This window comes from Aulostomus chinensis, chromosome 18 (genome assembly GCF_037954235.1).
Source record: "Aulostomus chinensis isolate RoL2024-O1b breed Wild chromosome 18, RoL_Achi_v1.0, whole genome shotgun sequence".
Lineage (NCBI taxonomy): Eukaryota > Metazoa > Chordata > Actinopteri > Syngnathiformes > Aulostomidae > Aulostomus > Aulostomus chinensis.
Window position 1 is genome coordinate 19903860 of NC_141337.1, and position 70921 is coordinate 19974780.

The window sequence follows — 70921 nt, forward strand, 5'->3', positions numbered from 1 at the left end:
TGAAGTCTACAACACACCTACTGGACAGGACTAGAATGAGGTCTACAACACACACCTACTGGACAGGACTAGAATGAGGTCTACAAAATACACACCTACTAGACAGGACTAGAATGAGGTCTACAACACACACCTACTAGACAGGACTAGAATGAGGTCTACAACACACACCCACTAGACAGGACTAGAATGAGGTCTACAACACACACCTACTAGACAGGACTAGAATGAGGTCTATAACACACACCTACTGGACAGGACTAGAATGAGGTCTACAACACACACCTACTAGACAGGACTAGAATGAGGTCTACAACACACACCTGCTAGACAGGAGTAGAATGAGGTCTACAACACACACCTGCTAGACAGGAGTAGAATGAGGTCTACGACACACACCTGCTAGACAGGACTAGAATGAGGTCTACAACACACACCCACTGGACAGGACTAGAATGAGGTCTACAACACACCTACTGGACAGGACTAGAATGAGATCTACAACACACCTACTGGACAGGACTAGAATGAGGTCTACAACACACACCCACTGGACAGGAGTAGAATGAGGTCTACAACACACACCTACTAGACAGGACTAGAATGAGGTCTACAACACACCTACTAGACAGGAGTAGAATGAGGTCTACAACACACACCTGCTCGACAGGACTAGTGTGAAGTCTACAACACACCTACTGGACAGGAATAGAATGAGGTCTACAACACACACCTACTGGACAGGACTAGAATGAGGTCTACAAAATACACACCTACTAGACAGGACTAGAATGAGGTCTACAACACACACCTACTAGACAGGACTAGAATGAGGTCTACAACACACACCCACTAGACAGGACTAGAATGAGGTCTACAACACACACCTACTAGACAGGACTAGAATGAGGTCTATAACACACACCTACTAGACAGGAGTAGAATGAGGTCTACAACACACACCTACTAGACAGGACTAGAATGAGGTCTACAACACACACCTGCTAGACAGGAGTAGAATGAGGTCTACAACACACACCTGCTAGACAGGAGTAGAATGAGGTCTACGACACACACCTGCTAGACAGGACTAGAATGAGGTCTACAACACACACCCACTGGACAGGACTAGAATGAGGTCTACAACACACCTACTGGACAGGACTAGAATGAGATCTACAACACACCTACTGGACAGGACTAGAATGAGGTCTACAACACACACCCACTGGACAGGAGTAGAATGAGGTCTACAACACACACCTACTAGACAGGACTAGAATGAGGTCTACAACACACCTACTAGACAGGAGTAGAATGAGGTCTACAACACACACCTGCTCGACAGGACTAGTGTGAAGTCTACAACACACCTACTGGACAGGACTAGAATGAGGTCTACAACACACACCTACTAGACAGGACTAGAATGAGGTCTACGACACACCTACTAGACAGGACTAGAATGAGGTCTACAACACACACCTACTGGACAGGACTAGAATGAGGTCTACAAAATACACACCTACTAGACAGGACTAGAATGAGGTCTACAACACACACCTACTAGACAGGACTAGAATGAGGTCTACAACACACACCCACTAGACAGGACTAGAATGAGGTCTACAACACACACCTACTAGACAGGACTAGAATGAGGTGTACAACACACCTACTAGACAGGACTAGAATGAGGTCTACAACACACCTACTAGACAGGACTAGAATGAGGTCTACAACACACACCTGCTCGACAGGACTAGAATGAGGTCTACAACACACACCCACTAGACAGGACTAGAATGAGGTCTACAACACACACCTACTAGACAGGACTAGAATGAGGTGTACAACACACCTACTAGACAGGACTAGAATGAGGTCTACAACACACCTACTAGACAGGACTAGAATGAGGTCTCCGACACACCTACTAGACAGGACTAGAATGAGGTCTACAACACACACCCACTAGACAGGACTAGAATGAGGTCTACAACACACACCTACTAGACAGGACTAGAATGAGGTCTATAACACACACCTACTAGACAGGAGTAGAATGAGGTCTACAACACACACCTACTAGACAGGACTAGAATGAGGTCTACAACACACACCTGCTAGACAGGAGTAGAATGAGGTCTACAACACACACCTGCTAGACAGGAGTAGAATGAGGTCTACGACACACACCTGCTAGACAGGACTAGAATGAGGTCTACAACACACACCCACTGGACAGGACTAGAATGAGGTCTACAACACACCTACTGGACAGGACTAGAATGAGATCTACAACACACCTACTGGACAGGACTAGAATGAGGTCTACAACACACACCCACTGGACAGGAGTAGAATGAGGTCTACAACACACACCTACTAGACAGGACTAGAATGAGGTCTACAACACACCTACTAGACAGGAGTAGAATGAGGTCTACAACACACACCTGCTCGACAGGACTAGTGTGAAGTCTACAACACACCTACTGGACAGGACTAGAATGAGGTCTACAACACACACCTACTAGACAGGACTAGAATGAGGTCTACGACACACCTACTAGACAGGACTAGAATGAGGTCTACAACACACACCTACTGGACAGGACTAGAATGAGGTCTACAAAATACACACCTACTAGACAGGACTAGAATGAGGTCTACAACACACACCTACTAGACAGGACTAGAATGAGGTCTACAACACACACCCACTAGACAGGACTAGAATGAGGTCTACAACACACACCTACTAGACAGGACTAGAATGAGGTGTACAACACACCTACTAGACAGGACTAGAATGAGGTCTACAACACACCTACTAGACAGGACTAGAATGAGGTCTCCGACACACCTACTAGACAGGACTAGAATGAGGTCTACAACACACACCCACTAGACAGGACTAGAATGAGGTCTACAACACACACCTACTAGACAGGACTAGAATGAGGTCTACAACACCATCAAATGCTCTCATGGCATGGAAGAAAAAAATCATGAATCAAAGATGAAGATGAAACTCTCGACATCCACCTCTTCATAGCTGCCAGCGCCTGCAGGCCTTGCGGTTCCAGGGTTCAGCTCCTACAGCAGGGAAGTCCAACAACTGGGACTGACAGCTGCTGTCGTCAGCCACGTGAGTGAAGCTGGCACCCCACCCCACAGCAAATTTCGGGAAAATAGTCTGCTTCGTTTGTGCTTCTCTGGTTTTTCAGTTGTTCGTGCCTGAGGTCAGAGGTCCTCCGGAGCGAAGACCCTATTATGTTTGCTCAACACACTCGCCACTTCAAAAGTTAATTTGACCCTCTAAACATGCTCGAAAACTCACCAAATTTGGTACACACATCGATTGTTGCGAAAAATTTGATAATTAAAAAAAATCAGCGCACTAGATACACAAAAAAACCATGCCACAGCCTGTAGGAATGTCCTACAGATATGGGACCAACACCGTTTTATTCGTCTCATCAAGACGGACTAATCATACACAGACACCCCTGACCTAACTCTTACAGGACGTCCACAATTTGGACACCAATGTCCAATTTTGGACAATTTTGCGCCCCAAACAAACGCTATCTCCTCCTAGGGTGTTCATGGTATCGCTTCCAAAACTTCAGACCTGACTCTCCAAACTCTGCTGATCAAAACTTATTTATGCATTTTCGATTGTTTTTCCCATAATTTGTGATGACGTGTTTTGGCTCGCGGAAGCGCCGGTGAGCAGTAGCTGAGCCATAGCGTTGGTCTATTTTAGAGAAGTTCAAGCCAGTCACTTCAGCGGTTGTCATTAATACAACCATGAATGTGAAGTTGATGACAGCATGAAGAAGAAACTCAGGCTTGTAACAATGACACAACACATGACTTTATGGGCAAAATGAAACATGGAATGTGGAAAAAGCAGAACCTTGCACCAATCATGCAACCACTGCTTTGTGTGGAACCCAGCATGCGGGCGGATCATTGTGTTCTCTGATGCTGCTTTCACTTGACTTCCCAGGTCATCGTTCATCTCCCAGACACATGGAGCCCTCCTGCAGTCTGCTACATGATGTCCAAGAGCGTCCAGGGTCAAGCCCCTTTGAAATGCGATGACTGCCTACATGCGTCTAATGTGAACACATTAGCTAGCTGGCTAGCAGAGATAAGGATTTTCAGTCATTGTGCACTGTAGATGTGGCTCACCAACTATTTATGTTGCAGAAGGCAATGTTTTTCATTCCATAGGGAAGGTCTATTAAGGGTTAACTCAGTTTTTCCATATTTTACTTGGCCAGAAGTTTGAATTTGCTGAGGGAGATGAAACCTGTGCTCCCCGTGTGCATGTGGAGGTTGTTTTTAATTCCCCATGATTCAGTCAGCATGAGTTGACCTGGCAGGTGCATGGCATGATCAGTCTTTCAAATGAAGAACGAACACTGGCTCTGTAATGTAGTCTCTCTTTAGTGGTACTCAAGCCATGCTTGTGGCTGACAGGACTGTTGGAGCAGGTAATCAAGGCATCTGTATTTGATGATGAGCAAGCCATTACGACGTGTGATCGTTGGAATAATGCTGCGTTCAGATCAGTGCGTTTCATTACTTATGCTCGGTAAAACATGGCTGAACACAATTAAGTTGTGCTTGTGTTGCTTTTCGAGCTTAAAAACAGTCCTGCTGAGGGAAAATATCACATATTTGAGGGCGAGAGAGAAAGAACGCCACGACCTGAACGAGTAGGTCACCCCTCACCCCTTCCTTTGCAGACCCCAGTGTATAAACCACTTTTTGTAGGAAAATGAGGGTTTTTTTTCACCTCTTTGCACAACATTCCAAAGTAGAGAGATGTGACATGATTACAGGCAGCAAATTCAATGTCTCCCCAAAGTGCTGAAGTGGATATTTCATGTTGATATGGCAGCATCAGCCCTCCAACATCATGTTTGGACTGGACAGACGGGTGACGATCATGAACTTGGGACTGGTGGCTGTTGTCCTCGATGCCGCTGAGGAGAACCAGCCGGAGAGAACCGAAGTCACGGGTTCCCCACGCCTTAGGAACAAGTGAGATCATCTCTAGTTTGTGTGGCCCTCAGGAGCTTCCATCACGCTGATGGCGTGTTGGTCTCCCTGGCCGTTTGCGGGCAGGATTGTGCAAAAGTAGCAGGAGATTAACAACAGTTTAAAAATTCATTTTTATACGTGTAAAACCTCGTTCCTGTGTGTCCATGTCGGGGACGGCAGTTCTCCCATGATACTGCTGTCGTGAAGGGTGCACTAGAACACCCACATCCTTGTGAACACGACTGCTGATGTTGTTGTTGTTGTGTGACAAAGGACCAAAGATACGACCACCAAGTCAACGTCTTTCCTTTGGGTTGATCTACTTACAACTCCGGTGGAACATCCCAACTGATCATGAGAAAGTTGAGGTCAGTTTTCTACTGACAGTTGCAACAGAACATCATAACATTCTTTTCAATATCATGTTGTTTCATCTCCTCATTCATGGTATATGTTCCAGACCAGGGCCAGACAGCGTTCCTGCTGGAGGTTCCATCAAGAGGCACTGGCTCATTCCTCTGCTACTCAGAGCAGCAGCTCTTACTCGCAGTCTATGGAATGTCAGGTAGCCTGTAAACATGTTTGAAAAGCATGATGATTGGAAAAGATGTTCATGTCTGGTCTTTCTGAAATGTGTTAGTTTTTTGCAGGGTCAAATAATCATGCCGACGCTGTGCAAGAGGCCAAGCACCTACCTGGAGCAGCAGCAGTGAGGCTGGCCAGGGAACACATGCCCTCCAGAGGCAGGAGGGGAACTGTGGTCCCTGACCAGTCACAAGGGAAAGACCACTGAGACGGACGATATGCTGTCTCCAGAGCCGAGGAAATCTCAGGAAGTGAACTGGCTTAGAGAGCAGATCTCCTATGACCAGTGACTGTAGAACCGTTTGACTGGGGCAACGTGGTGTTATAGCCAGCGCTGTGTGCCACCAAAGACAATGAGATTGCCAGAGGGTGGAGGAGACCTGCAGGAGGACCTGATGGAGTCTTGTTTGGGCGCACAGTGCAAGCTGCAGCCCAAGGTGAGGGAGATGATTGCGACAGCCCAAAGGATTAGCAGCTGCTGCTGACGAGCATAGCTGCAGGTCAGAGACAGGTGTGTTTGTAGTCCTCACCCTGAACAGGTGATGAGGATGTACCTTCATGTGCTAAGTTCTGATGGATGTACTGACCAATATTCTTAACTCAAACTGAGAGCAGTCACTGTCCAAGCTCAGCGTGGTTCACATCCATGTCAAGTCGAGCATCTCCATGGGAACAAGCCAATGGTGACTCTCAGTTGTTCCCAACCTCCATCAAGTATTTGTAGACTTTTCCTGCTTCTGTCAATGATAAGTAACTTCTTTTTTAATGAGCACACACTTTGGGGGTTCCGTGATCTTCTGGTGTTGCGGGGGGGGGGGGGTGTAAACCAACACCCCTCATGTCTCAAACTCCCTTGGCAAAGGTTGGGTGTCTACCAATGTACAGGCCAGCAAACAAGCATCCAGCCAGTCTCGGCCAGCAGGTGAACACTGCACAGGTGTGCGTGCTCCTGATCCCTGCACTGACATGCAAAACAGGAGCGAGTCCATGTTTGGGGAGGTGTTTTATTTTAAAAACTTGCCTTCAAGTGCATCTCCAACCAGTAACTGACAGTTTCAGTAACTGAGTTTTCAAACTAACTTTGTTGTCATGCCCACATCAGATGAGCAGACAACAGAGATCATTCAAGTCTATACGGGGGGGGGGGGGGGGGGGGGGTTCCGTCGGCGGGATGACGAGGTTGGGGGTTGGTGTGGACCAGCAGTCTGAAGGGGCCACATCAGACTCACATGTTGGTGCTCATCCTGGTCTGGCTGTTGGCTGGGGTCAGTTCACCCTGGCTGCCTTCTCTGGGTGGAGACTGAGGAGGGGAGACAACATGAGCAAGACACAGTCATGAGTCCTAATCCCAACAGTCCTGCCCCCAAGGCCCCTGACCGAAGTGGCTCTTAGTACATCAGACAAGACTTGGTGTCACTCTGGAACCAAGTTTCATGGCCAGGAACCAGTTCTAAGGTTGAGAACCCTGACGTTTACCTTGACGTGGATCTGGTTGCGCAGCACAGCAGCTCTGAGGATCATGGCTTTGGCTCTTCTCTGGAACTCTTTGCCCATGTGTAGCGACTTCTCAAAGGTGGTGCTTCTCTGGTCCACATCCCTCGCATAGAGAATCTGTCATGCATGGGTCAGAGCAGCAGTTGGTGAATGAAAACGACTCCTTCAAACATGTCTCAGGTGTGTGCCTCACCTTGCTGTGGGAGTCGATGCGCGCATTGATGAGCCCCTCCAAGATGAGCTGGGTGAGCTCGTCCTCCAAAGCTGCCACCGTCGTGTTGAAGGCCTGAGCCATCTTCGTCATGTCCGCTGACACATAGGGGCTGAAATACTGAGCACACGTCAGACTACAGATCAACATTTGGGATTCATCCATCAGAATGAGATTAAAAGGTTACGCCACCACTTCACTGTGGATGTGACAAACAGGTCTTCCTGTTATGACTGAGAATCACGCCGTCAGTGCCAGCGCACTCCAGCTTTCTGTTCAAATCAACAGCACAAACATAAAAACTGCTCCAGTGTGTTGACTGATGGTTCATATCAACCCACTGAACCAGCACGACAGGAGGAAAAGGTTCCTCCATATTTTACTCTCAGGTGTGTTTGACCGGGATGTACAAAAATAGACCAACATGAGATTCCAAAGAAATGAAGCAGACGGATCTCCCTGCACCTCCCACAGGTGCAGGACGAGGCAACACTGTGTGTGTGTGTGTGTGTGTGTGCGTGTTACCTGGATGAGGGCTCGGTTGCGGATCTGGCTGTAGAGGGTCTTGACATGCGGAGCAAGGTACATGTCCAGCAGGAGGTTGTCCTAGAGCGACACAGTAAAGGGGATCACATGAAGCTCTTCTGAGTCATTATGGCTGCAGTCTACTGCGGCTGACAGCAAGTTCATTACCTTCATTTCATCCAGCAGCTTCAGACAAGACGCGTACTTGGATTCATAGAACTTGAAGATGATGTCACGGATCTGAGGTTCTAACTCTAAAAATAACTTAAAAGAGCTGCAAACAGAAAAGGAGTCTTACAAATGTGTTCCTTAAAAAGAGGAAGATCCGTCTCCATAGCCCAGCTCATCTCCTACCTGCTGGAGATGACGTTGCGTTGGAGCTCCTGCCTGTCAAACGTGGCCAAAGCACACAAGCCTCCGTACACTGCTACGTTACTGGGTGACAGGAGCTGAGTGAGAAAGCACACACACACGAAGAGTTGTGTCACATCCTGCTGTCATGGCTGAGGCTCATCATCCAGATATAGTTGCTGCTGGTTCAGATTTCAGGGTGTCTGGTTGAGGGAAGTAGGCGCAAGGCGTTGTGGGATCATAATCAAACAAGCGGCTCACTCAAACTTGAGTCCATTAACTGGATGATATTTGTTGTCAAATCAGGTTGTCATTAAAGATGGAGGTTCATCCCCTAACAGGTTAGGGAGAGGACGCCTGCAGCATCTCCAAGGGCGTGAGCAAATGTTCTGTGGGCCGAGGAGGAACTTCCTGGTACTCTCACCCCATTATTCCAGATTACTGTGAAATTATCACCACAGACGTAACTGCCATGTCATCAAGCGGAGCATAGAGGCAAGTGTGCCCACCCCTCGGCCCTCCCGCTAAATGATAGTGTTGTTAGGATGGCGGTGGATCTGTTCTCACCTCTGGACAGTCACAGTGGTCAAAGGAAGCCTGCAGGAAGCACTTCGCAGCTGGTTTGTACTTGCGAGAGGCCAACTCTGCCAGGCCTGAGGCAGGAACACACATGATCAGTTACAACCACTCCACCTTCCAAAAAGGGTTCAGAATATCTTGTTTCATGATCTGCTGCTCTGACAGGAGCAGAGATCAGTCCAGAAACATCAAGATGTGATGTCCTCTTACCTGCAGCGCACTTTAATTTGGTGAGGACTGCTTGATTTTGACTGTCTCGCTCTCCTCTTTGCTGCAAGGTTCAGAAACAGCATCAGTCCAGGAGCAAGTACAACAACATTACGCCATATTCAGACCCGGTTTTTAAATCAGTCCTAAGCGATCCAATCGCAGGTGGTCAGCTCCCCCTACAGGTGTGAACGCACTCAAAGCATCCTGAGATCCAATGACTGAAAGCACACCCAGAAGCGGTCACGTCCTCTCAGTATTGTGATCCGACATGTCCTGCATCTGCACCCTTGATATCAAAACCGTTAGTGGCAAACTGAGTGGAGCAGCACCAAGTACTCCTTTCATCTCTGAATGACTGCAGCTGCTCACATGTTCCAAATAAATACAAACTCTCGCAGGTACATGTGGTGGAGGTGCTGATGGCCTGCAGCAGCAGTGGAGAAGTGAGATCTGACACGGGACACATTTCGAACTGAAAACACTCGAACAAGCAGGACGGAGCTGAGTACCAGCGGGGACCCGGGCCTACGAGGACACGCATGCACCTTCACACTGTGCAGTCCTGCTGCAGCTTCTGCAGCATTTTCCAGCACTACAGCAGCTTCAGCCAGTGTGCTCAGCTGCTGATGCAGTTTACAGAAGAGCTGAAGGACTGTTAAACATCACAGCACCAACGGGATGCAGGCGTCTCTGTCACTAGCTCAGCAGTCAGATCATTGCACTCTGTAGACGTGGTCATGGACTCAGCTGAGACCAGAAGCCAGGGGACTAAAAAGCCCGGCACCAGTCGCTGGCTGAGACTGCTTCACTTGGTGAGGTCATAAACAAGTATTCTACAATACTCTTAACTCCTGAAGGACTTCATATTGGCAGCGGGGAAATTTGGTAAAGATGGCAGGAGCAAAAGAAAACAAGCATTTCACATGATCAAGATGCAGAGCTGCGCTGCAGAACCATCTGTGGTCTTTTTGTTGACTGAAGTGAATTTCAAGCCAAAGGTGCAGAGAACAGCAGCAGGTGAAGCATGAGACAACGATGGTGGGTTGGGGGCTCACCTCCGCTATCTCAGGTGTGGATTCTGCTTTGTTGACGTAGCTCAGCACATGGGACCAGTTCTGAAGGTAAACGCTAACCTGCGGGACACACAGGACCATTCATTCCAACCCTTGAGGTGGCTGCTCAGCTCAAAACCCACAGTGTGAAGATGAGCAGGCGGACTCATGCTGATAGATCAGCTGAGCCGCGGAGCAAAAGCTGTTGTTAGAGGGCCACTGCCAGACAGGATGTTGTGGGTCATCGTGCTCTACCTTGATGACGTTCAGACACATGTTGATGACGTGTTTGGCACTGGTGCAGTAGTCCCTGGCTCTGGAGTAGCACTTAAGGGCATTACTGAGGTCACCACAGTCCAGGTAATGGTCCCCCAGGTCATCGTGGCCTCTCCTGCATACAGAGCACAGAGGAAAACCACAGAAGGACTAGTGATCCACCAGCTCCATGCAACTGCAACCAACCCAGGGGCTTGTCCTAGGAAGCAAGTTAGGGGCTAGTAGGTCACTTCAGGGTCAACCCACAAGGTGAATGACTATGTCCCCAACATCAGAACATGTCCAAGCTGTGGTATTTCCAGACCAGCACCTCTATGGACCGAAGCGGTGATTTTTATTTGCAAGCTAGCAGAACGTAGCTATGTGGCTAGAGAAAGTCACGCTCTGACCGACTGTCTGTCTGCGCCGCAGCTGAAGGAGTCCATCATTAAGGCCAGCAGTCACAGGAGCTCTGGATCATGAATCGACATTCCTCACAATTGTAAGGGGATACAGTTTCTTCCTCTTGGCTGAACGCGCTTTCACACTGACCACAAGCCGCTAATTTGCCTGTCTTTTTTGCGGCTCGGTTCCAGGTTTCAGACAGAGTGCGGCAAATTGGGGGTCCATTGTGGCCCGGCAATATTTCTCCTCGGACGGTTCTCTTATTGCTGCTTCCACTGCTATGAGAATCCAAGCCATCAATCTGCCGGCTCAGTGTGAGGTGGGGGAGGTGTCGATGATGACAGAAACTAGTTAACGTAACGCTCGCCAGTTCTCCCGCATCACACACCTCAGAAAATGTCAACATGCTGCTGGCAGCCGGAGCGGCAAACAGCTGTTTTGTACGTCGCGCTGCACGTCACGTCACGTTTACGCCCACACAAGCGGCTGCTTTTTTGGGAAGAGGAATATTACGCCTCTCTGCCGTCTAAAAAGGGCTTAAAACATGTAGCTCTCTTCCTCTCCATGTAGGGGATTGGTCACTCGTGCTGGCTCCGCCCCTCTCACGTGAACACACACACATACAGGTGGTAAATGTTAGCTTGAGTCAGAGAGATGATAACACAGTGGTATTGACACTGATCTCTCACTGTGAGTTTCCCAGCTTTGCTAAAACATACAGACTGAATTAAGGCCTGATGCTCTGATCCTGCTTGGTGGTACAGGTCCCTGGTGATGTAGCCGCAGCTCCACCAGCTCTGTGCCAAACCACAGAGAGCTAATGACCAGCAACCACCTGTTCCACATCCAATACTGTTTTACATGTGAAATATTCATCACCATGACACAACCACTCAGAGATGCTCTGCAGTCAAACCTGATGCTCTCTTTGATGGAGTTGCCCTTGTAGTTCTTCAGGTCTGTGTCCAGTTTCTCCAGTTTGAGCAGAGCCTTCTTCCTGGTGGACTCGGCCCAGGCTGAGTCAAGAGGTGGAGGGGCCACCCCGCCTTCGGGTACCGTGTCTGGCACACCCTGCACTTCCCTGCGCACAATGTTCAGTCAATGGTGACATGCAAGTCGTGTTTTACTCCAGCAGCTCAGATGCTGGGTGTCATGACACTTAGTCTTGGTTTGGGTGAAGAACCCCCCCCCCCAAAAGACACAAAGCATTAATGATTTTCTCGTCTAATTAAGATCATTTAAGATGGCTGCACTTGTGTACCGCGTGGCCTCTGTGAGTTTGCGGTGGATCTCCTCGTAAGTGTCGACGTTGAAGGTTCTCTGGACGAAGGTGAGGGCCATCTTCAAGGCTTCGACCCTCAGCTGGGGACAGTGCTCAGCGATGAACTGAAGCCTCTCGATGCGCATCAGTCCACTGTAGCTGGTTGCGTACTGCTCCAAGTCCTCCATATAAGGAAGGAGAGGGAACCAATTAGAAAAATGCTCCTTCAAAATGACTGAAGCACAGACAGCCCAACACTTCACGACGGTCTGTGCGATTTGAACTCTGCTTGCTTTTATTTACTGTGCTGATATTCAGCATCATCCATCCGTCCATCCATTTTCTATACCACCTATCTGTTAAGGGTTGGGGGGTGGAGCCTATCACAGCTGACACTGGGCGAGAGGCGGGGTTCACCCCGGATGGGTGGTATTCAGATTTATTGTTGAACTGTTCAAAGTTTGCCAGAATTACGGTGACTGCAGCTCTAGGATGGATCACATATAGGTTCTGTCCTGTTCACAGTACGAGAGAGTTCTGTACAGAGTAGAACCCAGACAGCACTGCAGTACTTAATATGTTCCGTTTTCCTCATTCGAGTCAATCATGCTAAACCGTGATCTCTACCATGTCAAAACGACGTGAAAAAGCAACTGTGGCTCCCTGAGCTCGACAGACAGTCGAAGCCCAGAGGCCTTCCACTGACTGACGGAACCGTTCTGCGGTGCGCAGAGCCAGCAGAAGGTGCAAAGGTGTGTTTGAAGCCTGATCAGCTCAGTACCAGTGTTGGGTTCTCCACTATGTAGTTGGTGTCTGGGGCGTTCTGCTGGTCCTCCTGGGGGTCTGCGTCAATCTGCATGGGCTCCACGGACCCCTGGGGGGAAATTCACCACATACATGGATCAACTACTATCACAGCCATTACAACCACAACGTGACCTTGAAAACCTGAGCCCGAGCTCGCCCAGGGTCCCCCCCCCCCCCCAACAGCAGACGTCCCCGAGAACATTGTGGAACCGTGTTTTCAGTTCCAGGTTCGGTTGCTGTGAGGTGGCCTAAGCTACTAGATGAAGGACGTGATGCTCCGGGACGCGCTGGACGTTCCTGGCGCTGACAGGACGCCAACTCCGGTAAGTGTGAGATGAGATCCGACACCACACATCAACACTCCGCGCTGCCTGCGGCGGCGCTGACGCGAACGCTCGCTGCGTAGCTAACTGACAACAACAGGAAGTTAGCTTGCTGCTAATTGGCGTTAGCTCCAGGCTACAAACACGAACGTTGTTCCTCTATGAATGTTCGTGTGAGGCTGTTTGTAAAGACTCGTTACATTTCAGCTTCCTTCTTCAACTGTTAACATTTCCATGTTTCCCACATTTTGTATTGTAAACTGTTTTCTTGTCTGTAACAACATCTACTGCCCGTCTGTCCGTCCTGGGTGAGGGATCCCTCCTCTGTTGCTCACCCTGAGGTTTCTCAGATTTTTCCCTGTTAAAAGGGTTTTCTATGGAGTTTTTCCTCAGTCGATGTGAGGGTCTAAGGGCAGAGGATGTTGTTATGATGAAACGGGCTCTACAAATAAAATTGCCTTGCCATTTGAAACGCCAGCATAAGAACCGGAGCGCGCAACTCGCGCCGCTGTAGCTTAGCCAGGCTAACGCCATCATTGAGGACTGTCGGCTAACGCTGCTAGCCCAAGGAGGCCATCACTCAGCTCGCGAGCCTTCTGCTTCAGCCCAGGTGTGGAGAGTCGCACCTGCGCCGTGTCAGACCAGCGTAACGTCCTCCCGATCCGTCTGAAGAGACCCTTGTGCTCGACACGATCCACCGCAACGGGAGCTCCAGCGCGGAGGCTCGCCTCCTGTTAGCAAACCTCCTTCTCCTCCTCGCACGCTCGAGCCTTCCTCGAAATTAGTGCGAAACACCGAATGAGCTGTTGGAGCGATTATACACAGCGGCGGAGACTCACCTGGAAGTTGAAGACTTGCACGGGTAAAGGCATCCTGGTCGCTCCGAGAGCAGCTGGGTCGCGGTAGGAAGCTCCGACACCGGCTGGTGCAGTGCGGTCCCTCATCAACCGAGTCACCGCAGCGGTAATCCCGCTAAACCTCGCGAGACGACGCACGGCTTCTTCTTCTTATTCTTCTTCTTCTTTTCTGGGATTGACCTCCAGTTTATTGGCGCATACCGCCATCGTCCCCCGGGCTCAGACCCGGACCTGAGCTTCTACTCCTCATCGATGAGACAGACAGCCAGGAATCAGAGGGATTAACTCTCATCGGACCGGCCTGGCCACAAACTTCCTCCCTGCTGACAGAGGTGCTGGAGGAGATGCGGGGGTGAAGGAACCAGAGGTGCCACTAGGGGCTGTGACCTTGTAACTGAGAGAGGTTCCAGGTGCTACACCTGGAACCTCAGTCCAGAACCAGTTGAGATAGGAGGAACTCTGAGAACAGAGCTGAGGACGACAAGGACTCACAAACCAGACCCAGTCCGTGACACGTTCAACAGCTTCTTCATTGAAGCTTTTATTTATTTATCTTGTTTTGCAATAAATCAGCTCTTTTTTCATGAGTCAAATCTCTGATAATGGTTGCGTCTGGACTGCCAAGTAGCAACCTACGTCCTCCTGCCTCAACCTAAACACAGCAGTACCATTCAGACACCCTAGAAGATTGGTGGTGAAGCACGACCTCTGCTGGCAGAGCACAGATACCGCAATTAGGTAGACAGCACCAACGAAAGCCCCACCTGCTGGCCTGACTGTCGTACTGCACTCCACTCTGAACGCAGCTTTCACTCATTCTCTATTATTAAGCACATTAACGCACCTTTAGTCATCAACAATGACTATAAATGTTGGTGCTGCATAAGAATGGGAGACTGTTGGTGGCACAAACTTGGCTTGCGCGTCCACAAGTTTTTAGGGGACGAAGAAGAAGTCAGCGGTGCATTGTGGGCCATAGGTTGCTGCATAGGATGCACCTGAACCGACCAACAATGTGGGCGTGTTTAGGCTGGAATTTAGGTTGAGAAGTAGGTTGCTACTCGCGCCAGTTGTGGTTTGGGACAGCCTACGACCTGCTCTGAGACCTAAGATCAGACCTGCTTGGCTATTTGGACGCAGCCAATGTCCTGAATCAGTCACATGACTTGAATGATGCTGATGGACCCTCCTCTATTTCTCCTTCCTCTTCCTGCTTCCTCTTCCTCCAGGTGGCATCTGACTCAGCGCCACAGCGGCTTCAGTACGCTACAACCATTTCAGACATTGTGCCTGCAGGCTTGCTCGCTTCCGTCTGGTGGAAACAGACATTAGTTTGGTCATGTGATCTTTGAGGGGACTAGGGAGTAAGCTGTACTACCAAAGTCTTTGAGAATAATTAAAATGGAATAAAAGATAAACATGGAACTCAGCCGAAGGTGGGGTGGGGTTGTGGGCGGGTAGTGTAACCATAGCAACAGAGCTAAGAAAGTTGGTTCTTTAGGCTAAGAGATAAAGTGCTCCTTGGAGGAAACAAACGGCTGAGTGAAGCTCTCGGTCAAAGGAGGGCTGGAACACGAGGGGTTAAAGCCGTCCCTGTGCTCTATCCGCTGGGTGCTGACCAGGCGTTCCGCTGACCCGGAAAACTGCACGTCACAGCACGCAAGCCTCATGATCACAGCTATAAATAGCAAAGACGCTGTCGCTGCTACTTCGCCGCACTCATCCAGCGCCGCGCCGCCAGAGCTCCTCACGCCGGCGCCGCCAGGCCCTACACTGATTAACCATTGATTACACTGGTCAACACCAAATTTATTGGTGAGGTTCTTTTTAGCAGATTCAGGATCATTCTGAGGTGCTGAATCCAAAAATCACGTTGGTTTTGCTCAATCAGGTCGGCTTTCTGAACCAAGCTACATATTTGTTTTTGGACGTTTTTGTTTACATGTACGGGTATTTTCACATCATATGATGCAAAATTCTTTTATATTTCTTGCAATAAACAAATTCTAAGGATTTTGCATGTGCCAACTTATGACTTTTTGACATCACAAGTGAATGAAATGGCTTCGACTAGACCATCTTGCAAAAATAAGCCTGACGTGTTCTGGTCCACGTGCAGGGAACACAGCATTGTTCTAACAGGAACCTCGTCACCAGTTCCTTAAAGCGTGCTGACCATGCTTACCTTGGTACTACACTCGCTGACCAGGATAAAGCTTGGGCGCCACACATGGGATGCATGTCATGCACCGAGTACCTGCATCAGTGGACCAAAGGCAAGACGAGTTGTCTGGAGTTTGGAATTCCCTGCTACACAACAGCAGCCCCTTGCTCACGCGACGACACTGAAGGACACGTATGAAGCGGTCACGTATGTGATGGAGAAGATTTGTTATGACCTGCATGAGTGGCTCATTTGTGGTGACCTGAAGAAGGTGAATTCACCAAGTACTCAGGCTTTGTGTGCATGTGGGACAGCAGGACTCTGCTCATCGTTACACAAAGAAGGACCGGCCTGTGCAGGAGGAGCTGGAGAACAGGGAACGTCATCAGCAGTCCTGTGGTACACAGAGATGAGATACACATCAAGCTGAGCTGACCAAGGCTCCAGACGAGGACGCAGGCCGCTTCACTTACTTGTGCTATCATCCATCCATCATCATCCACCCATCCATCCATCATCATCCACCCATCCATCCATCATCATCCACCCATCCATCATCATCCATCCATCAATCATCCATCCATCCATCATCATCCATCCATCAATCATCATCCATCCATCAATCATCCATCATCATCCATCCATCAATCATCCATCATCATCCATCCATCAATCATCCATCATCATCCACCCATTCATCCATCATCCATCCATCATCATCCATCATCTATCCATCATCATCCATCCATCATCATCCATCCATCAATCATCATCCATCCATCAATCATCATCCATCCATCAATCATCCATCATCATCCATCCATCAATCATCCATCATCATCCACCCATTCATCCATCCATCCATCATCATCCATCCATCATCCATCCATCATCATCCATCCATCATCATCCATCCATCATCATCCATCCATCAATCATCATCCATCCATCAATCATCCATCATCATCCATCCATCAATCATCCATCATCATCCACCCATTCATCCATCATCCATCCATCAATCATCCATCATCATCCATCCATCCATCATCATCCATCCATCAATCATCCATCATCATCCACCCATTCATCCATCCATCAATCATCCATCATCATCATCCATCCATCAATCATCCATCATCATCCACCCATTCATCCATCATCATCCATCCATCATCATCCATTCATCCATCATCCATCCATCATCATCCATCCATCAATCATCCATCATCATCCTTCCATCAATCATCCTTCCATCCATCATCCATCCATCCATCCATCTATCATCTATCCATCATCATCCATCCATCCATCATCATCCACCCATCCATCATCATCATCCATCCATCAATCATCCATCATCATCCTTCCATCCATCATCCATCCATCAATCATCCATCCATCCATCCATCCATCATCCATCCATCCATCCATCATCTATCCATCATCATCCATCCATCCATCTATCCATCATCATCCATCCATCATCATCCATCCATCAATCATCCATCCATCCATCCATCATCTATCCATCATCATCCATCCATCAATCATCCATCATCATCCTTCCATCCATCATCCATCCATCCATCAATCATCCATCCATCCATCCATCATCCATCCATCTATCCATCTATCATCTATCCATCATCATCCATCCATCCACCCATCTATCCACCATCATCCATCCATCCATCATCATCCATCCATCAATCATCATCCATCCATCAATCATCCATCATCATCCATCCATCAATCATCCATCATCATCCATCATCATCCACCCATTCATCCATCATCATCCATCAATCATCATCCATCCATCATCATCCATCCATCAATCATCATCCATCCATCAATCATCATCCATCCATCAATCATCCATCATCATCCATCCATCAATCATCCATCATCATCCACCCATTCATCCATCCATCCATCATCATCCATCCATCATCCATCCATCATCATCCATCCATCATCATCCATCCATCAATCATCATCATCCATCCATCAATCATCCATCATCATCCACCCATTCATCCATCATCCATCCATCAATCATCCATCATCATCCATCCATCCATCATCATCCATCCATCAATCATCCATCATCATCCACCCATTCATCCATCATCCATCCATCAATCATCCATCATCATCATCCATCCATCAATCATCCATCATCATCCACCCATTCATCCATCATCCATCATCATCCATCCATCAATCATCCATCATCATCCATCCATCATCATCCTTCCATCAATCATCCATCCATCCATCATCCATCCATCCATCCATCTATCATCTATCCATCATCATCCATCCATCCATCATCATCCATCCATCAATCATCCATCATCATCCTTCCATCCATCATCCATCCATCAATCATCCATCCATCCATCCATCATCCATCCATCCATCCATCATCTATCCATCATCATCCATCCATCCATCTATCCATCATCATCCATCCATCATCATCCATCCATCAATCATCCATCATCATCCTTCCATCCATCATCATCCATCCATCAATCATCCATCATCATCCTTCCATCCATCATCCATCCATCCATCCATCATCTATCCATCATCATCCATCCATCAATCATCCATCATCATCCTTCCATCCATCATCCATCCATCCATCAATCATCCATCCATCATCCATCCATCCATCCATCTATCCATCTATCATCTATCCATCATCATCCATCATCCATCCATCCATCCCTCCATCCATCCATCCCTCCATCTATCCATCATCATCCATGGGGGGTGTTTTTGTGCGTGTGTGTGTGTGTGTGTGTGTGGGGGGGGGGGTTGAGATTCCTCATCCGTAGTAGCCCCTCCTCTTTCTGGCGGCTGAAGACCGGAAGCCCTCAGGAGGACATTCCAGGCTCAAACGTGACAACCGGAAGTTGTAAATGATCCAACAGGAACATGAACCCTCCTGGGTCCCTGTGCAGTCTGGGGTCTGCTCAGTCACGACTCTGGTGTAAGCGCGGGGTGATGACGTCTTCACGTTGTTGACATTATTTGATGATGATTGATATGATTTATTAATCCATAATAAACATCAGTTTTAACTCCAAAAATGGCAAGTTTTACGAGTTGTCGGTGTACAAGTACACAGTTCTGTACTGTACAGTACTACCTGAGTGAATACACCAATCGATCGCAGACGCCTCGTGCGTCTCTTCAGTGTCTGATGTCGCTTCATCAACACGAAGCTTCAGGACCAGACGCAGGAGCGATGACGTCATTGGTTGTTGGCTGGTTGATTGTCACTTATCGATAATGCTGTCGTGATTAATGTTGCGGTGATTGACGTGTATCCATTCGTCTGTCGGAGCTCGTGCACCTGTGGGACTTCTGCTGCTGGCGGCGCGCGCCCTCAACATGAAGTATGTCATCTCGCTGTACCGCGGAGCCTTCACGTGCGGAGGACGTGTACGCCCCCAGTCTCCGGTGCCGGTCCAGGACCAGGAGAACTTCTGGTGACATTCCCGGAATGTCACCAGACAGCTCGCGCAGGTGATTGCGCACCGCCGCCGCGGCACATCCTCGTGTGACAGAAACTTTGATTCACGTGACTGAGTTCCCGGATTTGCGGTGAGCGTGAATGAGCCGGTGATTCACCCGCGCGTGCGTCCAGGAGCGACGTTCCGCGGCTACGCGCCTGCAGCTCTGCGCCAGCGACCGAGCAGCAGCGAACGCCGGTGCGGGTCCCTCACGCATATGGGCCAGGACGAGAAGCGCGACCGGAGCCGCGGAGGAGGAGGGGGCAAGGAGCCGCAGCGACTCCGGGAGAAGAGACACGCAGAACTGTTCGAGCAGCTGGACCTGAACCAGGACGGCAGGGTCGACATCAGCGAGCTGCGGACCGGACTGGCAGCTCGCGGTCTGCACGGAGGAGAGGCGGAGGAGGTGAGGGGGGGGGGGGTGTCTGTTGGGCTCCTACCTGGTTCAGGTGTCGGGTCGGAAGATGATTGACTCTAGAAATGATCACGTGACAGGCAAGGAGCGTCATACCGTTGTTGTTCAGGTTGGTCGTGTATCTTCAGTCTCATCATCTTTAAGCAGGAAGAAGGAGTTCCAGCTCGGGTGTCCCGACTCCTGAATCCTCAGATGTGGAAACCCTCTAAAGACTTGCCAACTGTCACATGCACAGATGATCAGGAGGCACTAAGGTCCTCGCAAGTTCATAAAAACATCCAACAGATTTCAGCAGAAACGCTTACTTTAACAATGGTGGTTCATCACCAGAACTCCCTCGCTCCCTGGATGTTGCCATGGAAACGCCAAATCACTACGAGTGATGGTATCAGACTCAATGAACTGGAAACAGAAGATGTACAGAACTAAGATGAGAATATTGATGTGCCACAACACAGTCGGGATGTTTTTTCCAAGGGGGAACAATGTTTCGTACTTCCACCTGTTCAGGTAACAAAGCCCACGAGTCAGCATACTCAGGAGTCCAATGATCCACCACCCACGTATCTGACGATGTTTATGTTTGGGAAGTGTCAGCAAAATATCCTAAGAAGTACTGACGAGTTCGGAGGTAAATGTGGAAGTACCCAGGTTAGTGTAGTGAGGGTGGAGGTACTTGTACCTCGACTTGATCTAGGAGAGTGTTTTTAAACAGGTGAACTCAAAGGTTTGACAGGGCAGAGTCAGTCTGACCCTCCTCTGCTGGTGTTGGGTTCATGGCCCCTCTCTGACCCCTGACCCCAGTCACAGCACTGACTTGGTATTGTCATGCCATGCACACCTCCACCTGCACTATGTGCACCTGAGTGATGTCATCGTCTGCTCCCACAGATCGTCCTGGAGAGTGACATCAACCAGGATGGCCTGTTGGATTTCCAGGAGTTCTCCCAGTACCTGCAGGCTCATGAAAGGAGGCTGTGGCAAATGTTTAACAACCTGGACCGCAACAAAGATGGTGGGCATACACTACACACTGGACTACACACTGGACTACACACTGGTGGGCAACACACTGGGATACACACTGGACTACACACTGGACTACACACTGGACTACACACTGGTGGGCAACACACTGGGATACACACTGGACTACACACTGGGCTACACACTGGACTACACACTGGGCTACACACTGGACTACACACTGGGCTACACACTGGGATACACACTGGACTACACACTGGGCTACACACTGGACTACACACTGGGCTACACACTGGAATACACACTGGACTACACACTGGGCTACACACTGGACTACACACTGGGCTACACACTGGGATACACACTGGACTACACACTGGGCTACACACTGGACTACACACTGGGCTACACACTGGAATACACACTGGACTACACACTGGTGGGCAACACACTTGGCTACACACTGGTGGGCAACACACTGGACTACACACTGGACTACACACTGGGCTACACACTGGACTACACACTGGAATACACACTGGACTACACACTGGTGGGCAACACACTTGGCTACACACTGGTGGGCAACACACTGGACTACACACTGGGCTACACACTGGACTACACACTGGTGGGCAACACACTGGACTACACACTGGGCTACACACTGGACTACACACTGTTGGGCAACACACTGGGCTACACACTGGGCTACACACTGGACTACACACTGGGCTACACACTGGACTACACACTGGGCTTCACACTGGACTACACACTGGTGGGCAACACACTGGGATACACACTGGACTACACACTGGACTACACACTGGGCTACACACTGGACTACACACTGGTGGGCAACACACTGGGATACACACTGGACTACACACTGGACTACACACTGGACTACACACTGGTGGGCAACACACTGGGCTACACACTGGACTACACACTGGGCTACACACTGGACTACACACTGGACTACACACTGGTGGGCAACACACTGGGATACACACTGGACTACACACTGGACTACACACTGGACTACACACTGGTGGGCAACACACTGGGATACACACTGGACTACACACTGGGCTACACACTGGACTACACACTGGACTACACACTGGTGGGCAACACACTGGGATACACACTGGACTACACACTGGGCTACACACTGGACTACACACTGGACTATACACTGGACTACACACTGGACTACACACTGGGCTACACACTGGACTACACACTGGACTACACACTGGACTACACACTGGACTATACACTGGTGGGCAACACACTGGGATACACACTGGACTACACACTGGGCTACACACTGGACTACACACTGGACTATACACTGGACTACACACTGGACTACACACTGGGCTACACACTGGACTACACACTGGACTATACACTGGACTACACACTGGACTACACACTGGACTACACACTGGACTATACACTGGTGGGCAACACACTGGGATACACACTGGACTACACACTGGGCTACACACTGGACTACACACTGGACTATACACTGGACTACACACTGGACTACACACTGGGCTACACACTGGACTACACACTGGACTACAGCCACAATGGGTGTCACCAGAGTCGTGGTGGCCTTTTTTAATTGAAAGTGAATGAAGCCCTCCAGCCTCCCTCCAACTGAGGGACACTGAATGATTAGAAACAGCAATTTCATATTTTCATGATGACACCAGTACTTTTTGTTGTACTTCAATGATACTGATACCACTCAGTTTGGTATATTTTTTTGTTTGTTGGCCCTGCCATGGACTGGTGTCCCGTCCGGGGGGATAGGCTCCACCCCCCACCACCCTTAACAGGATAAGAGGGAGAAAAGGGATGGATGGATGGATGATTAATAATCCATCCATCCATCGTCATCTTCTGCTTATTCCTACACATTAAGGGTCATGGGGGGTGGAGCCTATCCCAGCATCTAGGGGCGAGAGGCAGGGTTCACCCTGGACAGGTCACCAGTCCACCACAGGGCCAACATAGAGACAGACAACCATTGGCTCTCACAGTCACACCTACAGTCAATTTAGAGAATCAATCAGCCTCGTCCTCTCTTGATGTCTTTGGACTGTGGGAGGAAGCTGGAGTACCAGAGAGAACCCTCACAGGTACAGGGAGAACATGGAGACTCCACACAGAAAGCAGGGACTCGAACCCGGAAACTTCTTGCTGTGAGGCCACAGTGCTGACCACTGCACCACCGTGCAGCCCATGATTAATAATAATAATAATAATAATAATAATAATAATAATAGTAATAGTAATAATAATAATACAATTTTAAAAAGTCTAGTATCTAACGGCAATAGAGTGGTTCAATATTTATAAAATTAAGGAGGATATGAGACATTAATTTACATTTATTGGTGGATGGTTTGTGGAGAGTGACACATGAGTACACATGAGTGTAGACTTGAAATGATTGAGTGGCATATTTAAGTGATTCTTGAATAAACTGGCAGATATTTTCAGAATCTCTGCTTAAGTCATCACCTAAGAGCTCAGGAATTTAGTTCAGCAGAGCTGCATGGTGCACAGGAGGAGGAGCTGACGAAGGGTTCATGCAGGTGTGCTTATGGTCGGTGCCGTCGCGTCACAGCGAGGTTTCTTCAGTCATGTGACACAGGCAGACAGAGACGTTTGAAAGTGATGCACAAGCTTGTATCAGTTGACTCTCCATGTTTTTGCGTAGTCATACCAAATGAGTCACGAGTAGGAACGGCCCACACAGGGCGCCTTCAGAGCTCACCTCAAACAGACTTACAGCCAAGCAGGACCGTAATGGCAGAGATAGATCAGATCACACGTGTACGTGTACTTCATACCATCGCTGCCCCCAGTGCTTGCTTCCATCACACACATATGCATGGCTGTGTACTGCCTTCTCTACTGCGCTTCTTTTTTGGTTTTTGTTGTGTACTAGTACTCTACATTATGTCTTCATCAGTCAGGCAATGTTGTGTGTGTGTGTGCGTGTGTGTGTGTGTGCGTGTGTGTGTTTGTGCGTGTGTGTGCATGCATGTGTATGTGTGTGCATGCGTGTGTATGTGTGTGCATGCATGTGTATGTGTGTGCATGCGTGTGTATTTGTGTGCATGCGTGTGTAATATATCATCCATGATGGTGGTGGTGGAGACACTGTCTGACATGTCTGGAGGCTGAGGAGAGATCTGGTGACTCCTGGTTCTCATGTGCTCTGCAGGTCAGATTGATGTGGGGGAGATCCAGCACGTGCTGAACCAGCTGGGAGTCCAGGTCACCATGGAACAGGCCTCCAGAATACTGCAGAGGTACTGTGATAAAGGGCTGGGGGCATTCATGAAAAGGAGACACGTGGCCTACTGCAGTGTACTTCATTCACCCTCCTCAAGGATGGAACTTTGATCCTGACAGTTCTACTGTAGGAACATGACGAGGCTTCGTCACCGGTTCTTTACATGGAATAAGGAATGAAGCGTTTGTGCCTCCTGTTAAGTCATGTGACTGGCATGGACGCTGCTGACAATAACACGCTCTGCTTGAGTGGGTGCTTTTACCAGGACAGTAGTACTTCTTCAGTGACAGTACTATTTTTAGTTTCATAGTACACCTACCACATCTGCCATCACAGTCTACCCGTCATCATACTACATCTACTATCATAGTACACCCGCCATCATGGTACATCTGTCATTATAGTCTGCCTTCTATCATAGTCTACCTGTCATCATAGTACACCTTCCAACGCAGCATACACCTGTCATTATGCCACACCTGTCATTTTAGTACACCTTCCACCACAGTATACACCTGCCATCATACTACACCTGTCATCATAGTACACCTTCCACCACAGTATACACCTGCCATCATACTACACCTGTCATCATAGTACACCTTCCAACGCAGCATACACCTGTCATTATGCCACACCTGTCATCATAGTACACTTTCCACCACAGTATACACCTGCCATCATACTACACCTGTCATCATAGTACACCTTCCAACGCAGTATACACCTGTCATTATGCCACACCTGTCATCATAGTACACCTTCCAATGCAGTATCCACCTGCCATCATACTACACCTGTCATCATAGTACACCTTCCAATGCAGTATCCACCTGCCATCATACTACACTTGTCATCATACTACATCTTCCACCACAGTAGACACCTGCCATCATACTACACCTGTCATCATAGTACACCTTCCACCACAGTATACACCTGCCATCATACTACACCTGTCATCATAGTACACCTTCCACCACAGTATACACCTGCCATCATCCTACACCTGTCATCATACTACACCTTCCACCACAGTATACACCTGCCATCATCCTACACCTGTCATCATACTACACCTTCCACCACAGTAGACACCTACCATCATACTCCACCTGTCATCATACTACACCTTCCACCACAGTATACACCTGCCATCATACTACACCTGTCATCATAGTACACCTTCCACCACAGTATACACCTGCCATCATACTCCACCTGTCATCATACTACACCTTCCACCACAGTATACACCTGCCATCATCCTACACCTGTCATCATACTACACCTTCCACCACAGTATACACCTGCCATCATACTACACCTGTCATCATAGTACACCTTCCACCACAGTATACACCTGCCATCATCCTACACCTGTCATCATACTACACCTTCCACCACAGTATACACCTGCCATCATCCTACACCTGTCATCATACTACACCTTCCACCACAGTAGACACCTACCATCATACTCCACCTGTCATCATACTACACCTTCCACCACAGTATACACCTGCCATCATACTACACCTGTCATCATAGTACACCTACCACCACAGTATACACCTGCCATCATACTCCACCTGTCATCATACTACACCTTCCACCACAGTATACACCTGCCATCATCCTACACCTGTCATCATACTACACCTTCCACCACAGTATACACCTGCCATCATCCTACACCTGTCATCATACTACACCGTCCACCACAGTATACACCTGCCATCATCCTACACCTGTCATCATACTACACCTTCCACCACAGTATACACCTGCCATCATACTACACCTGTCATCATAGTACACCTTCCACCACAGTATACACCTGCCATCATACTACACCTGTCATCATACTACACCTTCCACCACAGTATACACCTGCCATCATCCTACACCTGTCATCATACTACACCTTCCACCACAGTATACACCTGCCATCATCCTACACCTGTCATCATACTACACCTTCCACCACAGTATACACCTGCCATCATACTACACCTGTCATCATACTACACCTTCCACCACAGTATACACCTGCCATCATCCTACACCTGTCATCATACTACACCTTCCACCACAGTATACACCTGCCATCATACTACACCTGTCATCATACTACACCTTCCACCACAGTATACACCTGCCATCATCCTACACCTGCCATCATACTACACCTGTCATCATACTACACCTTCCACCAGCAGTCATCACATCTCTCTGTAAATCTTTTTGTCTACTTGTCACCTTGGTCACATGACTATATATAAGCTGTGCTACTTTGTCGGAACGCTTCTAGAAACAGGGCCGAGTCTTCAGATGTGTCCGTGTTCCTGACCTGTCCCACTAGGCAGTGCGACGATGAATTCATGTGTATTTAATGTAATTTTTCGACGTCTAAATCAGGTCCTCTGGAGGAGCAGAATGAAAGGGTTTTTTTACGTCTTTTTCTGAAGTTATATGGACGTCCAGTTCTGAAATCTGGTGGACCTCCAAATTGGACGTTCACATGACCTGCAATGTCGGTTGAAACTGAACGTCTAAATCAGGTCCTCTGGAGGTGCAGAATGAATGTTTTTTTTCTGACGTGGTCTAGACGTCCGATCATGACGTCCACGTGACCTTTAGGTTTCATTTGAACGACGTCTTGTCCACCACATTTCAACGTCCACAGGACATCCAGAGAGCGTATTTCCATCCTAATGACGTCCTCCACGTCCATTTAGTTTTTTAGCTTTTTGTTTTGTTTCAACGGCCTTTACCTTTTACCTTTCATCAAACTGGGTTCCAACCTGAGAAGAGACAGTAGTTAGTTATGCATAGAGGTTTTACATACAATTACAACTTAAGCTTCCTTTCATTTTCCATCTCTTCAGTTAACATTTTAAAGGTAAAAAACAAACTGGGGAAAAAAGTGGAATAAAAATTGGCCCAGTCCAATATTGTTTCTCACTTCTGCAATTATAACTTAGACATTTTCAGCAGCCAGAACCTGTCAACTGGGGCTTGACACACAGTGCAGAAGTAGCAATGCCACTGAAGTTTGTAAAAAACAATGCATTTTGTTGATTAAAGCACAGAATGATGAAATGACAGAAATGTTACCTTATGAACTTTGTGAGTACCGTGACATGGGTTCCAAATTTCAGAATATAGTGGCCATTTGTCCACTAAACAAAACTAAAAAAGAAACAATGAAAAATTTCAAATCAAACTCTCTATGATAAAAAGGCACAAGCCCACTTTTGCACCGTGGGTTGTGGTGTACACGGATGGGAAAAAACAGAGGGTCCAAATGAATGTCCAGTTTCAACGAAAAACGTGGTTTATTCAGCCAAAAATCAAGCAAACACAGAACAAAGAAAAATCCTGTGCCTCCCCCGATCCGATAAAAAAAACCATTAGCCCATCCAGGTGCGTGCTGGCCCCCTAGTGTGTGCTTACTTATATAACCTGTGAAGCCTCCCTTCCGTGCCCAAATGAAACAAAATATATTATTATAACAAAAATAATAATAACGATCTGCCTCATGGGTGTTGGGGGGCTGGGACACTGTTTAGTGGGTGTTTGTAGTGTTTTTAGTGCTGCTGATGTGTTGATCTGCTGAGCAAACATAATAGGGTCTGACCTAACGAGCATAATATTAACAGAAATGTAATCACAATCAAGTAAAAATACATAAATTGATTGAGAATAATGAAATCTAAACACTCAACTAAATAAATACGCAACTAAAGAACACTAAATAGCTCCTACACAGAACGTTCCCCCAGTGGGTTCTAGGGAGCCAAAGACTCCCATCAGGAAAAATGCAACAAAGAATTCTTGGAAAACAAAGTATTTACACACACTTTTTACATTTATTTATAACTTACATGGATTTTTTTTCCAACTACTAACACAACTATTTACAAGTACTTAAAGACTATTAACAAACTATTTACAAATATTCACACAAAGTACTTACAACTAACTAGAACTGTTTACAACTAGTAATCTTTTAGCAACTCCCCCCGGCATTGGCCTGAGCCTTCATGACATCTAGAGGAAAAGTAAAAATCTGCATACACACCACAATTTTAAGGATTAAAGATTGACTGACAGCATGAAATTCTGAATGGTCTGGCCCAACACTGCCGCGAAGGCCATCTTTTCTTTTTTCCCTTCCCTTTAAGGTTAAATTGGGCCATCAAACCATTACTAAGGAGCTTATAACTGAATCGCATACATGTGAGTGATACTCTTCTGTTCTCAATGTGTGTCTACACAATCAACAGACGGATAACAGTGCGCTTGAGGAGACGGTCGGAGGCGGAGTAAAGTTTTCGCAGATTTTACTGTATTTCTCCAAACCATTCAAACCAATTCTGTAAAACTGCAATGAAATAAAAAAACAAAGGAAGCACCAATTAAATAATGCTCACTGTAACATACAGTCATCCATGAAATAAACAACGTGAAATATAAAGCGACTACACAGTATATCACTGATAAATAAAAGGACCATATAGATTAAATGTAAATAACTAGATATATAAGTAGATAGATGAAATCGTCTTTAACCCATATATACAGCACTACTTTTACACTGCATACTGCAACATGAATTAAACGTGAATTGAACCATGAATTACAATGAAATATCACTGTCCTTTATTATAATCAAGAACAGGCCGGATGCTAACATTGACCTAGCAGGCCCAAACGCAAGTTAAACAACCATCATAAGATATCAGAAAATAAATTACACGGTCCGAATGGTAGTATACATCGTAGGAATGATTGTACACATTATAACTGGTACTTTCAGTCGATACTTTCCAAAGGCACAACAGAAAGTGTGAAAAAATACTGTCAAGCATAAGCACTGTGACCGCAAACTTGTCTTGACTCGAGAAAAAAACAATTTAACTGGCCTCCACTAGGTGACGCCAAATCACCAAAATAAAAAACAGTTCACATTGAACGCGACAGATATATTTGTTATTTTAATTCAACAAGCAAACCCCCCCCCCCCCCCAAAAAAAAATTGTTCAGTTTTGCCCCAGGGCATTCTTCCATTTTAATCCATCCTCATCCGTCTTAATCTCAGATTATATTCATACAGCTATTCAAAGGACAGCTCCAGCTGAGATAAAGTACTGCACAAGGATGAAATGAGACAAAAGGAATTAAAAAAAAAAAAAGATATATTATTTAGTGAATATGATGGTCACTAAACATTTGTTTCATTTAATGTCGTCAGCTCCATTCACCGCTCTCGCCACATCCGAATGGGATTCTGGCGTCTGAACAGGTCAATTTAAGTCTTGGACCGATAGTGCACGTTGCGCAGACGTCAAGATTCGGTGGTGGACAACACGTCCACATTACATGCTCATGTGGACGTCAGTTCAACGTCGAAAAGAGGTCCAATCATGATGTCCAAGTCTATTTTGCACGTTGCGCCGACGTCTTAAATTTGGTGTTCGGATGACGTCCAAATGCTGTACGTCATTACGACGTCTAAAAAAACGTCCAATTTAGAAGCCCAAATTTCACCTATTTTGCACGTCACACTGACGTCTAGATGTGGTCTTCGACGGACCGACCCAATACTGGCTTGATCTGCACGTCTCTCCGACGTCCAATGTTTGGTGGGGTGCTTCAGGATGAGGGCTTACAGCAGTGACCTGACAGGAGCCATGACTGGACAACTTCACCAGTTCCCACCAGAACAACTGTGCTGTCATGACTGGTTGTCTGTCTTCTGTCTCCCAGCATGGACACGGATGGCACGATGACCATTGACTGGAATGAATGGCGAGATCATTTCTTGTTCAACCCTCTCCACAATATGGAGGACATTCTCCACCACTGGAAACATTCCCATGTGAGTCACTGAACATTAAGACAGGATCATATCTCGTCTTTTTTTCTTTATTTATACATTTTGTGAAATGCAGCAAGACAGAAATCAGTGCATCAGCAGCTAACTGGTTGATGTCTTCGTCAGAATGAATTTGAGGTGTAGAGGCAGACAAGAATTCTTCGGTCTAGTAGCTGGCTGATTAAAGGAGTTTCTAATGTCACCAGATGTTTGACATTGGGGAACATTTGACGGTGCCAGATGAGTTCTCAGAGAGGGAGCGGCAGTCTGGGCTGGTGTGGAGGCAGCTGGTTGCTGGAGCGATGGCCGGAGCAGTGTCCCGGACTGGAACCGCTCCTCTGGACCGCCTGAAAGTGTTCCTGCAGGTAGTTCGATTCACCCTCATTTCCATAAATTCACTCCAATAGAGATGAGTCAAACTTCAAGCATGTAAACTGCATCAAGTTATGCAACACAGGCCGTTGTGTGTGTCATCACTAGCTAATAATTACAGAAAATAAATGACACGAAGGAAACTGCCTGTTGGTTATGCAAGTTAGCAAATGTTTCTGGTCGGGTTGTGCTGCAGGGTTATTAAAATGTCAAACAAGGAATCGGATGACGGTGGAAGAGGCAGGTCTGTTGATGCTGACAGGTCATGAACCGTGAGGCAGTCCCGATGTCACGGTGTAGTGGAGGAAAACAGGACCCATATGCAGACAAGGAGTGTTCAACAAAAGGGTGCCTTCCGTTCATTCTGTTTTCAATTTTCAAACACAAATTAGAAAACAAAATCAGGGCATTTTTTTTCTATTTCCATTTCCGAAACGGAAGGTACACGGACCCTGACCTATTGCCCTGCTGATAGGGACCTCTACTTGCGTGTCGGGTACACGTCCCCTCCTGGAAATGTTGTGATGTGCACAAAATCTCCTGCCACTCATTTCAGAACATCCTTGCTGCATCCCTAATTGTGCTAAATTAGTGGAAATGTCTGCGTACGAGAGATTTGGAGCTATAATGTCTCTTATGAAATCGCCGTCGGGCTCCAGGGACATCATCTCGCCCAGGCTTCAAACTCGCTGTCCACCAAACCTGCTACTGTTTTGCTAAAACGTGCTAATCATGGAAAAAAAGCCTGAAACACTGCTGCCTGGTATTCTGCTTCCGGTTCACCTTGTAAAGATACCTACCTGCATTTTTTTTTTCCATTTTGGATGAACAAAGATTGAATTCTTCATGTTTATCTTGGGGGGAAAAAATCCAAAATCGAAAAACAACACAAAATCCAATTTTGTGGCTGTATTTGAATGGAAAGCGGCTCATGTTCGGGGGTTTTAACCTGCTACATTTATTAAAAAAGAAAAATGGCCCTTTTTTGTTTTCCAATACACCTTTGGAAACTGAAAATAGAATGAACGGAAGGTACACGGACCGAAAGGGTATTTAATGATAAGAAAAAGACAAGGTAACAAGAAAGGAACTCCAAGTACCAACTGAAGAGAAAATACAAAGTAGCAAACAAAACCAAGACTTAGGCTGGAGCGTAGTGGGAGGGGGAGCACGAGGGAGAGAACATGAGACTGAGACTGAAGCTCCTTTCACACTGCACCAAAAATGCAACAGGGGTTTTTCAGAACTCTGAAAGGGTCGACTCAGCATTTCGACCCGCGTCGACCGTCTCGCCAAGCGACCCGGGTGTTTAGCAGCTCGGCTCGCTTGCAGTGTGAAAAAGGTAACCCTTGTCGTCTTCCTGTCACATCCTGATTGTGTCACTGTGCTGCCTGTCAGGCTTCACCTGTTGCTCCTTCGGCTCCCTTCCACACGAGTCAAAAACTCCATCCTCCTTCGCTGCTTTACCGCTCTGACATTTTCCAATCTGCACAGAGTGTGTAAGCTTTGCAAAAGAGACAACATTGCAGTGCATGCAACGACAACACTAACGTTTGACTCGGCGACATCCATGTTGTCGTTTGTTTACCTCTCAGTGTCCCGGCGCACGTTTGTGTGTAATGATGACGTTGTCAGCGTGATGACGTACGAGAGAGAAAAACACAGGCACGCAGGCTCACAGCGGGAGTTCAGACCGGGTCTCTGGAAGCTTGAATGAGCCCTGATGCCGAGCAAACGAGGGTCCAAAACCCCACGTTGACACACGTTTTTCAGTGTGAAAGGGGGTATAAGACTGACAACACTCGGACAATGACTGACAATGATCCGACACAGACAAAGAGAAACACAGAGGTTAAACTGGGGAAACGAGACACAGGTGGTGCAATCAACACAGGTGAGACACATGAGGTCATCACAGGAAGGAGCACAGGAAGACAGGACACCAACTACAGCGTAAAGCAGGAACACGTGACAGGGATCGTGACACCCAAGTGTTGCCGGATCGAGAGGACAAGCCATCCAGGCTGCCACAGCAACTTTGATTACTTTTATTACTAACCCTAACCTTTAATCAGTCATTACTGTCACAGGTCTCAAGGCTATTGTTTTATACAGCAGTGGTTTGCCCTGGATTTATATTGATCACGTCTGCCTCCTCCCAGCGACATCATGTCAAACAGGATGCGTTTGTGTGTAAAGGTACACGGCACCACGTCCCGCTGGACCAACCTGTGGGCAGGACTGAGAGGGATGGTCCAGGAGGGAGGGGTCTTCTCACTGTGGAGGGGAAATGGCATCAATGTCCTCAAGATTGCTCCAGAGTCTGCCATCAAGTTCATGGCCTACGAGCAGGTGCGTGTGTCTGTGTGCGTGAGTGTTTCTCCTATGCTGCATTGTCACACTACCTCACATCCCTGACTTGTCCAGATCAAGTGGCTTCTCCGGGGGAGTAAGGAGGGCGGTGTTCTGCGAGTCCAGGAGAGGTTCATTGCGGGCTCATTGGCAGGAGCTACAGCCCAGACCATCATCTACCCCATGGAGGTTAGTCAGGGAACTGTTGAGGCTGACACAGTTCTCTGGTAGAGCTGACGCTAATCATGCTTTTATCTCAGATGCCCAGTAGCATCGACTTTTGGCAACATGTGGCATTTAAGTGGCACCTTTGTTTGGGATGTGGCGTGGCAAAACGTATGAAGGCCAACCCTGTGTGCCCTTCTGGGACACCTACGTAATTAAGAGACTTGGCCCAAACATATTGCATCCACCTTTGGACCACTTGTAGTATGTGGCAAACATGACATGGCAAAATACACCACAATCACAACCTCATATGCTTGGCCACATCTTCGAAACCACGCCTGTGTGGAGGAGGTGGCAGTTCACCTGGCAGGTGTCAGACATGGTGAGAGGAAGGAGAGGCACGCTGAAGCAGAGGACACAGCTCAGACCTCTCTGACCATACTCAAGACCTGCTTTCTCTCCAGAACCAACTTATAAATGAGTGTAATCCAGTGATACTCAAACAGTGGTCCATGTTCCACCAGTGGTTTGCCAGCCCCTTCTCATGGTATGAGGAGGAATCCCAGAAAACCAAAACTGATTGAAAATCAAACAAGGTGAAATAATCTTAAAATCAAAGACTACGATTACAATGATAAATGTGTTCTAATGTGAGGTTGTAAACTGAATTCTAATTCATAATAAGTTTGTCTTTCTTATAATATTTTTATGTCAGACGCCATGTGGTCACATTCATTCACATCGTGTGAGACGGAACCTGCTTCTGCTCATGTTAGCAACCAGTGCTACCAGATGGTGAGGAGCTGGGAGTCAGGTATCTCCGGTCTAGGCCCAGTACACAGTATCTACATTACTGTAGTTTTAACTTTGGTAATAATAGTGGTACTTTGTACCTGAGAACAAGTACTTTTATCAGTTCGGTTCTAGCAACTTTAGCCTCTGACAGGTTCATGTTGCTATTGTGACATCATCACCATGGTGATGTGATGGACTACATGACTTGCCTGTCTTATTACTGTTATTCCACCTCTGATCACATGTGGTTAGTTGAGTCAATCTGGTAACCAGGAGACTAGATTAGTGCAGCGGGAGGGAGGGAGACACCTGCTGGCTGGGAGGTGATCCATTGGACTGGATGTCACACAGACACATTTTAGCTGTCAATGAAAAATCAAATTAAAATCCCTGATGTCCATCTCATGTGTTTGGTTTAAAACAGAAAAAAATATCAGTGTGAGCGTGAGAATACCACAGATCCGTAACCTGCTGTCAACGCACTTTGGACCGTGTGAGGGTGCTGGTGGGCTGCGTTAGTGGCAGCAGACTGAGCTGCACCCAGATCAACCCTCTGTGTTGGTCTCCTTTTGCCAGCTGAAGGGGAACCTTTGGCTCCAACCTCTCTCTCCTGTCTGTGTGTTTTAGGTGCTCAAGACTCGTCTTACATTGCGGAAGACGGGCCAGTACTCTGGTATGGCTGATTGTGCCCGACAGATCCTGAAAATGGAGGGCGTCCGGGCCTTCTACAGGGGCTACCTGCCTAACACACTGGGCATCATCCCCTACGCTGGCATTGACTTGGCTGTGTATGAGGTGTGTGTATGTGTGTGTGTGTGTGTGTGTGCGCCCCAGACTTCGGTGAAAAAAAAAGAAATCTTGAGTTCAGTTTAATTGTCTAATTCAGTTTAGAGGCAGGTAATTCACCAAAGCATCACTGACAGAACCCAACACATTCATTCTGTCGGCAAGGATCGATATCTGTCTGACGCACAGTGAAAGTGACACTTGACCCACAAAATGGATTTTGCCTTTCAAGTACTCACTAAAGGAGTCTTGAGCTCATTAAGGCAATTTCCCCTCCTGCATCACTTTGTTGTGACCTCAGAATGTGGAAGGAGCCAGCCACATGTTAGCTAACAGGACAAGGACCTCCCATTGTATCACGGCTCACAATACTTTGGTCAAAATACAATCCTGTCACCATATCCCAATATATTGTAGCATACTGCAGGAACAGGTACGGTGTCTGGTAAGTCGGTTGTGTTCTGAATATCTATTTGCAGCAAGACAAGGCTTGTAAGTTTATGTCTTTGTCCAACGCCTTTTTTTTGTTTCCCTTTTCATCTTCCTTAAAGTTTGCCTGTGTTTTAAGGTTCTCTGCCATGTTGGCCTCCTACTGGCCACTGCCATGACTGTCCCCCTCAACCTAGTGGCTGTTCTGCAACACCGACTGGATGGGAAGTCGCATTGTAATTACGATCCGAACTATTATTTAAAAAAATCAACAATAAGAGCTGGCATAGCAACATTGTATTGGGAGAAAAAATAGCACAATATATTAGATTGTAATATTTATTTTCCAAGCCCTCTGCTAACGACAGCTAAACTCTCCATAAGTGTCTGTTTCCCAACTCTGCTGGTCGGCTGGTATAATCCAGGTCTCCTCAACCCACCCGTGTGATCAGTAACCCATTGACACTTAGTTTTGAACTTCAAACAAACGAGAGCGTTTCTGGTTTGGCGTGAACACTGTGATGTAAACACTTCATGATCATGTAAGCATGACTTCACGTACAATCGTGCCGCACTCATGAGGGTCAGCTATCTTCATCTGGTTAGTTAGGTAGTTAATTAGTTGATCTCCAGGATTGAAATGAAGTGAGAGAAACTCAGAGGACCGAGGTGACCAGACCAGCTTCCCTCTACCTCGTTTTCTTCATTTGACCTTACCTGCTTACACCCTTCCTCATCCTTCCTGTCAGACTCTGAAGAACACCTGGCTCCAGCGGTACTCTGTTGATTCAGCAGATCCAGGAGTTCTGGTGCTACTGGGCTGTGGTACCATCTCCAGCACCTGCGGCCAGCTCGCGTCCTACCCCCTTGCTCTCATACGGACACGCATGCAGGCACAAGGTGAGACTGCCGGACACTCATCTTTACCGCCCATCAGCAAATCTGCTGCTCACACCAGTCTGTGGCCTTTCAGCCGTCACCGAGGGCAAACCCAAGCTGACCATGGTGGGCCAGTTCAGATACATCATCTCCCACGAGGGCGTGCCGGGCCTGTATCGTGGCATAACCCCCAACTTCCTGAAGGTCATTCCTGCGGTCAGCATCTCCTATGTGGTGTACGAGCACATGAAGAAGGTCCTCGGGGTGGGTTACTAGTCTGAGGCTAGAGCGAAGACTCCTGCAGAGAGGCATCAGAGAAGGGACGACCTGGACACACCCACCCAACAGGTGGTGGGGACGGTTGTCTGCTGCATGTCGGGCTGGCACAGGCCCATTCAAAGCTGCGTAGTTTGCTGTTAGATCAAATTCCCCTGTGGAATTTAAGGGAGGGGAGGAGGCACTGACAAGGAACTTAGTCCCTGTAAAATAGTTGAGACGTGTGACCACCAAGGGTTATCGGTACTTCAGGCCGGAGGCATCGGCTCACGGAACCCTCTGGGAAAACACGTCTTTTCACTTAACATTTGGGTCAAAACGGGTTGATCAAAATCAGGTTCTGAAACATTTTATGCAGTATTCAGTCAAAAGTAGTTTTCTGCACGTTCATCAGAACTGGTAAGAAATGCTGTATTCCAGCGGGAGTACTCAGAATGTTGATCTGGTCCAAATCTTCAGAGTGCCTGCTTGTTTCTGGTGGGAACAATATTGCAGTTGCACCCCTGGGTAGGGCACTGATGGCAGGAAGCATTTTCAGAGGGTAATTTCATCATGAAATGATGGTGCTGGTATTTCGGACTGTGAGCCGTGCTCCCATCTTCGTGGTTGGGAGTTATTTGACATTGCTGCACCCAGCAGATAAACTGAGAAGAGTTGGAGCCACTCTCTGACCCCAGCTGCTGTTCTGAGGGGGACTCATGGGTCAGAACTGAGTGACTGACTGGCTGTTGCACCACTGAGGGAGCTGTCAATTAAGCTGTCACTCTTGTCACTGTTTGTTTGTCACCCATAACAAAGCTGGCGGGGTTGCGGTCAGGCTTTCATGTTGGCTCATTTATCTTTCTGTGTGTCGCTTGCTCAAGTTTGGATGTTGTGATTTATGTCTGCTGGTATTCTCCTCTGGAACGAGAAGTATCAGAGAAATATTTCACGCATCTTTGAGGTGAGACTGGAGGTGTTTCCACATTTAATCTCTGGTTGTTTAATCTGGACCACACAGGAGCTCACACGTGTAACGTGACAGATGTTCTTGCTTTCCTCACAGAGTTTGTCTTCAAAATTTCCATAAATATGAAAGTTTTTCAGCTCATATGATACATTTGATATTTCATTTCAACATGAATTTGGTGTATCTGAAAATATTCACAGAGAGCGAGAGGGCCTGCTTCATCTCCAAAATAAGAGCCTCAGCGAGGTCATCTGAGTGCTCTCCCATGACAGTCCTCGCTAATACTTTTGACATCAAACATCCAAGGGGTTTCTGGTTCGACTTTCGAAATTATTTGAAAATAAAACCCAGAACTAGCTGGTATAAGTTGCTAGATACTAGTAACTAGATACATAAGACAACTTTAAATGAATGAATTCTTTCAAAGCAAATGAGCACTTGTATTTTGAAAGAAAAAGGAAATTTTGAATCTTCATAAAAGGCTGCTGTTAAGATTTCTCTGTTCTTGGAGTGAGAAGTGTAGCGTCGTGTGTTCCACCTGCAGTGTGGCTGCGCTGATCTGTTTCAATGGCGCCGATGCGGGACGTTTGTCCCGGACGGTGCTGAGGTGTCCCTGTAGCGCTGAATAACTGTTGTCTTTAAATGCCGACCCTTGGCTTGTCCGCCATCAAGTGACTCAACAGGCATCAGTAAGCCCTAAAGCCCCTACGACAGTCAGAGGCCAGGGTTCATTCGTGAGAGGAGGTTACGGCAGGACCCAAATGCAGAAAGGTTAGCGGGCAGGACTTCAACAACAGAGGTTTAATCAACAAGAGGAACCTGCTGCAGTGAACACAGGACACTCACAGAGGCACTGAGACGCAAACAGGCTGCCAAACAAACGGTCACGTGGGTTACGCTGTACTTGAATATAGACATCCATGTCATAACTATTAATAAAGAAGTCATGAACTTAAACCTCTACTCGAAAAATCATTCAACTCCCCACTTGAAAATGGTGAAAGACGCGGTAATGTCAGAGATCCCAGGAACAACCAGGTGGGACTTTCAGACTGTAGACCCATGTCACTGCTCAATGTGGGTGTACAATCGGTCACCTCAGTTATTCCCAAAAGATGTGACCACTTCGTCAGTGACATCATGGATGAGGACCAGACGGGCTCTATTAAGGGACGTCAAGCCCAAGATAACATAAGGAGAACTCATATATCATCAACCATCTTCTAAAAAAGAAAAATGTGCAGCCTTAATTAGCCTTGATGTTTTCGATTGTGTAAATTGGACTTTTCTAAATCAAGAACTTGAGAAATTCTGATTTAATGACAAAGTTGTCAGATGTGTGGAAACACTTCACCAAAACCCAACCGCAAGGATAAGAATAAATGGTCTGAGTCCAGGACGAGCTACTCGACAGGGCTGCTGCCTCTCTCAAGCGTGTTTGCCGTCTTCATAGAACCTCTGGCACAGTCAATCAGACAGAGATGTGAGAGGCGTGGCGGTGGGGGGAGCGGGACATACCACTGGACTTTTTGCTGATATTGTGGTCTGGGTTTTAAAGCAGGGGTTCTCAAACTTGAGTCAGTGATGAACCCCCTTTGAAATAGTTTTTAGGCAAGTGCCCCCTGACACGCGCCAAACATTTTCGCTAAGATAATAAAGAGGTCCAGTGCTGTGTCATCAGAGTCTGATTCATCGAAGTTAAACAACTTGTGTCAATCATCTGCCAGCCTCGGCTCATTTCTCCCCACCAAAAAAAACGCAGTGCCTTGGGTGCCTACTTTTGCTTCTTCGTCGGCTCTGGTTTTGCCTTCTTTTTCACTTGTTTCTTTAGCCACATCGCCATCGTTACAGCGCGTCGTCACGGCAACGGCAGGTTATTGACGAGTGATGCTGGATCAATGGGTCAAACTAACTTTTGGGGAGAGTCTGTTTTTTTAAGGGTATTAAATTGAATACTGAATGCACTGCCAGACCTGAAGTGTTATTTTCATGCTGCACAAATTAGGCAATTAATTGTTGCTGTAACAAAGATTATTAAGCCAAATGTAAGAATTGAGAAAAATCAGTGCAAGGAAGAGAAATTCCAAGTCTTATTGGAGACAGAGAAGAAGCAATGAGTGCCAGCAAACAGGTGATTCCAGTCACTAGGGTTTAATCTGGTACGAAAATATAAACTAGAGAAAGAGCTCGGACTGCTTGCAAAACCATAACTGAAGCCTACAATGCAAAGGAATTCAGAATAATCTCTACAATTTATGGGCATTTAGTGGAGGCAAGAGGGAATACGACTCCTTCGTGAACGTAGCCCAGGATAAGCAGGACTCGAATGCAGGACGCAGACCAGTGGGATCGGACAAGCGGGTTTATTGACAGGCACAGGTCGGTTCACAGGAGCTCAATAAACACAGCAGACGGATCCAAAAAGGCGAGACACAAAAGACGTGGTAAAAAAAAAAACGGCTCAAAAAGAACAAGGCTATGACTGTGGCTGTGAGAGAGGGAGCTGGAACGTGAGTACGTGACATCAACCAAGGACTGCTGGGGAGTGATGAGCCACGGGTGCACCCAGACGGGGAGGGGCAGGGCAGACAGGAACCTGGAACAGAGACCGAGGTGAGATCACAAAACAGGAAGACGAGACATAAACGAGGGGAAACAATAAAACCCTTGACGGACGGGGGACATGACAGCCATGAAAACTGAAGCGGCAGAGAGAGCTGGGGGGTCACCACCCTGACACGTGACACCAGCCTGTCCTTGAGCATTAGAACACCGTCACCATCATTTCTAATGTGCTGGCCTGAACTGAGTGTGTATCCGCAGGTGTGTTAGAGCTGCGCCGCAGTATGTCGGTGCAGTGCTGCAGACCCACAGACACTGAATGTTTGTATCGTCTCAGTGAGCACACGTGAACTTACTGATGCGCGAAGGAAGGCCTGATCGTGTGAAGAGATTCCTTTTCATTTTGAGTATTTCCTCCCTGGTTCGCAGGCATATTGTGGGGAATGCTTGCTGCCAACGAGGCCTTCAAGCGTGATATGTTGACAGCATGAACATGTGATCCCAGGCTGCTGAAGGTGGGCCGCAGGTTCACAGGCAGCTGTAGTTTGATAACAGAAGCTTCTAGTTTTTTAAATCTGTGGCATCAACTGATGTTTGTGCTCCTCAGGTGCATGGATGTATGGTGCAGCGTTCCTCAGCTCCACACATGTGGAACAACATTAGATCAGTTGTGTTTTCTGTCCTCTGGTTAATAAAGGTCTAATATTCAACCTCTCTCTGGTTTGGTCTCTGCCGCTCGGCCCCTTCAGAGAACTTCTTCCATGCTGCCTGTAGGTGCTCTCTCATAACTCTGGCTATTCTGTAGTTTGGAACCAATGATTCTGACCTGTGTGTTGAACCAGAACTGACACTTTATTAACTGCAGTTGTGTCATAAGAGGATTTTAGAGTGGTTGTGTTTTGACAGACAGATCAGACCGACACCGATGACGGGCTCCTGAACCTCAGGCGCCTGCCAAACCCAGAACACGACCACGTGCTCCAGCGTTGGACCTCTGGACCGGCCTCTGCTTCAGAAACATAGCACACTAACATTTTTAATGCACTTTTGCTTGCTGGAAAAATAAAAGATAAACAGAGCGCAGCAGCTGCAAGCAGCGATGGTCCTCAGCTCCACTTTACAGTGACGAGTTCACCATGGCGGCCTGCAGGACCCCACTGGGGCAAGACTAAGATCCATGCTAGCAGTTAGCTACACACAACTGTGTGTACTACTAGAGAACAAATTTAGCTCAAACTTGAGTTCAAAACATATATTTCTTCCAACTGATAATATTTTCATTTCTTTTTTGCTGTCTTTTTACTGTTTGCTGTTACTTTAACTTATTATTTTCTATCATGAATGTGAAATTTTTACTCAACTTCAAAATAATCTGCTTTCACAAAACTCAGATTATGGGCTCAAATCAAAATAAACTGTCATGCCCCGCCCACATGCAGCAGGATGATGGCGTGGAAATGTTCGTTCCCACTCCTTTCTGACCATTTCCTGCCCCAAGAGGAGTTCAGGGCACTGCGGGTAGCTCGGGTCGTGAATCTGAGTGAATTAATCGATTGGACTGCTTCAACACGGGTTGAGCCTGACTGAAAGTTGCGCATGTGTCATGTTTGCGATGTTGTGGGTGTCACAGGCTTGTACACACATGCTGTCAGCTCAAACTATGGACGTTACAGTCGTTTTGGTCAACACTTATTTAGCCATTGAAGTGCACAGATGTGCACAAAAGTGTCTTGGGCTGATGAAGATTGTGGTGATAGTTGTCGTGCTTTTATTGTGAAGCTTGCAGGAAGTGCCTTGGCGGAAGTTGTTTTGTTGTTGAAGAGCAAGTGGCGCGCTACACACATATATCCACATTGTACGGAAAATAAAGTACCCGCATTGTTCTACAAAACCGCCTGATCATTCTCGCCAACTATGACACGGTGTCAGAAGTGGGATGCGGTAAGGAGCACGACTGGAGCTAAAAGGAAAGTTTTTAAAAAAAGTTATTGTCTGCAAGCGTAGAGATGAGTGACGGCGGCGGTGATGGTGCACTGGCCGTTCAACCTCCGCAGCTATCGGCTTACAATGCTAACGTTCCTCCGGGCGCTACGTTTTCCATCCAACCACCAGGAGCCTTTGACTTTGCAAAGCCCGAGGACTGGGAACGGTGTATACGCAGGTTCGAGAGATTCAGACTGGCCAGCAACCTCCATCTTAGCTCAGAAGCTAACCAGGTGAACACGCTGATCTACTGCATGGAGGATGAGGTGGACGAAATCCTGCGTGGTCAAGATTTAACCAATGAGCAGGGACAGCAGTACGCCCTGGTAAAAGCTACTTTGGAATCGTACTTTATGCCAAGAAAGAACGTGATATATGAGAGAGCAAGATTCAATCAGAGAGTGCAGCTACCGAACGAGGCTGTTGACGTTTTCATGACTGCATTATAAGCCCTAGCAGAGAGCTGCAAATATGGTGCGCTTCACAACGAGTTGATAAGAGATCGTATTGGAGTGGGGCTGAGAGACACCAGTCTACCTGAGAGGATCCCTACTGGAGACGCAGTGCAGACAGTAAAGAGGAAACTGCTGCTTGACAACACTCTGTCAGAAAGGATCAACCTCTCCCCTGAACAGGTGTGTGACCTCCTTGACCTTTGCCTCAGCACCACCTACTTCCAGTACAACAACGGTTTCTACAGACAAAAACACGGCTGTGCCATGGGATCACCCGTGTCTCCTATTGTAGCTAACCTGTATATGGAGGAGATGGAGAGTGTGGCACTGAGGACCTTCGGTGGCCACTCACCGAGGCACTGGTTCAGATATGTGGATGACACCTGGGTCACCATCAGGAAGGGTGAAGTGGAACCTTTCACAAAACACCTTAACTTGGTGGATAAAAACATCCAGTTTACAAGAGAGGATGTCAAAGACAACTGCCTGGCGTTTCTAGATTGCATAGTAAGCATTGAAACTAATGGGGAACTCAACATTGGTGTCTACAGGAAACCCACCCACACGGATCAGTACCTCCTGTTTGATTCACACCACCCACTGGAACACAAACTGGGGGTCATCCGTACTCTAAAACACAGAGCGCAGAACATCCCATCTGAGGCTAATGGGAAACAAAGGGAACACAAACATATTCACTCTGCTCTTCAAACCTGTGGTTTTCCTAACTGGGCTTTTATCAAAACAGCTAGAAAGCCCAGGGGAGAAAAGAAAGACGAGGGCCACAGGAAGAGAAACAATATTGTCATCCCTTATGTGGCAGGGGTCTCAGAGAAACTCAGGAGGATATTTAACACCGACCAGATCCCAGTACATTTCAAGCCCAGCAACACTCTGAGGCAGAAGCTTGTGCATCCCAAAGACAAAATTCCGAGGGAGAAACAAAGCAACGCAGTGTACGCAGTGCAGTGCAATGAGGAATGCTCTGACTTGTACATTGGGAAACTAAGCAGCCACTACACAAACGCATGGCACAACACAGAAGGGCCACCACCACAGGCCAGGACTCAGCGGTCCACCTCCATCTCAAGGAGAAGGGGCACTCCTTTGATGACCACAAGGAACGCGTTGTAGCCAGAGAAGACAGGTGGTTTGAGAGAGGTGTGAAGGAAGCCATTCATGTCAAACTAGAACGGCCATCTTTGAATAGAGGAGGAGGCCTCAGACATCACTTGTCTCCCACTTACAATGCTGTGCTTAAATCCCTCCCAAGGAGGAGAGCAGCCGTCATTCTCACCTGCAGCCAGGTGACCCCAACGACCCTCCCGAGAGGGCTGGGAGAGGTAACGACAGCCCAGCCAGGCCAACGACTCTCACTAACACCTGACGAGTCATTGGTTTCACGTCGTACGACCAGTTCTTCGATTTTTGCCACCACCCTCCTGGTAGATATATAGCTGATATTCCCCACCAGGATTCAGAACTGAAGAAGCCTCTTGGATGAGAGGCGGAACATCTTCTACTCACACGAGGTTAGTCCAGTTGCCATATTTTATGCTTTTTTTAGACTTACCATGACCTGGATGACTGAGAATATCCACAGATACACCGGAGAGGATGCAGTTGGACAAGGATTTGACGCTGGAAAAAGCAGTCAACATGGCCAGACAGTCCGAAGTGATTAAAAGGCAGCAAACAGACCTCAGAGGGGGGTGTAAAATGGACATTGATGCAGTAACAAAAGGAAGACCAAAACCGTTCTCACAAAGAAAACCCCATCAGTCAAAGCAGTCGTCAACGAAGCCACAGCCATCATCAGATCGTCAATCAACATGCTGCGGATGTGGGAAGTCCCCTGGTCATCCAAAAGCACAGTGTCCAGCCAGGGAGGTGACCTGTCACACGTGGGAAGAGGGGCCACGACAGTAAAGTACGCAAGTCTACTAAAACTGTGCATGTCGTGGAGACTCATAATGAAGACACTCCCTTGTTCCTAGGCTGTGTAGACGCAGGCTTAGACCCGTGGTATGCGGATCTGACTATTAGAAACCACAAAGTCAGGTTTAAGATCGACACAGGAGCTGATGTCTCAGTTATCCAAGCCCAGACTTACCCTGCCATTGCTGAGAGCGACACACAGTTAGACAAGTCTGATAGACCACTGTTTGGCCCAGGTCGCATGCCTCTATCTGTTTTAGGCAGGTACAGAGTCACTATGCAAAGGAGAGCATGTCATACAGGAGGATGTTTATGTTGTCAGTGTCTTAAACGTAGCCCTGTTAAGCAGACCAGCAAGTGTAAAGCTTAAACTAATCTACAGAGCAGACACCACAGATAAGTCAGAGATGGTGGAGTCCTACCCAAAGTTATGACAGGGTTTAGGAATGATGCAGCAGCCGTACACAATTAAACTCAGGTCAGATGCCATTCCCTACTCCGTGGTCATCCCGAGACAGGTCCCCATCCCTCTTCTTGACAAAGTGAAAGAGGAGCTCAAAAGAGTGGAGGACATTGGTGTCATCTCCAGAGGGGAAGAGCCAACTGGTGTTCGGGCATGGTTCCTGTTCCAACAAAGACCGGCATCTGCGTTGACTTCACCCGCCTCAACGAAGCAGTTTGCAGAGAAAAATACATACTGCCTTCTGTTGAACAGACCATTGGATCTCTGTTTGCCTCCAGTAAATAAGGATGAGACTCTGTTGAAGACAAGATAAAGAAAAAACTCTTAATTTTAAGTCCAGACCCGGTTGCCTGGTGAGGAGCAGAGACATGGTGTGGCAGGTGTGGGGGGAGGGAGGCCAGGACCACTCTGGAAGGGTTGCTAAGGAGCAGGTCTGCTCTGATGTCAAGTCCATAATTTGCATTCATTCTGCATTTAGCATGCAGACAAAGGATGAACTCAGGGTTGAGTTACTGGAGTGGAGTTCAGGCTAGAATAGTCGAGCCACCCCACTGACAGGACGGACCAATGGTGCGGTAGTTCTGGAAAATGCTGTAGAAGAAGTCATCAAAGTATTGAAACCAGAGTACAGAGTCCCACACTTTTTAGAGTGAATGAAATGAACAGACCTCATTGTATCAGAAGCAGCAGAGCTGCATTATCCTTACAGAAGAGGATAAATCTCCCGTCCATGGCTCCTCCACTTCAAACGGTCACTACACATCAGTGGAGCAGCTGATTCCTGATGAATCCATAAACTGGTAGAACACACAGGAGAGAGCAGAGTGGAACCTGACAGCCCCTCTGAACCTCCCCTGATTCTGACTGAAGGCCTGAACACGACGTGACAGCAGGACGCAACTGACCAATGAGAGTCAGGGAGTTCCTGCAGCTGAGGGGGTTCAGCCTGCCAGTGATGATGATGATGATGATGATGATGATGCCACCATCATCATATATATATATATATATATATATATATATATATATATATATATATATATATATATATATATATATATATATATATATTACAGTGGTGTGTATTTTGAGGCTGTGGAACATTTAGTTTACACGTGAGAAGCGAGTGTTTGAGAGTATGTACCGTGAGAGCAGACAGGTGGCCCATTGGTTTCCATTGTAAGGTGAAAAGTGTAAAAAGTGTCTCCCCCACTTTGAGGGCTTATAAAACCCAAACCGTTGGCGCTTTATAAAAACTTTTAATAAGTTTTGATCAGCAGAGTTTGGGGAGTCAGGTATTAAGTTTTGGAAGCAATAGCATGAATGCCCTAGGAGGAGATAGCATTTGGGGTGCAAAATTGTCCAAAATTGGACATTTGTGTCCAAATTGTGGACGTCCTGTTAGAGTGAGGTCAGGGGTGTCTGTGTATGATTTGTCCGTCTTGATGAGACGAATAAAATAGTGTTGGTCCCATGTCTGTAGGACATTCCTACAGGCCGTGGCGTGTTTTTATGTGTATGTAGGTGGCACTATTGAGTAAAGTGCTGCTTTTTTGTTTAATTATCCAATTTTTCGCAGCACCTGATGTGTGTACAAAATTTGGTGAGTTTTTGAGCATGTTTAGGGGGTCAAATTAACTTTTGAAGTGGCGAGTGTGTCGAGCAAACATAGTGCCTCGGGGGCGGAGACCCTGATAATAATAAACATTCTCTTGTACTGCACAAGTGTCCGGTTGTTATCGGGGCAGGTTATTGGTGCTCAGCCCTCTCCTACAGTCCTTCTGTTGGCCCTCCCCCCCTCCAGTGAGGAGTTTAACAGTTTGATGGCTCGGGGGATGAAGGAGTTCTTCAGTCTGTTGGTCCTGCACTTGGGAAGGAGCAGCCTCTGGCTGAACAGGCTTCTCTGGCTGGTGGTGACAGTGTGCAGAGGGTGGCTGACATTATCCAGGATGTCCATCAGTTTGTCCAGAGTTCTCCTCTGCTACTGTTGCCAGAGAGTCCAGCCTCATCCCAATCACTGAGCAGGCCCGCCTGATCAGCTTCTCCAGCCTGGAGAGGTCTGCCTTTGTCACACTCCCCCCCCTCCCCCCCCAGCACACCACAGCGTAGGACAGAACGCTGAAGACCACAGACTGATAGAACATCCACAGGAGCCTCCTGCAGATGTTGAAGGCTCTCAGCCTCCTCAGGAAGTCCATCCTGCTTTGAGCCTTCTTGTACAGCTGCCTCGTGTTGCTCGTCCAGTCCAGCCTGTTGTCCAGCCACAGCCCAAGATATTTATAGGTCTGTACGACCTCGATCTCCTCCGTTCCTATCAGAACTGGTCTAGGTCTGGGTCTGTCCCTCCCAAAGTCAATGACCAGCTCCTTAGTTTTGGAGGTGTTGAGCTGCAGGCTGTTGTTGTGGCACCAGGCAACAAAGTTCCTCACCAGGCACCTGTACTCCTCCTCTTCATTGTCCCTGATACACCCCGCGATGGCTGTGTCATCTGCAAACTTCTGGATGTGACACAGTTCAGAGTTGTAGCAGAAGTCCGCGGTGTACAGGGTGAAGAGGATAGGGGACAGTACAGTCCCCTGCAGAGCACCGATGCTGCTGACCACAGTGTCAGACGTGATGTCCTTCAGCCTGACGAACTGTGGCCTGTCGTTGAGGTCACTGGAGCAATCAGGCCGGGGTCCACTGGCATTTGTAGGAGCTTGTCCTGTAGTGCAGGGGGCTGGATCGTATTAAAGGCACTTGAGAAATCCAGGAAGAGGATCCTCACTGTGCCTTTTCCCTTGTCCAGATGCGAGTGGGCTCGGTGTAGCAGGTAGAGGATGGCGTCCTCCACACCGACCTTCCCCCGGTAGGCAAAATGAAGAGGGTCCTCAGCAAGCTGCACCTGAGGCCTGAGGAGGTTGAGGAAGAGCCGCTCCAGAGTCTTCATCAGGTGTGAAGTTAGTGCCACCGGTTGGAAGTCGTTCAGCTCGCTGGGTCGGTTCTTTTTAGGAACTGGAACGATGCATGACGTCTTCCATAGGGTGGGCACTTTCCCGAGCTGCAGACTCAGGTTGAAGACCTGTTGTTGCGGCTCCCCAAGTTCAGCAGCACCATCATCATCATCATCATCATCATCACCATCACCATCATCATCATCATCATCACCATCACCATCACCATCATCACCGTCACCATCACCATCATCACCCAACACACACAAAAACGCAGCAGGGCTTTGGAGCGGAAGTGTAGTAGCGAGCCCGTTCACGAGGCGGCACCGCGGGCTCGTTGATGTCACCGCGAACCTGAGCTGAAACCAGCGGGCAGAGACCAGTGCCCCTCTGTACCCTCAGACCCCCTCAGTCGTGCCTCAGCACTGAGACCCATCGGTCGGCCTTAAACGTCAACTCATTAAGCAGTTACACAACACGCACACGCACGCATACTGTGGGCGGGGTCAGGCTCGGACAGGTGCGTCAGGTGCTTTCAGCCCTTCAGACGCGGAAGAGAAAAGACGGAAAGAGAGAACGGCACAGGTAGGACACCCAAATGCGTCCCAGAATCATTGATCCTGAGTGGGGGGCTGAACCAGGTCTTAGCCACATGTCAGATTCTTTTTCCTTCGTCGTGATCCACTCGTACCCTCGATCATATCAATATTTTTGCAATCGTGACGCCATGGCTCACTCTGACGCCAGTCAGAATGATGACGTCATTGAGTTCTTTATCCTCGACTCGAACCAACGGGTCCACATCTTTACATCCCCCTGGAACAAAATTCTGAGTGAACATTGTTAAGCACGTGTCGGTTTTATACCTTTTCTCAGTGTGTGTGTGTGTGTTCCTGGGGACAGAACACAGGATGGAGCAGAGAAACATCCAGCAGGACTTTGAGGATCAGTTCAAAGATGTGCTCTCCAGAATCCAGTCCAAGCAGTTCTTTCAGTCGGACTGGGACGTGGCCTCGTTTGCTGTCTTCTTCATTTTCATTGGTGAGCGACAGAGAGAGAAAGACAGAAGGTCAGAGAGACACAGAGACAGACAAGGAAAGAGAGAGACAGGTCAGAGAGACACAGAGACAGACAGGGAAAGAGAGAGACAGGTCAGAGAGACAGACAGAAGGACAGAGACAGATAGGGAAAGAGAGAGACAGGTCAGAGAGACACAGAGACAGAAAAAGAGAGACAGAAGGACAGAGAGACACAGAGACAGACAGACAGAGACTGCTGAGGGTGAGATGGTGTGTTCTGAAATAGTTTGAGCTTTGGCACTGATCCAAGACTGTCAGGACTCATGATGGTTCCGATATTCAGGGTTGAGGTTCGAATGTTGATCCATCAGCCAGGGGTTGTTTCATCATAACTAGAAGTACCATCAACATCAAGTATTTAAGAAGTACTATCTAATCTAGAGAGTTGTTACTCGTGTATTTATTACTTCATTGATCAGAACCTGCATATGAATAAGGAACACGGACAATGGACCTGCAGAACCAGACAGGTGTGTTTGTGTGTGTGTCAGGTATGGTTCTGCTGCTGGTGGGCCTGGTCCTGATCCGCTGCTGCTGCTGTTGTTGCTGTGACCATGAGAAGGTACACACACACACATACACACACAGACCTCTATGTTGTCTGTGTTGCGGATCATTTAACCCCTCCTCTTCCAATTGGGTCCACAGCCTCGACGGCAGAAGGTTGGACTGGAGAACTTGGCTCTGGAGCCCTGAGGGCAGCCGGACTGAGCCTCCCAGTTTAATCCAGGACAACAATGGCGGTGCCCTGCAGCAGACTGCTCATCTCCCGAGTGCTGTCCCCACACTTGTCCAGTGTCTTGTTGTCTTCCAGTGTCTCGTTGTCTTCCAGTGTCTTAGCTGTCGCCCTCCAGATCAGCAGCATCTCACAAACGAACCACCACTTATATTTTATGTTGATTATTTCAGTGACTGACAGAAGAAAGACATAATACATTTTTATCAGTGTAGTCCTTGTCCTCGTGTCTGTCAGGTGTCCATTCGTCCCACCCACACCTGCATCGACAGAATCACAACTTTTGCAATGAAACACGGTGAACAGTAAGACTCCAAAGAGACATTAGAAAGCAAATATACTGATTCCTGGATTACAAGAGGAAGTGTCCATCAGTCTTGCTGGAGTTTCAGTCTCCCACTGAATGGGTGGTTCTTAGCATCACTGCTAGTGACCCCGTCCCTCAAAGGCTCCAGCTGGGTTGAAACGTCACAGGACGGTCTGAACTTGTGTTGCCACGGAGACATGCTGACATCATCTACAGACCAGCAAACATCTTTGATACAGGCTTCTACACGTCACCCATGTCAAACTTTACTTTCCCTCTAATTTCACTCCAGCAACCAAAATAATGGCAATATTTTTAAAAAAAACAAAAAAAAACCTCCAGCTCTAATCTAGAGGTCAGTACCACCAAGGTCCTGGTGTTCAACGGTGTCATCACAACAGCTGTAATCCTCAGTACCGCACCCAGTGAGGAGTACTACAATCAGAGGAGCAGGACAGGAAGTACGAGATCGTTCTTCACTAGATCTTTATTGCACAGTATGAGATAGAGACGTTCCACGTGTTCTATGACTGTGGCTTTCGAACGAGAATAACACTTCCTGGAATGAATCATTTGATCACAGTTGATGGTTCACAACATTCGTGCAAAACTGGACAATAAATACGAGCAGTGATTAACAGCTTATCGTGTACGTCTGAATCAACCAGCGAAGACAGGAGGTCACTGTCAGCTGACCAGCAAATACAACAAAAATCAAGCACAAACACTGAGCGTCACAGGTGTTATCATCGCGTCTGCCCAGAGACGGCGGCGTCTCCTCACCGGGTCAGGACCCCAATGTTTGACAGACATAACAGGACCAGTGGACCGGGGGTCTCACAAATTAATTTTCTTTAAATATTAAACACACAAAACAAGACAACCGTCGCAGCCTCACTGATCGGACCTTTAAATATTTCACTTCAATATTTGTAGATTTCTCGTATTTTGAATAAATATTTGGTTTGTGTGTTCAGTTTGTATCCCTGCCATTGACTTCCTGGTCATCAAGTTTCTAGTTTAGCTAATCTACTCATGGGTTTAAAGGTGATTAACCAATCAGCTGCTTATAATCATGTAATAATTGTATAATAACAATGCATTTAAAATTTTTTGACAGCAGTCCAATCAGACTATCAGTCCCTGCTGAGCAACATCCCCACAACAAGCTTGAGAGGTTGTCACCTGGTCACCTGTTGGGACATTCAGGTGCTGGTGGTGTGTTCACTGGCCTCTCTGCCGGACTAAACAGGTTTGCAGGCTCTAAGAACCCAACTGGACGAGCGAGGGAATGCAACAACAGCTCATGGGGACGTGCAGTGTTCCAACCCTGAGTGCACAAATAAGTGTTCTACAAAACGGGACAGTTCAGAGGAACACAACAACAACACTGTACATACATTCATGGAGGTTCTGTGAGATACGTCGAACATGGATATGTGATCATGGCGGATCATGCAACACTTGAAATGGAACGACTGGCTGATAAATATACATGTATCCAAAAATACGAGTGTTCCCAGGATGGAGGTCGGTTCCACTTGTCTGGTTCGTTCAGGTCCGACGGTGATCAGAAAGGCCTGTAGTTCCAGAAGCTGGAGAAGACGGAGATCTGCAGGGACAGGAAGCAAACAGAACCCGCTGGTTACATCAGGGATGCACAAGCTCCCATCCACTCTGAGTTCTTGTGGCTATAACACTGTTTACACTGGGACCACTGTTCACACCAGTGACACTGGTGATAACGTTGGTGGTGATTGGAATGGAATGGCGATTGTTGTGGCAAAAATCCTTGATTATGCGTCACGTTTTCTTAAAAAATGCGATGGGATATGCAGGATACTTACAAAATTTTAATGTGATGAAATGGGAGGAACTTGCAAAAACTGCATTTTGATGAATAAGAAAACAAAGTGTCGCTCTGTCCTCACCAGGTCACAACCTTAAGTCAAGAGTCGTCTCTAATGGCTTCCTGTGATGGGCGAGCGCACTGCGTCACAGGAAGCTGGAATCATTGAGCTCTCGTCTGGTTTCCTTTCACACCAAAATCAACTCACGGCTCAAACTTACAGACCCTCGATGAGTCCAACGAACTCCGAGCTCACTTTTGTTGGCAAATGAGACGCATTTGCAGACTTCATCATGTCGTCTTCGCGGGGTTGCATCTTTCCCATGACATCACTTCCCAACGTTCCCAAGGCAACAGGAGGAAAATGGCCACTCTTGTGTGAACAAGCATGTTTTACGCTCCACGCGCACATTGAATCTCCCATGCGCGCACAATTCTGGGACCACAAGCACGACTCTTTACTGCAAGCACAAATGTCAAAAAATGCGTGCATAAGCTGCTGCTGTCTGTGCTCTCTATCTGCTCACTTGATCTGCTCCTGCGCGCTCGTGTGAAACATTGGAGAAACCTAGAATCTAGAAAAAAAAGCATAGAAACAATCATTTGTCTATGATTGGCCACTTTTCCACTGTCCCCGCCCCGTGACCCGGTTGCTGTGGCTATCATAACTAAAACATGGCTGTGGGAATGTGGTGGGTAAGACTTTTATGATTTTTTTTCTTTGTAACTGTAAACATGGAAGTATCACGCTAACGTGGCATGTTTCAATCTTCACACCAGTGACACTGCAGACACTCTGACCACCAGAGACACTGACCACCAGAGACACTCTGACCACCAGAGACACTGACCACCAGAGACACTCTGACCACCAGCGAGACTCCGACACTCTGACCGCCAGAGACACTCTGACCACCAGTGACACTGCCGACACTCTGACCGCCAGAGACACTCTGACCGCCAGAGACACTCTGACCACCAGTGACACTGCCTACACTCTGACCACCAGTGAGACTCCGACACTCTGACCACCAGAGACACTCTTACCACCAGTGACACTGCCGACACTCTGACCGCCAGAGACACTCTGACCGCCAGAGACACACTGACCACCAGTGACACTGCCGACACTCTGACCGCCAGAGACACTCTGACCGCCAGAGACACTGACCGCCAGAGACACACTGACCACCAGTGACACTGCCGACACTCTGACCGCCAGAGACACTCTGACCGCCAGAGACACTCTTAGCACCAGTGACACTGCCGACACTCTGACCGCCAGAGACACACTGACCGCCAGAGACACACTGACCACCAGTGACACTGCCGACACTCTGACCGCCAGAGACACTCTGACCGCCAGAGACACTCTGACCGCCAGTGACACTGCCGACACTCTGACCGCCAGAGACACTCTGACCGCCAGAGACACTCTGACCGCCAGAGACACTCTGACCGCCAGAGACACTCTGACCGCCAGAGACACTGCCGACACTCTGACCACCAGTGAGACTCCGACACTCTGACCACCAGTGAGACTCCGACACTCTTACCACCAGAGACACTCTTACCTCCAGTGACACTCTTACCTCCAGAGACACTCTTACCTCCAGTGACACTCTTACCTCCAGAGACACTCTTACCACCAGTGACACTGTAAACTCAAACTGGTTTTAGATGCACTGTGTTGTGATTTTAGTGGCGCAAAACGCACGGGAGGAAAAAAAATGTGAGTATGTTTCGGGAGACTGCGAGTCAGCTGATTAGTCAGGGGAACGAGAGCTCCGCATATCAGCTGATTAGCAATCAGTTTGACTCGCCCAGTTGGTTTTGCATGAGCGCGTCAAACTGAAGGGCGCACTGAAGGTTTAATCAGCTGTCTGAAGAGTTTGTAAAGCTGCTGGAAGGTCACACGCGAACGTTACTGCTTGCTGTGAGTGATTGGTGGGAGCAGTGTGCAAACGTGACGTCTGGGAAAATGGAGAAGCAGCCAGTAAGTGTCTGTATTTTTGTCATGCTTAGAATTGGTTATGGAGCTGTACTGTGGCACTGGGGTTGTTTGGTTTTTGCTACGGAGTCAGCGTGAATGCACAGCGGTGTTGGTGATCTTTTTAGGTAATTTGTTTAAATACACAAAGTGGAGATGTTTATCTGTCATTGTGGATGATTAGTGATGTGAACTGTGAGCGTAATGACCTGGGCACAAGGTGCCTGCATTGACTTCAGTACCTGATATTTGCATGGTGATAATGGTGGTTGCGGCGCTCTTGATGTGAAGTATTTTAAAGCTGTGCTTTGACAGTTGACCGTAGCTGTTAATGGCTTATGCAGTTATAGTGTGTATTCTTTGAATTGTTTAGTTTCTGGGAACTTTAATGTATGTGCTCAGGAAATGACTTCATTTATATCTCCTTTTCTACAAAGTCTTAACTTAAGATGGCTCATAATGTACATTTAGTCTAGTGTGTAATATAAAACATTCCACGTTTGCATATTTAAATCTGTATTTATTATGGAATAATATTTGGCATATTTACACATGTATGGTGCATTTTGTACATGTTTATTTGCATAGTTGCATGTTTGCACAGGAGCATTGCACATTTATCTGACTAACAATAATTACCGTTGTCTTCTTGTGTATTTCCTGTCTCCTTAAAGTTTTTTCACCTAAGGGGCAAAGACTGACTCAGGCTAACTGTTGCTGTCAATCAATCCCTGCTGCCAACTGTCCTCTACCTGCCATTGCAATTATCTTATGGATGAACTGAACTTTAATAAAAAGAAGAAAAAAACCCACAAAGGAAACTAAGTCGTCTTGTCACAAATCCTTGACTGGAATCCAGTTTACCTCAAACCTCCATCAGATGTCACACTCCTTTTTTCAAGTTTGGGAGAAATGCACAAGTTAAAATAACCAAACAAAACCAGCAAAACGTTGGCAGACACTCCTCCCGCCAGTAACAGAAGCATCACTGTCAATGCTGTTTGCACTGGTAACAATGGTCACACTTGTAACGATTAACACTGGTGACCCTAGTTAAAAAAAGTCACATGAAGTCACTGGTGACACTGGTATATGGTGATGCTGTAGCGGCTGTTGTCATGGTGAGGACTAACTGTGGTGATACATGTAGAACCAGTCTAACATCCCAGCTGGGACAACATCTGTTTGTTGTTCTTTCTCTTTGAATAGAGCCCTCATTGCAGCCCCTCCCCCTTAGTCTTCACACGCCATAAGAAACCCTCAAGTGAGGTAGTGTCGTGTATACGTGTGTGAGTGTGTGGTGAAGCGGGTGTGGCCCCTCCCCACCTGGAGGTTAACAGGGTTATGCTGCCTCCAACAGAAAGGGCCAGAAGTGTTTTTAGCCTCATCAGCATTCACAGTGACAACCTTGTGACCAGGGTGACCTAACAGCACAGAGGAGGCGTGGCATTACCTTGTCCTTGAGCTGCTGGCAGAGCTGCAGTGAGATGGTGAAGAACACCAGTGTGTCGTTCAACCAGGGAACAACACACTCCACCTTATGGACGTGGCTCACCTCGAAGCGGTTGTTGTTGAGCTCACTGAGGACAAGCGTTGAAAACAGAGAACAGAGAGTTAGAATGAGCTCAAATGCCCGTTTGAGGCCATTTGTGGGCGGCGGTTCGACTTATTTACATTAGTCAGCAACAACAAGTTCTCATCTCAACACACAGGCCCTCCTCTGAGTGGTTTCTGCAGCAATGTTGGCTGTGCAATTGAACACCACTTGCATTACCACAAGGCACATGAAGTGTCACATGTCTATGTGGCCGTGGCGAAACGGAGGTCCAATCTTTGAGAGCGTTCCAATAGGCCGTTGCTCTGAGGAAATGTCTACACTAGGTAATGTGACCTGGAGGTGTCTGCGTGGCACCATGATGGGAGCTGCAGGAACTCTAGAACTCTCAGGAGGGAGCTCCGGCTCCCTCTGTTAGCATCGATACACCGGAGCGTCTTCCTGCCAGGAGAGGAGACGATGCCGTCCCACAACTCCTTGCTGCAGCAGCTCTGACGGTGACGCCCCACTCAGCTGTTCACCACAACAACCAATCAGCACCACCATCAGATACATTTGAGCCTCCAGGCAGGTTTGTTCCTCTGGTTTGGTAGAACAGCTCCCACAAGCCTCCATGATTGCTGTTCTAGCAAAGGGGAATCTGGGTTCTGTCCATCAGAGATTGGACCAGAACTGAAGCCAGAACCAGAACCACCATGGTTTCCTCTCCAGCAGCTCCAGGTGGAGCAGCGTTTCCACTGGAGAGTTGACAGCTACAGTTGAAGTGCTGCTGCTCTCATGGATGCGTGTGGAAGGACTTGAGCAGCCGTTCTGGTGCTGACATCATCACATCAACAGCCTCCAGGAACCAATCAGCTGTGAGGAGGACAGCTGCTGGTCGGGGGCTTGTCGGAGGTGTCAATCATCACAAATGTTGAGGCTCCCCAGAGGTGCACACGTTTACTACATACATGAAAATTATAGACATGGTTATCTCTGATCACCTGCTAGCACGCAGCTACGCTACAACCCTCAGCTCTGCAGGTGAAAGAGAGGCATTACTATGGCAACCAAAGGGCACTGCCACTGCGACAGTGTTTGTAAACCAACACACCTGTCAATCATTACCGATACAAATTCTACAATTTCATTTAGCAGACGCTTTTGTCCAAAGCGACGTACAACACAAGCAAGAATTCAGACTTAAGGAAAAACCCATAGTAGCGCAAAAGTGCTTCAGTTGTGATTTGGTCACAGGTACTGCCATCTAGTGGCAGAAGAAGTGTCGCCCCCCCTCCCCTTTGACAAACATACAACATCACACAACACAGTTGGTGCTACATAATCACTAAGTGCTGGGTCTTGGACCCTCTGACTGATTCTACCCCACAGGACAAAGAGAAGAGTCAGGTTCAGTGCCTCGGTGCTCTCTGAACCATTGAGTCTTCAATTGTCTCTTAAAAGTAGAAAGGGACTCAGCAGAACGCACAGAGTTCGGTAGTTCGTTCCACCATTTGGGAACAACAGAACAGAAGAGTCTGGCTAGAGATTTGGAGCAGCGCTTGGCTGGAAGCACCAGGTGTCTTTGGCATGCAGAGCGTAGTGGGCGAGAAGGGGAGTAGACCTGGATCAGGGATTCCAGGTAGGCTGGAGCCGTTCTTGTGATTGTTTTGTGAGCCAAGAGAAGTGCCTTGAATTTGATCCTGGCTGCCACTGGAAGCCAGTGAAGAGAAACCAGCAGCGGGGTGACATGAGCCCTTTTGGGCTGGTTGAAGACCAGACGTGCTGCTGCTCCATTCTGGATCATCTGCAGAGGCTTGAATGAGCATGCAGGGAGGCCTGCCAGAAGAGAGTTGCAGTAGTCAATGTGTGAGATGACAAGAGCCTGAACCAGAATCTGTGTGGTCTGTTGGGTCAGGAAGGGTCTGATCTTCCTGATGTTGTAGAGGGCATAACGGCAAGACCGAGAAACTGAGGCCGCATGAACCTTAAAGGTCAGCTGGTCATCAATCATGACACCCAGGTTTCTGGCTGAGTTTGTGGGCGCAAGTAGGCTCGAGTCAAGTTGGACACTGACCTGAGGCTGAACAGATGGACAAGCTGGAAAGACCATAAGTTCAGTCTTAGACAGATTCAGTTGAAGGTGGCGTTCCTTCATCCATGTGGAGATATCAGCCAGACACGCTGATTTATAATCTGAGACCGTTCTGTCATCAGGTGGGAAAGAGAGGAGAAGCTGAGTGTCGTCATCGTAACAGTGGTAGGAGAAGCCATGGGAGCGGATCACTGCACCAAGTGAGGTGGTGTACAGAGAGAAGAGAAGGGGACCAAGCACTGACCCCTGAGGAACCCCAGTTGATAGGCCATGTGGCCTTATTAATTAACAAGGTGAAGCAGCTGGCTGTTCTGGAGTTCAGGAGCAGAACACTGTACAAGCCAAACTCTGGCAGTGTGGATGTTGTGTCAAATAAAAATAAAAACAGAATGCAATGACCTCACACTTCAGCCCCAAAAGAACAAAGACAGTGCATGAAAGGTCAGAGGTCAGGCATTATAATATTTCATGAAAAAAATTAGCTTATCTTGAACTTGATGGCAGCACCACAAGAAGCTAGAAAAGAAGCGCCCGTAGCAACGAGGAGCGAAAGAACATCGATTTAAAGTTGTCAGTTTCGCACCATGACTGGGAAGACAAGGAGCATCCAAGGAAGGCCGAGTCCCTCAGGGGAGATGGTGGAGGTCCACGGAGAGGAACTGGGCCTCCAACTTGTGGGACATTTTCAGAATGAGGTTCCTCAAAGTACAATTGTAAAGACTTTGAATGTCCCATCATCCACCAGTCACTGCTCTGGGCTCTGGGACATCCCTGTGCTCAAAGAAGGAAGAGGAAAGTCTGTCTTGGACACCGCTGATCCTCTGGCCCTCAGACGGCGTGAAGCAGGCCTGACGGAGCAGGGAAGGAGCGTTGCTGAGACCAGAGCTCGTCTGAAATGGACTGAAGCGTTTCTTGCCTCAGTCCACTGAGGGCCAGGTCTAACACACACACACACACACACACACACACATACACACAGGACTTACAACATGGCTCCAGGGCTGTGCAGCACTGAGCTCCCAGCTGGCTTAAAATTCTATCAAGATGAGAGAAATCACATTAGAGCAGCAGTCACATGACCGTGTGTGTGTGTGTGTGTGTGTGTGTTGACCTTGGTGGTGTTGGGGGGCAGCACGTGCAGCTGGTAGACGGTCAGACAGAGTTTGCTCAGGTTGATGTAAAAGTTCACCATCACGTCTCCGGGCATCGGGGGGGAGAACATTTTCTGAAGAGGAGGAAGATTTGAGGCGTGATGCTAACCGGAGCACCTGGGCGCCCTGCTGGCGTTCGTGGCACGGAGCACAAACACGCCACCCTCATCCACACCCTCACAAAGACGTGCTGACATCAGGAACTGCGCACAGATGTGTGCGTGAGCGAGCGCAAGTGTGTGAGTAGAACGACTGAATGTCTCGTACCATCAGCCCGCTGGTGGCGAGCTCGGGCAGCGTCATGGACGCTGGGGTGGTGAGGCGGTTCCGTGCCCGCGTCAGCTGGAGCATCACTGCATCCATGAGCTACGAGAGCAGCAGCACAAACACGAGGTCAGCATCGCCATCAGAGCACAACGGCTGGAACGTCACGTGACAAACTCACCTTGTTGACCTCAGCGCCCGTCTTGAAGTGGTAACTCTCATCATGGCTGCTGAGCAGCTGGAGAGCCTGGGTCACATGGTTTCTGGCGTCCTGGATCTGATGGAGGAGCAGGGAGAGGAGAGAGAGAGAGAGGAGGAATGAGGAGAGAGAGAGAGGGAGGAATGAGGAGAGAGAGGGGAGGAATGAGGAGAGAGAGAGGAGGAATGAGGAGAGAGAGGGGAGGAATGAGGACAGAGAGGAGGAATGAGGAGAGAGAGAGGAGGAATGAGGAGAGAGAGAGGAGGAATGAGGAGAGAGAGAGGAGGAATGAGGAGAGAGAGAGGAGGAATGAGGAGAGAGAGAGGACGAATGAGGAGAGAGTGAGGAGGAATGAGGAGAGAGGGGAGGAATGAGGAGAGAGAGAGGACGAATGAGGAGAGAGAGAGGGGGGGGGCATATTCCAGGCGACAAACCAAGCATGAAAACACGACTGGCTAGTGGAGAATGCAGCTAAGCATGCTTGACGTCACCATGGCAACGCTCCTTCTGGTGTCCGGGAGAACAGCATGGGCCTCCCAAAGCTTTACACCCCCTTGGGGGTTGGGGGTGGGACAAACATGCAGGAGCTGGTTTGAGTGTGAACCCTCTATTGGCCCCCACAACTCAAGATGCGTCTGTACAGTCCTTAATGTTACTTTGATGGGGGGGCAGTGGCGGGGAGGCCGTTGGGACTACCAGGAGTTTTCCCGGTAGCCTGGCCCCTTGGTGGCCTACCTGGCTGGCGAGGAAAAAAAAGTATTTTTTTTTCCTTCCCCCTCAAGCCAGGCAGGCCAGCTGGCGACGGACAGCGCAGATCAGACAAAGGTCTCAGTTCTATGGAGGCCTTTCCTTCCACCACTGCTCCGTCAGTGCTGCTGCTGCAGGCTCCAGTTTGTGTAGCGCCAGCCACACCAGAGGGCTGCCCTCACTCGGCTCGCTCGCATGCTCGCCCCCTCCCGCCGAATGGCCAAAGTGGCCTGGTGGTATTAATTCCTCCCGGTCAGATTTGGAGTCCCACCCCTGCCCTGGGGGGGTGATTGCATGGAAAATATGTTGGCTTTCCAGCGCTCGCACACCTGTCCACTGATTGTCTCTGGTCCACTGCAGTGAAACACTTCAGCACAAAGCCTTGCTCAATGTCTCACAGGCGCACGCACAGAGCAAACCAAGTGCAGCTTGGGGGGGGGGGGGGTTGTCCAGATGAAATTATATTACAACATAAATGGTAGAGGCTGATAATCGGTTCTCAAAGATCAAGCATCTCAATAATCTAGTACGTACATTGATGTCTTGAATTTTGACCAGAAAATTTCCCCAAATTGTGGTTAAAAGTGGGTGGGTCCAATAATATTGGACCCACTTATAATGGTGGCGATGCCAATGAACCTGACAGAGTTTGGAGGAGGAGTCTGAGGCGAGCGCATCCACGTCCAAGTACGCCGATGACAGCACGTAAACACACCAGACCAGGTTGTTGGGAGCTCGTGGACACAGTCAGGGTGTGTGAGTATGTGTGTGTGTGTGTGCTCTCACCAGGCAAATGGAAACCAAAGATGAGTTAATTATAAAGGCAAAGTAGTGATGCACGCGCACGCGCGCACACACACACACACACACACACACACACGCCCATCCCCCACCCCACTCACACACACCCCCACACCTGCTGCAGCTTCCACTGCTTGTCCTCTCTGAACAGGAAGTGCAGCACCTGGCTGCTCTTGGCCACCTTCAGGTTGATGTCCTGTTAAAAGCACAAACACGTTTGACTCATCTCGGTTTCCATGGTGACGGAGGGAGAACTGGGCTACAGGAAACTTACGGCCTGCGTCAGAGCCTCCCCTTGCAGCGTCAGCACTCCCTTCACCTGGTCCATGCTGCAAAACAACACACACATGTTCACCCGGGACCACTATGACAATCACCCCAGCTCGCCCTCGCCACACCCAACCAGAGAGGAGGAGGAGGATTACGTGGAGCTGCCGAGGATGAAGTTCTCCTGCTTCAGCTGAGCCTCCAGGCCGGGCGCTGGCACAGAGAAGCGTCTGGACGCCTCCTGGGACAGAGGGGAGACAGACAGCGTGTTTAGCGTCTCAGCGACTGGCGGACGCGCGGCTGAGCGTCTCACCTTGAGGACGTCCTGGAGCTGCTTGAGGACCGCGTGCACTTCTTCTTTCAGCAGCCAGTTGAACTCCTCCTCCTAGACGGAGACACAGCAGAGGACACCACCTGGCCTGCTCACCTGACACACACTCACAGGCTGGGCAAGTACATGACGTACACACGTGTGTGGGTCCAACGACAGTCCTGTCGTCACGTGACTGACCCTGAATCTGAAAGAATGAATGTTCACCACCGCTGAGCTAACATGCTAACGTTGTCCTTGAAGGCTGGACACGCACAGGTGAGACAGGCCGAGGACGGCTGCTGCACACCTGCGCCTCCCACGTCACTACTATTACATCATCATCATCATTAGCAGTCACTCAACTACAACATCAGTACCGAACAGCTCCGGCCGTGTCGCCCTGCGTGCGTGCGTGCGTGTGTTACCAGCACGGCCCTCTCCACCTGGCTGGCCGCGGACATCTTGGGCAGCTCGGACAGAGACCTCTGCGGGTTCAGCATCGCGAGCAGGTCGAGGAGAGATGGCGGATCCCGCTGCTACCTGCTAACTTAGCACAGGACCTGCTGCCTTCACGGTCGGTGGGAAACACCGCACTCCGCCAGGCAAACGCCCAACTGAACGGCAGACCGAAGCGGCCCGCTGACATGCGCAGTTCAGCGCGCAGGAGGGTCTGAGCAGCGGTCCGCGTGCTGTCAAGGAGCACTCACGCGCACAGCATTACCATATCTGCTCTGTAGGTGGGACACGTGAAGGCACCATTCCACAGGTCACGCGTTCCCTGTTAATCTGGCCTCGCCCACTGATCCTGATGGGAGGCACAGATGCTGCTGTTATCAGGACGGTTTAAAGGAACCCCCCCCCCAACTGTACTTCATAATTCAGTCTTCGTGATGTTCTCAAACACACTCTGGTCCGTCAGCCTCCTGATCCAGATGAAGCTGCTGGTTGAAGGAACCTGGGTCATGATCCTGTCACATGACCAAACTCCGCTGAAATGCGCAAGACTGAATGAGTGCGAAAATGATGAGGCACCTGAGCTGGTCACCATGGTAACCTGTTCAGGTGCCTTGAGGTTCTTTTGAGAAACCACTGCAGTTGCTCCTCATGAACTCACTGTGACAGAAAGCCAGACTGGTCAACCTGCATCCTGAGACCAGCCCCTGGAGTACACAGAGTAGTACTACAGAGTAGTACACAGTTTACACAGTACTGTTGAGAGAAGCTGTGTGTGAGCTGACAGCTGGTAGAGGATCACTGATCGGACCACAGCAGACTCCCATTTACCTCTGACGTTGATGCCCCCGCAGTAGCAGCATATACCCCTGTATACTCCCACAATAGTAGCTTATACCCCTGTATACCCCCGCAATAGTAGCTTATACCCCTGTATACTCCCACAATAGTAGTTTATACCCCTGTATACCCCCGCAATAGTAGCTTATACCCCTGTATACCCCCGCAATAGGAGCTTATACACCTGTAGTAGTAGTAGCTTATACCCCTGCAATAGCAGCATATACTCACGTACACCCCTGCAATAGCAGCATATACCCCTGTATACCCCTGCAATAGCAGCATATACTCACGTACAACCCTGCAATAGCAGCATATACCCCTGTATACCCCTGCAATAGCAGCATATACTCACATATACCCCTACAATAGCAGCCAGCATATACCCCTGTATACCCCTACAATAGCAGCATATACTCACATATACCCCTACAATAGCAGCATATACCCCTGTATACCCCTACAATAGCAGCATATACCCCTGTATACCCCTACAATAGCAGCATATACCCCTGTATACCCCTGCAATAGCAGCATATACTCACTTACACCCCTGCAATAGCAGCATATACCCCTGTATACCCCCGCAGTAGCAGCGTAGTAGTAGCATATACCCCCCCATATACCCCTGCAGTAGCAGCGTATACCCCTGCAGTAGTGTATACTTCCATCCCTACACTCAAGCATCAAGCCCTTCTGAATTTGGGGGATTCGAAAGGGGGTCCGAGTCTGGTTGGTCCTCCAGAACCGAGACCTGCAGAAGGAACCCAGTCAGAGCTTCAGCTCAGTAATCAGGAGAAGATTTATTAAACAGCACAAAAGTCTGGATATTTCAACATGTACACAAAATCATAAATATCCCCCAAAGCCAAAGCCCTCCTTCCTTGATTATTGTCACCGGCTGTGAGAATAAACCCGATTATTCTGAGTCACATTCATGAACCATTCAGACTCGACAGTGGTAGGAGGGAGAGGTTAGTCGCTGTTGAGTCTCAGTCCAAAGCAGTCGTCATTAATCCCTCGTACGGACATGGAGAAGACACTGTCCTCACTAATATGCTATTTACACATCTTCTAAAAACAGTCCTTTAGGGGGGGCAAATTAAAAACCTTAACATTTGTCAAATACAAGTCCTCTCAAAATGGTTGGAGTCACTGCATGCAGCAAAATGATCCGTAACATTTACAGTTGAAACAGATAAAAACTGTGATTTCAAGAACCCAACAGCTTCAGGGGTGTTTCCTCCTGGAGGTGCTCCATGTTCCCTCCCCACAACTCTCAGGACAACACTTCCAGTAGTTGAATCCAGGCTGAATCTTCCACCTGGGCGCCACCAGTCACTGACAGAGGCAGGACAACGGGGGTCCCGAGACCACCTGCTGTCCCTCAGTTTCTCCCAGGAATCTTTTTGCTCTGCTGGAATCCTGGTCCAACAGTTTAGAGTCCAGATTAGGAAACAAACCCTTCAGCTGAATTTGGACGTTCCCACTCAATCAGACTGGCTGGGTCCCATCAACAGCTTTCACTCAGACACCCGTCGGGTAAAACTGTTTTATTTGTTTGGGTTTTAATGGTGCAAATGTGTCTCGGGCAGGTTTTAAAAAGACCAACTTTTATCTCCAACACCAGAAAAGAAGTCATCCATGGATGTCACAGGGGCTCAATGATGGACGACAGTTAAAATGCAACTCAAAAGCGGCTTTGCCAGGGTCCAGATTGAAATATTAAAAAGGAAAACAAAAGTAAAAATGAGAACTCATCCAAACTTAAGAATGAAGCAAAGTCTTGATGAGAAATACTAATTATTACTGCATTTTAAGGCCTCAACACATGTCCGTCCTCCAGAAAGATCATCAACACCGACGTAAAAGCAGAAATCATCAAATACAGAAATATGTTACGACCCAACTGCACCAAGACGACCTAGAGAGAAACATCAATAAATAAATCTACTTCTGAGGACTCCAGGGGTTACTATATTAAGGCAATGCAGTGGCATGTTCTCGGGGTTCCCCCTCTCAGAATTCTAAATATGTAAAACAAAACAGAAAAAGCAAAGAGCACACTGTATTAAATTAACTCATCATTTGCACGTGAAAAAAAGGGTTTATGCAGCCACAAAAGCTGACAGCCATCCATCTGGACCAAACACCCTGTCGTCGTACTACCGCCTGGCGTACAGCACGAGCCCCCTACGTCCCTCAGTCTAGTCAGTGCAATGCTCAAGGTCGTCTAATAAAGGAAATAGAATCCCATCAGTGTGGGCTGGTGACGTAGCCGGTGCAAAACGAAAGAAAACAAGAATTAAAAATGTCAAACATTCGTTACATGGTGAGGAGGAGGAGACGTGATGAGGGATGGAGACGGTGTGGTCCAGACGACATCACACCTGGCTCTAGTGAATGTAGGCCCTGTAGACTGCAGAGATGTCGTTGTCCGACTGGTCCAGTGCCTTCGCCCTCTTGTACACCTGCACAGGAAGCAGCAGAGAAGTGTCTGAGGAGCGGAGAACATGCTGCTCATCTCAGGCAGGGAGAAGACCCTCTACACACCATGGCTGCAGAACGTCACTGCACCTCATCCAACCTGCTGAATGTTTCACCTGAGGGTGCAGCTGAGTCCCCACCTGTCTGGACCATCATAGAACTTGTAATCATGAGCATTCCAACACTCCAAGAAGCCTACCAGCCTTTAAAAGGATTTATTACTGGGGAACAAAGAGGCCTCAGTCCCCTGACCTGCTACGCCAGTGGTGTGTGTCTGGGCTGCTTTGACCACAAGTGAGTGAACACTACTACAGTCGTGAGTCAACCCACGAGAGCAGCTCCTGTCCATCACCCCGAGGCCTGGACCACCCTCCCATCCTCGTTTAAACCCTCTGTGTCTGAGGACCCGGATCCCCTCAAAGTTTCCATACAGCGGGATTTTTGTTCTGCTCATCATCCCATTGAACTGGCCGGACCACAGGGCGGAGCCAGAAATTTTTCATTGGGGTGGCCAGGGTGAGACCATCACTCACATGTCTCAATGGCTTTTTTTTCACTATGATGATTTTTACTGTTTGACCTCGTAACAGTAGGCCTGTCACCCTAACAGGAAATCTCCACGAATGTAAATATTAATAAAAATATCAGCTCGTTCATGCTGTCCTATTAAAACATTACATTTCTTCTTTCCACAGCCGCGGTCTCATTTCTCCCGCAGCACTCCCGCCTGCTCTCTGCTCCCGCCGAGTTGTGTCCTACAGCTAAATGCGTCCGTGCAGAAACGGCAGTGCAACGGAACCAATGTTCTGTGTGAGAGCCACGTTTTAACAAATCATTCCCCAGCCGCAGGGTTGGCCAGTAGGGTGGCCGCAGCGCTGCCAGGGGTGGCCACGGCCACTCCTGCTAAACCAAGACATTCTACTACATCAGCAGCCGTTTCTGCTCTGTAGGCTGCTGTCAGTGCATCTGTCAATCAAGCGGCTATCACTTGTAGCTTAGCTGCCTCAGTATAGCCAGCACGCTAACTGTGTTTCAATGTCAACATAGCTGAATCACAGGCAGGACGGTGTACATAGGACCCTGACGTGTTAGGGCTGGGAGTCCCTGCTACGTGAGACAGCTGGAGGTGGCTGAGACGACAGGGGGAGGAAGTCCCCCCAACAAGCAACAAAGTCATTGTCCCTATGTGATGCTTCACTACTGACACCCTCATATTCCTACATGGCCGGACCCTAGAGGGCCTCCCACGGGAAGACTGAGATCTGATCTCACAGACCACAGTCGTAGGTGTCTGGCTTTTGTCTTCTTTAATCACAGGTCTGACCAGACACAACAGATTGAGACCAGTAACAGACATTCAGCCAAACATTTGAGTGCTCTGGGAAGAAAACCACAAATGAGCCACACATCCTCTTCGTGTGATGAAGACTCCACCCACCATGACACCATCACATCTTGCACAAACGCAACCAACTCACTACACATCCATGAAAAGGGGGCACAAACTCTTAGATGATGACTCGTTCCAGGTAAAGCTCCAGGAGCTTTGTCAGTACCCAGACCGAAACGAACAGAGAGACGAGGGAAAGGCCACTAAAGAAGACACAGTTGTACCTCGTTGGCGGCAGCTGCCATCGGGGTGGGATGGTTGGCCATGTCACCCATGGAGATGGCTAGCCTCAGGTCCTTCTGAATGTGTTTCAAATAGTAGTCAGGCTTAAAGTTGCCCTGTAAAATATCTGGATAAAAACAACAACACAAGTTAAACTTGACACTATTGTATCAAAAACATTTGTATTTGAAACTGTCTGGTAGTACTGGTTCTCAGTGAATAAAGGAATGTGATACTTTGGCATTTCTGGTCCACGAAGGTGCTGGCCATCTGACCCTGACTCAGGATGTCCAGGAAGGTCTGTTGTGATTGGCCAGTGGCCTGAGCCAGGGTGAGCCCCTCAGCAATGGTGGCCATGAAGCTGCCCTGCACCATGTTGAGGATCAGCATCATTCTCGCAGCATTCCCTGCTTCTCCTGGAACACAGTTACAACACAACCTCTACTGCTCACTGGAGCCTCGTTCCATTTCACAAAGTCGGAAAACAAACTGAGATGAACGACACAGAGTGTGAGTGGAACACTGCAGCCAAGTCCTGTCCAGCTTTCAGGGGACAGGCCTTCCAGCTGCTCAACTGTACATTCAGACATGACACCAACGAATGATAATGCTGCTTCATCACAGCTTGCACAGCCAACTGTTGGTGTATGACCGTCGGCATATCAGCTGACACAGCACTAGCGTGTCAGTCCCTTTAACAACTCCTCTCTGCTGCCCCCTAGTGGCTAAGGAATGTGCTTACTGCCAGTTTAAGGTGCAGGGCATGGACATACCCAGGAAGAAGGAGGTCTTGCCCATGGCCTGGAAACAGCTGCTGCAGTCCTCGTAGACTGTTCGATCACCAGCTGCCAGGATGACCAGCATCCCATCATTAGAGAGCTGCTGGCTTCCTGCCACTGGTGCCTCCAGGAAACGACCCCCCCGTGATGTGATCACCTGATATTCAAACATGGTAGGGCTATTAAAATACACCAGTGCTACTTTGTTGACAATGACAACTGCATCCAAAGACAGTCTAAGCTGTGACAGTGCAAGCAGGTCGAGTCTCCGAGCATCCTAAGAGTGGAAGTAGCATAAACCTGTGACAGCTCTGTGATGGTCTCCGGGTCAACGGTGCTCATCTCCACGTAGCATTTGCCCGGCCTGATTCCCTGCAGTACTCCACTGGGGCCCAAAACCAACTGTAGACAAGAATAAGTACATTTACCAAGAAGCACTACGCATACGGCTACTGTCGATGACATGGTACTCACATCTCTGGCAGCCTTTGGGTCAGAGACACAGGAGAAGGTGATATCGCACATTGAAGCCACCTCTGCAGGGGTCCGACCCAACCTGGCGCCCTCCTGGATGAACAGGTCACACTGGAACACAGCACACAGATCACTTACCTTTCGATGCAAAGGATTCTATTTGATCCCAAGTACAAGAATTCCATGACGTCTCACTTGTGTGGCTCATTTCAGAAGGACACTAAATGAGAGTTTCTGGCTATTTTAGAAAACGTACAAGGCTCCAAATGGCAGAAAAAAATGCAATGAAAAACAACAATGTTTTCTGCAGACATAATTACCCTTCAAAACAAAAACACTGCCGCATTGTGTTGGCAAACTTACAGCCTTACAGAATCTTATCAGGTCCTTCTCAGTTTCTGGGGTGCATCTTATTTGGTTCTTCAATATATGACCCATCCATTACTGATATGAACCCTTCAGGGTCCAACTATTAAAGTGAGGATACTGCTGGGTTGCATCAGACAGACACGCCAGCGGTCACATCTGACGACATTTAATATCAGCAGTGAATGTTTACATGAGTTGATGCAGTTGTCATGGTGACTGTGAGTGTGTTGACTTCTAGTACCTTTTCTGCCGTGCGGTTCCAGACTGTGACAACATGACCCATTTTCAACAGATTAGAAACGATACCGCTACCCATCAGCCCCAGGCCCAGGAACCCTATCCTGAAGAGCAAAGGTCCACAACACACTGATCACAACACAGACAAAGAAAAATCCACAATCCTGAAATGAAGTGAGCATAATAAATCTAGTGTGTTTTTGTGGCCTCAGCTCAGGCCAACGAACCATTCCAACTTCAGTCAATGACAACATCTAGAGAGAAATGGGCTCCAAGAATCCTGGGAGGTGTGTTGCAGCTAAAAGCTGCACATCTACTCGTTAGTAGTGTTTGTCAGGGCTGGGCTGCAGTGTGCCAATACCTTTTATCTGTGGGTGTGATGCTGCCATTGATGGCTGTACTGTCTGCTGCTTGAATCGATGTTGATCCTGCATCCTGCACAAACACAAACTCATAAAGGACAAACACTGACTTCCCGAAACTCAATCATACAAAATGTAATGAAAATCATAATGAAGATGTATCCAGAAGTGTTGATTACAGCTCCTGAAATAATTTACCTCTTCAATGATCTTCAGGCGCTTACTAATGGGTTCCACCGATGAGGCTGGCTGTGAGGAAGAGGACACAACCATCTATCAGGAGGCCAAGACAATATGCAATGTTCTACTGGGGCCATGACCTCATCAGAGTGAGGACTGAAGGCATCCAGCACTGAGGAGGTCCAGGAGGCCGACTCGGGGAGCCTGCTGTTCCATATTGCACTCCTAACGATGCACAGTCCCAGTCTTTGAAGACCAGTGAGCCCGAGGGGCTGTGGGCCAGCCTGCTCATTACTACCAGCTCTCATGGCAAGAATCAGACTGACGGTTAAAACACAACTGTGTTCCCAGTGGGTTTTAGGAGCAACACGTAAACACAACACAAAGCCTCTTCTTTCAAAGTTGTGTGCCTTTACATCACAATGCAGAGCACAGAGTATCATTCGCTGTTGCAGGATGTGCTTGCTGATGGAGAATTGTTGGGTGGAGGTTAATTGAAGGAGGGAGGTGCTGGACCTGCTCTACTTGGACAGAGTCAGGACAGAACTTTGGTTGGGGTTTGGTGTCACAAATAAACCTGACTTTGCTGACAACAATGGAGCCCAATTCATCAAACACTTGCTCTTATTTATGTGTATTTTATTTCTGTTGTCAGACAAATGTGTTTCATTGGGGACGCGCACACACTGTTGGTCGGCACTGAGTCTGATGCGGCTGTTCTACCGTGACATCATCTGACCAACATCACATGGTACCCCATCATCTGCTGTGTATTCAGCCCCCCCAATCTTCCCTTTAATAGTGTTCTGTTTAGCCCAAACATCCTCAAACATCAAGTCTGCATTTTTAATTTGAAAAGCTCAGGACATCTTCAAAGAAACGCTGTCCCTGCTTCAAAAACAGTGTTTCAATCTGGAATGAAAATGAAGCTTTCACAGCACTGACACTCTCAGCTTGGGCACGCCAGGGGGTCCAGAGCTTAATGCTCTCCGGACTATGACGTCCTTGACGACTGACAAACAAGACCAGGCATGAAATGCTGGCAGGAAACAGAGGCAGTCATCACAAAAGCAGAACAGGGTAAAATGTCAGGACGCTTCCTCTTACCTTCTCGGACTGGCTGAGCAGGAAGTGATGGAAATGTGGGTCATCCTTCACCGGCTGCAACAGAAGACGGGGAAGAAGTGGGAACGAGTTCTCTTAGGAAACCCCTTTCTGACAGAATCCAGCATTTATGAGTCAATCAGAAGACAACTGGGGTCCTGATCAAAGTGCCACCACTTGGGAAATGTCATTCCATCCCGGTGTGGTAGTGGTGAGAGGATGAAGAATAACTTCACGCCCCTTCAACAATGTAGAGGAATGTTGTCATTTTCTTACAAACTACGACAAGCAAACTACAACAAAATGGATCTGTGTTTGTGTGTGTGTGTGTGTGTGTTGACGGCTTTCCCACCCAGCTTGAAGAAGCAGCATATTAGTGTTCCTGTATAACCAGAGTGTTCCATTCACTTCCAAACTACCTGTGTACCAGTACATGTACAAAGCACAGGGCCGTAACTTCAGAGGCACACACAGACATCCTCAGCTCTCTGTGAATTCAACCGTTCGGTATCCAGTGCTTCCCACAGGTTGAGAATTTACTTGTAGTGGTGGGGCCACGCAGGGCGTGATGAGCTGGATCAGAATAAATTAGACAAAAAAGTTGATGAACTCTATTCATCACAATGAATCTTTCTGTGTTGAAAGAGTCTTTTTAGGGTCTGTCTGGATCGACGTCTCTTCATGGCTGAAAGAAGGAAAACACGTCTTAACCTGGTTGTTCGTCCAGTCTGTGAGGGGACTTCTTCACTTGCAGCTGACTTTAAACTGAAAGAATTCATTCAATTTAAGGTTACAGTTTTAAGCCTATTCAACTTGCAATTACTGTTACATAGCTTTTGTGCCAATGAGCCATGCACGGCTTGTTAACTGAGAAATGGTGGTCAGATATCATGGACGGATGGGAAGGTTAATGATGTTGGTGAGCAAAAACTATTAATATTATTTAGCTGATCAGCTAACTTTTATCAGATTAGCTGAACCTTTGATGGTAGATGCAACATGTTGCAGGTCAAAATTCAACAGAGAGACAAAGAAACTACAAGGAGTGACAAACATGAT

At 48.1% G+C, this 70921-nt stretch overlaps 5 protein-coding genes, 1 long non-coding RNA gene and 1 pseudogene across 10 annotated transcripts in view; 3 read left to right on the top strand and 4 right to left on the bottom strand.

The window, feature by feature from the left end:
- Positions 1–6624: 6624 nt before the first annotated feature.
- Positions 6625–14313, bottom strand: gps1 (G protein pathway suppressor 1). Of its 2 annotated transcripts, none has more exons than XM_086186139.1 (14): positions 13962–14313; positions 12774–12866; positions 11993–12174; positions 11648–11812; positions 10327–10462; positions 10075–10152; positions 9020–9080; positions 8798–8883; positions 8234–8328; positions 8048–8153; positions 7880–7960; positions 7337–7474; positions 7126–7260; positions 6625–6949 (listed from the first exon to the last, which is right to left on the bottom strand). In XM_086186139.1, the coding sequence occupies exons 1-14, from the start codon at positions 14064–14066 to the stop codon at positions 6875–6877; spliced, it is 1536 nt and encodes a 511-aa protein (XP_086042265.1). In that variant the 5' UTR covers positions 14067–14313; the 3' UTR covers positions 6625–6874. The 2 variants fall into 2 exon arrangements, with proteins under 2 accessions (XP_086042265.1, XP_086042266.1); XM_086186140.1 differs by lacking the exon at positions 13962–14313 and adding an exon at positions 13749–13899.
- A 5295-nt stretch (positions 14314–19608) lies between these two features.
- LOC147245592 (mitochondrial adenyl nucleotide antiporter SLC25A23-like) lies at positions 19609–40593 on the top strand. Its single transcript, XM_086186141.1, has 10 exons — positions 19609–20082; positions 20983–21106; positions 24338–24425; positions 30185–30296; positions 30500–30658; positions 32865–33017; positions 33093–33206; positions 34608–34775; positions 35945–36095; positions 36169–40593. Exons 1-10 carry the CDS (start codon positions 19894–19896, stop codon positions 36348–36350), a joined length of 1440 nt encoding a protein of 479 aa, XP_086042267.1. The 5' UTR covers positions 19609–19893; the 3' UTR covers positions 36351–40593.
- Positions 30232–32520, bottom strand: LOC147245593 (uncharacterized). Its single transcript, XR_015110219.1, has 3 exons — positions 32254–32520; positions 32071–32151; positions 30232–30652 (listed from the first exon to the last, which is right to left on the bottom strand). It is a non-coding gene; the product is annotated as an uncharacterized LOC147245593 (long non-coding RNA).
- A 1274-nt stretch (positions 40594–41867) lies between the features above and the next one.
- LOC147245594 (uncharacterized) lies at positions 41868–44397 on the top strand (annotated as a pseudogene).
- Positions 44398–48179: 3782 nt separating this feature from the next.
- On the top strand, positions 48180–50789 carry smim22 (small integral membrane protein 22). The gene is made up of 4 exons (XM_086186008.1): positions 48180–48218; positions 48537–48674; positions 49204–49274; positions 49361–50789. Exons 2-4 carry the CDS (start codon positions 48545–48547, stop codon positions 49406–49408), a joined length of 249 nt encoding a protein of 82 aa, XP_086042134.1. The 5' UTR covers positions 48180–48218; positions 48537–48544; the 3' UTR covers positions 49409–50789.
- Positions 50218–61824, bottom strand: rogdi (rogdi atypical leucine zipper). 2 transcript variants are annotated; one of them, XM_086186007.1, is made up of 11 exons: positions 61409–61824; positions 60966–61037; positions 60811–60893; positions 60660–60714; positions 60501–60581; positions 58820–58915; positions 58642–58740; positions 58335–58448; positions 58210–58259; positions 55048–55174; positions 50218–51367 (listed from the first exon to the last, which is right to left on the bottom strand). In XM_086186007.1, the coding sequence occupies exons 1-11, from the start codon at positions 61463–61465 to the stop codon at positions 51326–51328; spliced, it is 876 nt and encodes a 291-aa protein (XP_086042133.1). In that variant the 5' UTR covers positions 61466–61824; the 3' UTR covers positions 50218–51325. The 2 variants fall into 2 exon arrangements, with proteins under 2 accessions (XP_086042133.1, XP_086042132.1); XM_086186006.1 differs by having other exon boundaries at positions 61391–61818.
- An 849-nt stretch (positions 61825–62673) lies between these two features.
- glyr1 (glyoxylate reductase 1 homolog (Arabidopsis)) overlaps positions 62674–70921 on the bottom strand; it is a 14027-nt gene continuing 5779 nt past the window's right edge. For 2 of the 3 annotated variants that reach the window (XM_086186005.1, XM_086186004.1), the window contains 10 exons: positions 69866–69919; positions 68777–68827; positions 68578–68651; positions 68221–68320; positions 67611–67721; positions 67437–67538; positions 67131–67293; positions 66594–66773; positions 66360–66484; positions 63037–64729 (listed from right to left, as the gene is read on the bottom strand). In XM_086186005.1, the coding sequence (XP_086042131.1) occupies positions 64655–64729; positions 66360–66484; positions 66594–66773; positions 67131–67293; positions 67437–67538; positions 67611–67721; positions 68221–68320; positions 68578–68651; positions 68777–68827; positions 69866–69919 (1035 nt within the window). In that variant the 3' untranslated portion in view covers positions 63037–64654. Of the gene's footprint in view, positions 63013–63036; positions 64730–66359; positions 66485–66593; positions 66774–67130; positions 67294–67436; positions 67539–67610; positions 67722–68220; positions 68321–68577; positions 68652–68776; positions 68828–69865; positions 69920–70921 lie in introns of those variants that run through there. The other variant, XR_015110210.1, reaches the window with a different exon arrangement.

Coding starts and splice junctions, on each gene's coding strand:
- gps1 (XM_086186139.1), bottom strand. CDS start 14,066: ATGAGGGACCGCACTGCACCAGCCGGTGTCGGAGCTTCCTACCGCGAC. Junction 11,813..11,992: donor AAACTCACAGAGGCCACGCG/GTACACAAGTGC, acceptor CATTGTGCGCAG/GGAAGTGCAGGGTGTGCCAG. Junction 8,329..8,797: donor ACCACTGTGACTGTCCAGAG/GTGAGAACAGAT, acceptor TTTCTCACTCAG/CTCCTGTCACCCAGTAACGT.
- smim22 (XM_086186008.1), top strand. CDS start 48,545: ATGGAGCAGAGAAACATCCAGCAGGACTTTGAGGATCAGTTCAAAGAT. Junction 48,675..49,203: donor TGTCTTCTTCATTTTCATTG/GTGAGCGACAGA, acceptor TGTGTGTGTCAG/GTATGGTTCTGCTGCTGGTG. Junction 49,275..49,360: donor GTTGCTGTGACCATGAGAAG/GTACACACACAC, acceptor TTGGGTCCACAG/CCTCGACGGCAGAAGGTTGG.
- rogdi (XM_086186006.1), bottom strand. CDS start 61,465: ATGCTGAACCCGCAGAGGTCTCTGTCCGAGCTGCCCAAGATGTCCGCG. Junction 58,741..58,819: donor CGGGCGCTGAGGTCAACAAG/GTGAGTTTGTCA, acceptor CTGCTCTCGTAG/CTCATGGATGCAGTGATGCT. Junction 55,175..58,209: donor CACAGCCCTGGAGCCATGTT/GTAAGTCCTGTG, acceptor GCTTGTCCTCAG/TGAGCTCAACAACAACCGCT.
- LOC147245592 (XM_086186141.1), top strand. CDS start 19,894: ATGGGCCAGGACGAGAAGCGCGACCGGAGCCGCGGAGGAGGAGGGGGC. Junction 21,107..24,337: donor CCTGGACCGCAACAAAGATG/GTGGGCATACAC, acceptor TGTGCTCTGCAG/GTCAGATTGATGTGGGGGAG. Junction 33,018..33,092: donor AGTTCATGGCCTACGAGCAG/GTGCGTGTGTCT, acceptor TGACTTGTCCAG/ATCAAGTGGCTTCTCCGGGG.